Source organism: Gymnodraco acuticeps, unplaced genomic scaffold (genome assembly GCF_902827175.1).
Source record: "Gymnodraco acuticeps unplaced genomic scaffold, fGymAcu1.1, whole genome shotgun sequence".
NCBI classification, from domain to species: domain Eukaryota; kingdom Metazoa; phylum Chordata; class Actinopteri; order Perciformes; family Bathydraconidae; genus Gymnodraco; species Gymnodraco acuticeps.
Window position 1 is genome coordinate 194,186 of NW_022990277.1, and position 72,089 is coordinate 266,274.

The window sequence follows — 72,089 nt, forward strand, 5'->3', positions numbered from 1 at the left end:
AGACAAGAACCTCCATTTGTGCATTTTATTCCATTAACAAAGTACAATGAACAGGTTTCCTACATATCTCTTCCTTAAGCCTTTCCTATGGCTTTCCTTTGTGTGGCTTGAAACACCCTGCTAAAAAACCGTTTGCCTATTAGTGCTCTGGCTCCCACCACCCACCTGTCTCCAATATATACAATTACACCAGGTGCTCTAATCACCCAGTGCCCAAAACATGCCTTCAAAATAAAAGCATAGCAACTATACTTTAACTTATGAGACTAACTAAGAATACATTTACAATAAACACTATAAACAGCAAGAAAATACATGTTAAACTATTAAATAATATTAAGAGATATATAGCTCCAACACACCCCTTATTATAGCCCAGATCAAGAAAGAATGTAATGCAGGTAATTGCTCCTGTGTGGATTGTCCTGAATAAGTCGCTTTGGATAAAAGCGTCTAACAAATGACATGTAATGTAATGTAATAATTATCTTATATATGCGCACATGTCTGTCTACTGGATTAATTTTGCGCATTACCAACACAAGCAACTTGCACACGCGCACCCCACTCGTTCTCGCGTCCCACAGTCATTAGTGACGGCGCGAAAACCAATTTGTGGTACAGCCGACAGTTACACCGTGAAGATTGCTCTGGTAAAATTGATAACAATGTGTACCAAACCATTGTCGATTACAAGCGTAAAGGCCAGTATCCGCTAGACAGCACAAAGACATGTAAAAAGGAAATAAGAAGAAAGGCTTCCACTTATGTCCTGGATGGTGAGTTTTTGATTGATTGTTTAAGTAGCCTATTCATAGACACCCCACAAACTTTTGTAAGTCAATATGCGGATTGTATAACTGTCATTTATTTGATGTCAACGAATATTACAATTTATGTTAAAGATGGAGCCCTGTATTACATGAAGGGTAAGGCCACCAAGACCAAAGTGGTCAGAGGCGCGGAGGAGGCAAACGCGATCTTACTAGATTTCCACGATAGCGCCACAGGTGCTCCTACAGGCCAACACAGGACCAGAGACGCCATGTCGAAAAGATTCTTTTGGCCTGGGATGTCTTCGGACATACATAAATGGGTAAGCACTGCAACTGCTGATAAGCAAGCTGTTCACTTTTTATAGCTTCAGCTTATCGCAGAATAAAGTTAAATACCCTGCCTACATGCATTTAAGGCCCCGGCTACACGAGGACGAAAACGGCTAAACGCATAGGATTAACGCAAACGCAATCGCAAAAAAGCTTCCGTCCACACGCAATATTCACCGGATAGTGTCTGTCCACACGAGACTGCTCTGTTTTGCTCCAACCGCTGGAGAAGCTGCAGTACATATGCAGGAGCCTGTACGTGGCGCTGTAACATCCTCCACAAAAGCAGCGAAGAAGCATGGTTGTCATGGTTGCCCTTCTGTTTATTCTCCGCGGTGGGGGCCGAGGGAACCGGGCAGAGTTTTTCGCCAGTCAACGTGTATTAAAGTTTAAATCTTCCGGACAAAATTATAAAAGTGCCGGTCAAAGGTCTTCTTTGTTATTTATTGAGCTTTAAAACAAATGAATAACGAATCTATATATTATAATAATAAAATACACGGAGCCTCTCTTTTTCCTCCCTCTCTTCGGACAGCGCCAGTGTCTGTCTCATGCAGCAGCTGATCCAGTAATGAGTGACCCGGCCGACAGTAAAAATAAACATATTTATAACTAGTTTAGTTTGAGAGGTAATTAAAATAGCTAAGGGTGATGATCTGACTTGAAGTGTGTCTTTTGCTCCGTTCACCGCCGCATCACAGCGGGAGGAGCTGCAGGTGAGCAGAGCTGCGTGTCTCCGTCCTGTCAGATTAGACTTCACTCGCGTTTATGTCCATATCGAGAGAAAGATAAATAATCTGAATTCAGTGTGCAGTTTACTTTGACGTGGGGGTGAGCAGCAGAGGTGGGGAGAGGTGGGGCTATTGCCTCATCATTATCAGAAAATGATCGTATAGGGCGTACACACAGAGCCGTTGGACCCCCCAGAGCGTTGCGTATGCCGTTCTATCCACCTCGGGACCCGTTATCGTTACCGTAGTTGTTTAGTGCCGTATTCGGTCGTCCTCGTGTGGCCGAATGGTCTATATGACACAGAACGGTAACGGAAACGACCGTTATCGTCCTCGTTTGGCCGGGGCCTACATTTATGTATTATTTCCTCAAATTACAGAAATGTAAGAACCTGTTCTATTTGGTCTGGTCCTGTGTGAACTGACAGAAAAAGGTATTCAGATATACCTGTGTATGTGTTTTGAACAGGTGTCAGAATGTGCAGTGTGCCAGGCAGCTGCTCATCCTATAAAACAGGAGGTGGAATATACCCCAATAAAGGCAATAGTTTTTACCACTTTCTCAAAATCAATGTCTGTTGTTGTATCACAAAACACATTTACCTCACATATATCACATCCATCTCAGCAGATAATGTAGAAAGGAAGAAAGCTCTGATTGATTTGAGCAGAATTATTTTCCCTACACAACATGCTCACAAACATTATATCCAGAATAAAATGTATAATTATTATTTCTCCTTTTTTTCAAGGTTGAACATCCATTTGAGCTCATTGGCATGGACTAGATTGGCAGGTTAAAAACTACCAATAGTGGGAAAGTATACATTTGCGTTATGGTAGACTACCTCACCAAATGGCCGCAAGCATATCTCTGAAAACCAAAACAGCAACTGAGGTGACAGAATGCATTGTGAAGTTTTTCCATCAGTTTGAGGTGCCAAAAAGAATCCTGACTGACCAAGGAAGAGAGTTTGTCAATAATTTTGAAAATGGTTTAAATATTTTTTGCAAAAATATTGTAGATGTGTTTTCATATATAAAACGTTATACAATGTTCTTTATATTTACAGGTCAACAAGCATGTATGCGCCAAGATGGGGATTCAGAGAAGTCTCTGTTCGCCCTATCACCCTCAAACCAATGGGCTGGTAGAGAGGATGAACGGCACCATACAAAGGTGAGGCTGGGAAGGATGTACACGTCCTCCTTTCAAAAATAGGGCCATACAAACTTTTTTTTTGGGACATCACAAACACTGGTCCAAACAAGGAGCTGGAGAGTGAGGTATTGCTTTGTCACATTATAATTTATATTTTTATATTTGTGTGTCTACAGAAGTTCCAGTTGTGATAGACACGGTTCGCCACTGCATTGTGATCATTTTTCTCAAAGGTGATCAATGCCTACCTTACACTCATTGTAAGAACATTCAACCAGCGCAATGACGGTCAAGCAGCTGTTATTGACAGCTACGCTATGACCGCCATCTGGAAACACACATTTGGAAGAATCCGGGTATGTACATGATTGGAATGACTTTGCATTTGTAAATGTTGCAAATGTGCATTTTTCAACAGGAATGTAATACTTTTGCAACTACTCTCAGGTTGATCCAATGGCACACACAGTCATCGTGGGAATTGTGAACGAGAACCATCACTGGATGTTGGTGGTGAGAATAGGAGCATATTTTAAGCTCCAATCTGTTTCTATAGTGCTGTATACACCATATATAATTAGTGATTTGCAAGATAACCGGGCCACACATACATGCTGTCACTTATTATTGATAACATCTAAACAATACATCGTACCCGCCTAATGTCTGGTTCCTGCCTAAAGCATGTTGTGTTTCCATGTGAATAATAAAAGGTAATGTACCCCCATGAGAAGAAAACCCTCTTCTTGGATCCACTGAGAAATGAGGGTGTGCCTACAGTCTACAAGGTACATTTGATACAGTGTACTAGTTCCGGTGTTGTATGAGTTTTTTGACAATGATGTGCTGCATCTTGACACATGTACTATCTACATACTGTAGAGCCTTTATGAGGATGAAAGGCTGCAAGGTGTCAAGGTGCAGCACCCTCCCCCATAATTGCCAACAAGACAGCACATCCTGTGGTGTCCTGGCCTTAAAAGTGAGTTACTTACTCTCAAACTCAAATTCAGTAGCAATTAGACTGAATATCTTGACTTGCTTTTATACATCTTGATCAAAGATGTATTGAATTGTGTCAAACTACACATATACAACATGTCATTCTTTAAATCTGTTGGGTCATTCGTCTGTATTCCATTTGAGGGTGAAATCATAGACCATGCAGTCCAGATACTAATCAGAGTTCTCTTCAGTTTGCAGAGAAGATTTGACTGGGGGAGGCAATTGAGTTTGAAACCTCCCAGAAGGCAGTGCACGAGCTGAGGCTGGACATTGCTACTTCTCTCCTCAGAGAATCTGGTTTGTTACCTTTTCTCAACATTGTCAATGACTTCATGTAGATACTTTTATTAATTGTATCTCATAAGTATGCATCAATAACCTAGTATATGAATAATGTGCCATGCAAATTGTTGTATTGTATCACTGCTTGGACCATTGGTACTGTTGGGTTAATGTTGACCAGGGACATTATCAGGGTTTTAAAAGCAACACAGTGGCTTAAGATTAGGGTAAATAGTCACTACATACAGTATATTGTGTATCTCAATTCCAAACAGATAACATATGAAGCATCGCAGGCAGGCATCTTCAACTGCAATTTCATATAGGCTACACACGTCACACTCTAACACACCCTTTCAATTCTGCGGTTTATTTAAGATGTGAGATTTCCCCATCTTCCTCCTTTCAATGTGCTCATTGGTGTGTATTGGACTACCTATGTTGCAAATGTATTATCTTTTCAATTTACACACGGCATCTACTGCACGTCTGTCCGTCCTGGGAGAGGGATCCCTCCTCTGTTGCTCTCCCTGAGGTTTCTCCCATGTTCCCTTTAAACTGTGGGTTTTCTTCGGAAGTTTTTCCTTGTACGATGTGAGGGTCTAAGGACAGAGGGTCTAAGGACAGAGGGTGTCGTATTGTCATACTGATATTTTGTACAAACTGTAAAGTCCACTGAGACAAATGTAACATTTGTGATATTGGGCTATATAAATAAACATTGATTGATTGATACTACTTTTAACTGATATCCTCAGTTAATTTGTACCTTGAACTTATTATAATCAAAGCTGTAAAGCTAATACATGTGATGAACAACAAAAGAACCATGGGAACCAAACTTAAATTGATGCGTACAGTGCAAAATAAGTTTTTGGATGTTTTGTAATGACATTGTGCAGGTTTCCATTCTACAGCGGGTAAGCAGAGAGTGAAAGAAGGAGCAGATGGCTCATCTGTGCTCAGATTTAATCATTTAGAAAATCTATGTGTGTGTTTTGCCTTTTCTTCAGACAAAATAATAAAAGACCACAACAAATGTGTCCTTATATAATTGACCTTTTAGTCAAAAATTGGAATGGGTCACCTTGACCCCAAATCTACAATGTGGTTTATCTGAAGATATTGATTACTTTTGGTCTCAACAGATGATCTAAGCAGGCTTTGCTTTTACTGCGGGATGGAGGAGCAGGATGAACAACATTGGGTAATTTCCTATTGCACATTACAAATAAAGAAAATTAGCAGAAATATGTTTCCAGACTTTATCAACATAACATTTGCGTTGGTAATTGCTACTATATTTGGCATCTTCAGCATTAACTGATAAAGGATTCATGTTTTGCTTGTTTTTCCATACATTTGTTGAAAATGTATTTCTTTCTCAAAACACAACATTTATGTTTTTGAAAGATTTCGATAATTGAAGGAATGGTTAGAATGTTAGTGGGAAATACATTAGATATTCTATTATCATAAACAAATCCCATAATGCATACCTTACATAACAAGTATTTATTGTTTTCTCAGATTTGCTGTGACATCTGTCAGCGGTGGCCTCCAGTGGATCAACCGTACTTGTGCCCTGGATGCACATAATGCCCCGAAGGAACCATCATTAACTGTCCACTGTCATTTCAACCAATGCAACTATTGTTTGGCTTGTCATAAAATGCCCCCCCCCCCCCCCAAAAAAAAGATGTTTCTATGAATCCCACCCTCAAGCATTTTTCAGGGTATGGTTCTAGGACTGGTACCAATAAATGGAGCAAGTTTCATGAATGTGACATTTTTATTTTGTACGCATAGCGTATATATAATAATATGCTGACAAAGACTATGTAACATTTGTAAACATATATTTTGATTATTAGATGACAACTATGTAAAATTAAACAATACATTTTAAAGCACGTTTATACAGACAGGACGTAACAATAATGATAAAAAAAAAGATAAAAAAAAACTGAAAAGGAAGTGACGATTGAATTTCGACACCTCAAATACGGAGCGAAAAGTGAAACCAGAATAATCAAGACTATGAGCTACCACTAAACAACTCACAGTCTGAAAATTACCATTAATAAAAACCCTGAACGTTTACTTTTCGTTTTAAACATCGTTTTAAGGTGTAAACGTGTCATTTAGAAATGCGCGTTCCCGTGACAAGGGGGGCATTTCATGACGGGGGGGCATAATGTGACACAACACCGGTAGCGCATCCGCCGCCGCAAACACCCGCCGTTGTGAGTCTCCGGCTTTAACAGTCCACTACCGCCCGCGATGACCATAGACTGTATATATAAATGGACGTAGGGTCCGTGACGTCACCCATAGGATTCTGCAGAGTTGCCGTGAAGCCCTTAGTAGGCGGAGTCGGCCACTAACGGCTCGACAGTGACGTCAGAGTTCAACTCCCGCCTGCTCCAAATAAGGGCAAAGAGGCGGAGCCGAGGCGGGACCTGCTGCCACCGAGCTGGAAGTTCCAGAGCTAGCTGAAGCTACCAAGCTAAGCTAACATGCTCCCCATCTGCACGCTGCCGTCACATTTTACGTTTCTAAGGTTAGCGGACATGAAACTATTCAGCAAAACTATAAATAATAATCTAATTAATTGAGTTTTTAGCATAATACTTCAGAATCTTAAAACCCCTTAACGTTTGTATGCAATTGTGCTAAATTCAACACTGGAATCAAGCAAATATTAATATGTTTGCATGACATTAGTTATTTATATTTTGATATCACTTAATTATACGTTTAATACATTTAAGTCAAGCTAAGGTACATGTGATGGTAGCTAGTTAGCGCTCTTACCTGTGAGGCCTCCTCCAAACAGCATAATAACCAGACTGTATCATTCAAACTAAGTACCAGTTCTAGATCCTTGACTTTAGACAAACAATTCAAAAGACAACATGTATTTAAAGACCAATCTTTATTTGAATGTGCCTCTTAACCTGAGATATTAGTTATACAGTAATAGTATTGACAATCTAAAAAAACTGAGCAACTCAACAGTCAACTTTATATTTCTTATTGTCTGAAGAATTTATTATTTTCATTTTCCCCCTCTTATATTCAGTGTGGACGGATTGAGACAGCGTGGTGTCCAGAGAGCTGCAGAGACTTCAGGGAGAAACCTCCGTGTGATGGACGTCCTGTCTGTTGGTTTGGAGAGGACTGAGGGTCTTCCCTCTGCGAGGAGGACTGAGGGTCTTTCCTCAGCGAGGAGGACCAGGCCTGATGGAGGAGCCCATGCTGGGCAAAGCTGATACCAACTGCACAGGCCTAGTCTGTCACTTTATTTGACTAAATGTGTTCACTTATACATTTAATAGGTTTACACCTTCTGTCCATATGTGCTTTTTATTTACAACATTTGATAAAGTTTTGATTCACATTTCAATAAATTGTATTTGTATTTGCACTCCTTTTGTCCATTATTCTTACTGAAAATGTTAGATTACACATTCACATCTGACTGAAGATTGGCCCCATTTATTTGTGACGTTGCAAACTCTGCGGTACAAGGCACAAGTGATGTGAAGCTCATAAAGTGAGGCAAATAGAAATAATCAGCTGATGGAGTGTAGATGTGGAAATAGATAAATAATAAAAGTAGTTTCTTAGTGTACTGGTCTTAAAATCTCATAACATCAGCTTTTAATGTTCCTCTTGGATGTTCTTCTTGACCCTCAGAGAAGGAGAAAATGTCGTGTCTTTCAGGCATGTCCTTTGCTAACAAAAATGACAGGAAACATAAAACATATTATTGCAGAACAAGTGTGTTATTTATGAAAGCGGTGTGTTTGTGTGTTTAGGGGCTGTCGATATAATTATTTTGTAATTGTAATGTTTGTTTTTTTTAAACAGAGCTACAAAGACAATCAGATTATGAATGAACAGTATGAAGTTCATCAACATTGAAATTAATGTTATTATCAAAATAATATTGAACTGTTACAAAACGTAGTGCAACTGTAGAAGCTTGCTCTGTTGTCTCACTGAAAGAATCACTTTTACCACGTTTTTTACAGACAATATTGAGAGATAAATAGTAGCAGTTCTCACTATGTGTTAAATATCTTTGCCTTCAATACATTAAATTAGAAAGCTGACAAAGTAATATTTCTAAATATCTAAAATGTAACTTTTGCATGGAAAAAACCCTCAACTTAACGGATGTGTAGGTGATCTAGTATTTAGTATTGTTTAATGGAATGTATATCAGTGTATTAAAGTCAATACTTCATTCATTTAAACCAATATCTTTCTTGATTCTTTGTACAGTATGAAAAAAAGAGTCTTTGTACCTGAGCTGAAGTTCACTGCTGTGAGGAGTCCAGTTCTGTCTCTCACTCTCTGGTCCAGCCTGTCTGCATCTCCTGGACACCTTAAACAAACAGATATATGTAAAGTACCATGTGTTCAAACAATATAACTGATTATCTTCTGTTGAACATGTTGGATTGTGTATTGTCCGAGTCAGGGTCCTTTTTATTTTACTGTAACTTTGGAAGTTGTGTTACCAATGCTTACTGTTTATTTGATACCCATTTGGTAATACAATTAATAAAAACAACAAGGTTTGGGTTCGTTCTTCAGATGACTGTGACGTTAACGTGTAAGCTCGATAATGAACTCCAGCTCAACCAACCATATTGTAATATCTAAGTAATCATCTTGAAATATGACATTAATAATTGTAATATACACACATCTTATTGTGAGGTTGATTTCACGTACACTACTTCAACGTTAGCTTGTCTACATACTTGAGCATAGCCAATTTAAATTAACCTTAGATGCATACAGTTCCTACATAATACAATATCTCTCTAAGTTACAAGGATGACCTTATTTTATCAACCTCAAACAGAAGCCGTTTGTTCTACAGTATTATCCCACTTAACGCTTAACACTTGTCTATTTCGTTTTAACCTTTATATATACAGTCTATGATTTTAACTTGGAGGCTACGATTAGCATCGTTAGCACCGATGTAGCTACCACTCGCTTACACACTAAACCAAGCTTTAACATTCATTACGTAGCCGATTAAAATCATTAACACATAAATAAAGCACTAGATTTTCACTTACCGCAAAACCGCATGCATGCACCGTCTGTTTTAACCGCAGAGCGAGTCACAATAGTCCGATATATAAGCATGAAGAACAAACAACCACGGCCGGCTTCAAGTTGTGTTTGCTGGATGAACTGAGCAGGCAGAGTCCCTGTAGCTTCACGGAGCAGCTAGCAGAGAGACAAGAAGCTAACAGCAGCAGTCACTTGACAGAGCCGTCACTCAATGTGACCACGCCCTAATTTATGCAAAAACTTTAAGACCTAATATAAATAAAAGGGTTGTGTTAGAAAACAATTCACTCACAGATCCATAATCATGAAGGTGGAACCTAACTATATTCATAATAATATTTATTGCAGCCAGGGGTAGAAACATGTTTTTTTCTGCTGTAAAGTTTGGCATTTTAACATGGGGGTCTATGGAAATTGCTCCTTTCTGCAGCCAGTCCCTATCGGCCAATATATGAACTGCAGTGTGTGGCACTTCCGTATTGGCGTCCCGGCTCTTCCCCAGAGTTTGCCGCTTGGCGATGACACAGATTCGATTCCGGCCTGAGGTCCAAAAAATGTAATAAAAATAATAAAAATCTCCCGTTCATCGCGTCCATTCGCGACCCACCTATCACATCTCTCTGCCCCACACTTTGAGAAACGCTGGCCTAAACTAACCTGTAGCTGCTCCGTCCAAAACTCATACAGAAATAAAGCAGCGACTGTATTTGCCATGACACAGACAGTCTGTGGTTTGTACTTGTTTAACTTTTGTCCAGTTTCTGAACAGATATGAGGAGCTGTTAGCTCTGAGTGCTAACAGCTAACAGCTGATGTTTTGGTTTTCTGGTTCAACGTCAGTGACGGCAGGCTGAGATCCTCACCACTGATTGGCTACCGCGAGATCGCGTCACACAAATGTAATGCTCGATTTGAAAGAATTGAAGTGTGTCGGAGTGAATTGGTGAAGATTTTTTTTGTTGAAGTGAAATGCATCAATCTGGTGCACTTTGAGCACAAAATGAATTTATGGATACAGCTCTCAACACTCAGATGAAAGGGAGCTGTATACTTTTCAATAATCCAAACATCTTTAGAATATGATCACAGCCAATAACAAATAATTTAAACTTGTTTATTCTTATTTTAAGATTGTTCCGCTTGTATTTATTAGCATCCAAAGTTCGTATAGATTGGACGAGCTGTAAAAAAAAAGAAGCTAAACCTGCACCAACAAATAAGGTTTTGGATTGAGTGTTGATAGGCTGAAAGAGGTACATGGGTTCAAGTTGTATAACTGGGGTTACTGTAACCCAGTTTCTATGAGATAGGCGCAGCCCTCTAAGGCTATCGCTATTGGGTAATCCCACTGCACGTGTGCAGCATTTACAGACTTAATCCACGCCCACCTATGACGTGGGTAGTAGGCCCGACAATCCACTCCCACACAAACAGCTTTTCTTCAGCTCTTCGCGGAGCCAGTGTGGCCGAACCTTAGAGGGCTGCGCCTATACTCATAGAAGCTGGGTTACGTAACCCCAGTTCTATATCGTATAAGGCTTCGCCCTCTAAGGCTATCGCTATTGGGTTAAGGGTGAAGCAGGATGTAGTCTACGCCCCACTGGTCCGTCCGTTATTAGAAGTACAAAAACACACCTACTCAGTTAATAACCCATGTCCATTGCGTCATGCGTAATGGAGCATCACAGTCCCTGGAAATGTAGCATTTAAAAATGAATATTCTCCATGAGGGAATGAAGGTGAATACCTGTCGTTTATAAAAAGTAGAGACCAAAGTCTCACTTGTTAAAACGATCAAAGGGGGAAAAGGGCAGCTCTCTGAGTGCCGACAGGCAGGAGAGAGGGCACGCAGTTGAGTCCCCGACATTACTCACTCTGACAGGACACTCAGTACTGAGTGTGTCAGACAGGAATGGGAGACATCCCTCAAATAAAAACGAATAAAAGAACAGGGGGATGACCAAGATACAGCCGTGCAAATGTCTTCCACTGTCTTCCAATTGTGCAAATAAACTTTTCTGAAGCGTTTTTGTGAGTTTAACTTTGATTGGTTCAAGCTAATTTTTCTTTGTACAAATGATATGCTTTGAAAACATGATCCAGACAGAATCAGATGTTTCCATCAAGCCACTTTTAGTGACATCTCTAACTCGTTATCTGTTCATTGACTTGTTGTGATGACTTGTTTGGCTTCTGTTGATGTTGTGAGACTCCAGGGGCCTGTACTACGAAGCTGGTTCAACCTAACCTCGATATGTTTGAGTTAGCCGGTTGGCCTAATCCAAAACATACGCGCTCTCTACCCAAACGGTACTACGACGCGGGTTATCAAGTGGATCTCTCAAGCCAGCCGTGTCCTATCTAGTTAGGTGCGCGTTCACATGAAAGGGGTGGTATCTGGAGCATTCGACCAATCACAAACATAGAGAAGCGCACTGACAGCGCAGCGTCATACTTCCTGAATGAAAAGTAAACTATAATATTAGACATATGAAGAAGTTAAACTTTAAACATCCATGACTCAAACACTTTATCCAGGATCAAAGCCACAGAGCTGCACCTGCAAGGTGAACACAGCTGGGAACAGAACAAGTGTTTGAATGCGTACATTAACAGGTTTTTGATATCACTGCCCCGTCTAAGACACGATCTGACTTTCATTACATTTGACTCGAGTGTTTCGTCAACTTAATGTGTTGCTTAAAATAATACTTCTGCATACAGTATGTGACGCTGTGAGTGTTGCACGGCCAGATACGGCTCAGCTGACTCAGATCAGGAAATATATGATACATTATGAAGTGATATGCCGCGGACTGTACTTAATGTTACTCTGATCCGGTTACTTCTGTTGTGGCAGATATTTAAGTAAGCTTTCTTAACGCTAATGTTATAATAGTCAGATTGCTCTGAAGATGGAGGTGATATTCTATTAATGTTCACGTTCACACAGTCGGTGATTTTTGCCGGCCGTCTTTCCTGCGACGGCAGCTTTTCTGTATTTCCTTTCTCCTGTAATATGACTTGATCGCTTTAAACTCCGCACACTGAGCTCTGATTGGTCAGCAGGCAGTGCTTTCACTGAGTTGAGCTCTTAGCCTGCAACCTAACCTGGGTTGCGTTCCAATAGTCCATTTAGTTTAGGAACCTTCCTAACGGAGTGAAATGACCCGGAAGTCCCTCAGTGGCAGCCATGATAAGTGCCGTTCCAATTCTCTAAATGAAAGGAAAGGAGGTTTCAAACTTCCTTTATAACCTCCTTTAGCTTAGGAACCACTGGACCCCCCTAACCGAAAGGAGAGGAGAAAATGCTGCCCCACAATGCATTGCAGCCGCAGCATTTGCCGTCACTCAACAGTCTGCCGTTCACGGAAACAAACGATTATGACGGAGAAATTATATCATGAAAGTTACGGTGCTTATTAAGCTTTTTAAAACGTATGTGGTAAGTTGCCAAAGTGCTTTGTTTTGAACGTTCATCAGTATTATAATCAAAGAGAGAAATATGAACGTTAGTTTTTACTGAAATGATCAAATAAAGTCAACATCTCACAGTCTTTACTGAGCTGTGTGGGGGTTGTTCAACTTGTAAAAGATGTTTGAATGGTGATATACACAGAGATAGATGTTAAGGACTAACGTTTATAATAAATACATCTGTATTGATTTATCTTTTCATCAATCATACGTATTGGGATCATTTGTATTAATGTGGACCGGAGGGAGAGGGGGACGAGCAGAAGTTTCACTTTCCTTTTTTATTTCAATTCCAGCTTTGGTCCTGAAGAATCTGTTTCTCTGTTGTCCCCGTTCATAAAGCATAAAGCAGCAGCGTCAGAGCACAGAGTCTCTAGATGAGTTCACAGGAGTCCCTCGTTCTTATTGAACATCCATGTTGTAGTCCGCTGTATAGAAAACTGTAGTCTCCATAGTTTCCCCACAGCAGCAGACGCTCATTCAGGACGTCCGCTGGTGCATCATAAACACGTCGGATAGTGAAAGTGCAGTCGATTCTCTAAAGTACCGCGGTCTCTTCTCCTAAGTCCTTTTGAATTCTCCTATCCACTATCCCTTAACCCCGTGACGTTTCACTCAGAGGTCAAGGAATAGGAGATAGGGTTAGAATTTAGGAGCTGATTTTTGGATTATCGGAACGCAACCCTGGTCCCGACCAGGTTAGCCGCACAGCATAAGTTACCATGGAGATCTAGCCTGCTAAAAAGAGAACCAGCTTCGTAGGACCGGAAACCCCGAGTTTCCCCTGAAGTTAGCCGGCTAAGCGAAAATCCTGCTTCGTAGTATACCCCCCTGTTTAACCAATATAACATGAAAAGCTTTCTACATATTGTGATGGAAATTCTTGAAATAAACTAGTCAAAGAGTTGTCCTTCTGAGTCTTTAATCATGTTTTGCAAAAGAGTCGCACAGCATACTGAGAGCAATGTCTCCACAGCAGAGTGCAACTACTCAGATTGAAGAGAGGGCTTTCATACAGTTACAATGAATACGCTTATTCATGAGATAACTGACCCCTGACTAGGGTTGGGAACCGAAACTCGGTTCCAGATGAGAACCGATAAGAAAATGCCGGGTACCGGGTACCCATACAAAATACACAATTTCGGTTCTGCTTAACGGTTCCTAAACGCGGTAGACCCTGTATTCCAGCGGGTCCGTCTGCACCGCGGTGCTGCGGTGACCCGGTGGAATACAGGGCGGACCTGGAGAATCACAGAATGGCCGGTCGTCAGCGGGCCGTTGACGGCCGGCTCGGTACGCTGACGGCCGGCACCGCCCTTCATTTTTTTAAACGGCATCATATAAATTGCGCTGACAGGCGACAGAGGTCCACAGTTGCCCCGCAGCGATGCCCCCCCGCCCTCCCGTAGACATTTCACGAGCTCAGTCACTTCATAACACCAAAGATAGGTCGCGGTAAACACTCTGAAGTGAGGCTCCACTACACTAAAAAAGAAAAAGAAAAGGCAAAGTGTAATGCCTGTTAATAGCTTGCCACAGGCATAGCTCAGTTAAAATAAAGCACAGCTATTGTGCAATACATTTGTATTGCATGTATATTTTTTAGTAACAATTTCAGTTAAAGCTTTTAAGAATAAATATATTTTTGTTATCTAAACGTTTGACCTCTTTATTTTACAATTTTGGAATCGAAACGGGGAATCGATAAGAACCGGAATCGATAAGCAGAACCGGAATCGAAATCGGAATCGATAAATTTCAAACGATACCCATCCCTACCCCTGACCCTATCAAAGTGCAATAGAGCCATGATCACTGGTCACCCCCTGTGTGATCACATGACTGATCATTTACCTGGGTGATGAGACACACAATGTTATTATGTATATGTTATATATGTCACGTCATAGTATTCAATTCTCTGATAATCATAATTTACATTACAATATAAAATAGGCCTTGACAACAGTCTAACAAATCCAAACTATGATGCAAAACTCAAATAAAAGAATAAACAACTTATTTCTTTAACGTTGCATTATATAACTTTAACGGTTATAATCTCTGTCTTGTCTGTCTCTTAAAAGGCTGGCCCGTGTCTTTTAAAGTCTCTCGACTACAGAACTCACCATTAGGGGTGACAGTATTTTCCCTTTTTCTACTAAAGCCTGGCTGTAGCATTAGTCACTTCATACAGTTGTGGCATCCCAGTGTAAATCACTATTGTATTAATTGACAAAAAGAATACACACATTCAAAGGAGCTTTAATGGCATCACCATATCAAACAACTTCTTCAGAATCAAGATGAAATAAGAGTTTGAGAAATAAATAAAAACTCAGTTATGCAAAAAAAGAATGTGACGAGTCGACGTGATACATCAACAACATTAAAATAAATAAACAACAATAAAAGAAAACAATAAGAAAAAACAGTGTTCCTGAACGCAGCACACAGAACGAGATTTGGTCACGTGAACAGAGAGGTTCCACGATATTTAAGGAGGAGGAGCACAGGGTATATTTCACACACACAGCCGGAGCAGGAGCACTGCAATCAGCATGGAGGAGGACAGCAAGACCCACGGAGAACAAGCAGCAGCCTCGGACTCTCAGGTGAGTGTTCAACGCTTCATCCGGGGACAAAGAACTTTAAAACTAAGCTAAAAACACGAGGAGAGGAAACAGGAAATACGAGAAGCGTTTTATTTCGAAAGTCAAAGAAACGTTCCTCTGTTTGCTTCGGGTCTACTGGTCTGAATTGTGAGCATTATTTATTTAAAGTTAAAGGTGAAACCTTCTTTTAAAATAATGACAGTAATTGTGCATTGTGAGCACGTGCCTGTGTAGTATATTTGAAATGAAGTCACGTGTGTACACCGAAAAAGACACAGCTACATTCAACCAAAACAAGGTAAACATTTAACTTTTATATAATATTTATAACAATGCATCAAATACTGAGGTGGGAGAAGTACTCATATCTTGTACTTGAGTAAAAGTAGAAGTACTCAGACCTTGTACTTGAGTAAAAGTAGAAGTACTCAGACCTTGTACTTGAGTAAAAGTAGAAGTACTCAGACCTTGTACTTGAGTAAAAGTAGAAGTACTCAGACCTTGTGCTTGAGTAAAAGTAGAAGTACTCAGACCTTGTGCTTGAGTAAAAGTAGAAGTACTCAGACCTTGTACTTGATTAAAAGTAGAAGTACTCAGACCTTGTGCTTGAGTAAAAGTAGAAGTACTCAGATGTTGTACTTGAGTAAAAGTACCAGAGTGTAGGAATACTCTGTTACAGTAAAAGTCATGTATTCTAAATGTTCGTCAAGTGAAAAGAAAAGTATTCTCATCAAAATATAGAGAAAGTAGCGACAGTAAAAGTAGTCGTTGTGCAGATTGGTCCATTTCAGAATAATATGATATGTTTTATAATGATTGATCATGAAAGTGTTCTCAAAGCTGGTAAAGGTGCAGCTAGTTTGAATGACTTTGTAGACTGCAGGATACCCAGATAGCAAAAAGTAATTGAATCAACATTGATGTCAGACATTGAAAATAACATTGAAAGTGCTCGCTATGAAAGAGCATTGGATTTTCAATCAATCCCAACAATGAATCAACCTTGATTCAATTACGATATGATCAAAATTAAAAGAATGCAGAATTGCAACAACATTGATTCAACTATATTATGCGTTGCATTATACATTGAAACAATGTTATTATCAGAGAGTAAAAAGTCTTTGAATCAACATTGAGATATTGTCACGCTGAAGATTTCAATCAACGTTGATGTCAGACATTGAAAATGAACTAAAATGAACAAACAAAAAAAGAGACGTTAATTATTACGATATAATTCAATTATATGAACATTTTGTACATCTTTAGCACACAAAACATTCTCTCTTTTAAAGGTCCTATGTCATGCTTTTCCGTTTATTACCCGTCCCCTTGTGTGTTATTTAGGTTTTTCTGCATGTGAACGGTCTGCAGAGTCAAAACCCTCAAAGTACACCCTGTAGCGAGTAAAACTCTAACACAGAAAATACCTGTCTGTGCTGCCCCAGAACGCCTCGTTGGAGATTTCTCTTTTTCCATTGTTTACTTCCCGAGTACAGTGACGTAACGGATTTACACACACACACACACACACACACACACACACAGGTTTTTTTTCTACCCCGTGGGGGCCAATGACTGTATACAGCCTGCTGGGATCCAGCATTTCTGAAGGGTCTAGAGACATGATTTTAACTGCTAAAATCATTATATATTTTTTTGTTAACACAAAAAGCACTTGACATTTTCCAAACCCTCAAAAAAAAAAGAAACCTGAAATCCCTCCCCCCATGGAAACTGGTCCCCATGGGGGGAGGGATTTCAGGTTATGTTCATTGGCATACTAGCAACACCACTGTTAGGCACTGCACAGAACCAAAAAAAAACAATACTTGCTTGCCTTTTCAACATTAAAGGTATTCTCTCGGCACAATGGTGACCTCTACAGTATACCATACAATCAATTAAAACAATACACTACCTTCCACTGTTTAGATTTCAATAGCCAAAGGTTGAGGAGGATCATTCGACTTTTATATTTATTTCAATTTGTTTGCACTGTTTATGATTTCAAACGTTGCAAATAAAACGATAAACAAATTAAATACCCACCAGACCTGCTTTATGACTTGTTACGGTCTCTGATGATCCTAATGACCAGAAACAATGTTAAAGAATGTTAAACTATACCTCCTGTACAAAAAAGGAGATACAAATTGAGTTTATATTTTCACAAAGCTTTTATTTCAAACAGCTGTTGAATTTTATTTTAAATATTTGTCCCCTAACATCCTACATGCCTCTCTCGCATGTATTTTAAATGATAAAAACAAAGTTACTTTTTAACTTTGGGACACAAAAAAACCAGGGTGACAATTCAAGATTAAAACTGAAAACAACAGATCGTAACGGGTACAAAATAACTCTACCTGTTTCCCCTCTATGCCTATAGGAGGCTAAAATCAGCAATGATTTAGAACCATTATTTGAAATTTGGCCATACAGCACAAACTTTACATGTGTCCTCGCCAAATGCATTAATGCAACATTGCATTAAACAAGCCTACTCACCAACTGGTGTAGGACGGTACATAGGAACTCTGAGGCTCAGAAGAGCAGGAGAAACAACACGTTTTTTAAAACACGCAGTGTAACAGTTACAACAAATCGGGGTACTGCGACGATCCGTTTACTTTCAGTTTGAATTGTCACAGTCTGTCGGTTTCCTGTTTTACTTTGAAAGGTGTTCACCCTGTCTGTCATGTCTGTATTAGTTTCCTGTCTGTGTTTTCCCTCCCGTCTGATGATCTGATTCTGTTCACCTGGTCTCTTTTGTGTTCTCCCTCCCCAGCTGTGTCTTGTCGTCTTGATTGGTCTGATATACTGAATATACGTTTTGTGTAGAGTTAACTCTACTAAGAGTATAACTTTCACTTTTAGCTATCAACTGGTGTGTTGGCATTAAGGAGATTGATAGTAAGATAAAATAACTAGATAAACGCACCAAGACAGACAGTGAGTCTCTCTCTCCAAGTGAGGTTCTTACCCTCATTACCTCTGCCCGTCCTACCACCTATCCTCTGGACCCCATCCCCTCAAATCTCCTTCAGACTATCGCTCCTGATATTCTACCGTTTCTCACCCATTTCATCAACACTTCTAACTTCTGGTCACTTTCCAATCAGTCTCAAGGAGGCAAGAGTAAACCCTCTCCTAAAGAAACCCACTCTCAACCCGTCTGATGTTATAAACTACAGGCCTGTCTCTCTCCTCCCGTTCCTGTCTAAATCACTTGAACGCGCTGTCTTTAAACAACTCTCCTGTTATCTCCATCAGAACAACCTTCTGGATCCGCACCAGTCTGGTTTCAAGGCAGGTCACTCCACAGAAACTGCTCTCATTGCTGTCACGGAGGAACTGCACACTGCCAAAACTGCATCCCTCTCCTCTGTCATCATCCTGTTGGACCGGTCTGCTGCATTCGACACGGTGAACCATCAGATCCTCCTTCGCACTCTCCAAGAACTTGGAGTTTCAGGCTCTGCACTTTCCCTCCTCACCTCATACCTCAAAGACCGTACCTACAGGGTAACTTGGAGAGGGTCGGAGTCCGACTCTTGTCAATTAACTACAGGGGTCCCTCAGGGCTCTGTTCTCGGTCCCCTCCTCTTCTCACTGTACACAAACTCGCTCGGATCAGTCATTAGCCCGCATGGTTTTTCATACCACTGCTACGCTGACGACACCCAATTCATTCTGTCCTTTCCCCGCTCAGAGACCCAGGTCGTCGCACGCATCTCTGCTTGTCTAGCAGACATCTCTCAGTGGATGTCTGCTCACCACCTCAAGCTCAACCTTGACAAGACTGAACTTCTTTTCCTTCCGGGAAAAGATTGTCCCACTCTTGACTAGGGTTGGGTACCGAGAACCGGTTCCAACATTTCGATTCCAATGGCATCATTTAGACATGTGCATTTCGGTTCCGCTTTTCGATGCCTGAGGAAATGTTTCTCGCCGCTCTCCGTAGCCTACTGTATGACTGCGGCGGGGTGGGAAATGTAGCGTTGTACCTACACTTCCTACAGCATAACCTGGCACCAGGGCCGGCCCGTCGCACTGTCATTATAGATGTTCGCCTAGGGCGCCAGATCTGTGGAGGCGCTGCGCTGACAGCTCTGGGAGAAAAAAAATGTTTTGACCGTTGGTGCTCATCCTAATTTTCGGCCTTGATGTAACAACATTCATAATTAAGTCAATGTAACACCCTTTTCATCCCGGTTACACTTTTCATTTGCCCTGTACGATGGGCGCTGTAAGTGATGAAAATGGGGGATGCTGGCTTATCTGGCGCCCGCAGCTCACAGCCAAAGTGCGAGTGAGCGTGGGAGCGAGAAAGGGAGGGTGCACCGGTACCAGCGCTGTTGTTATTAGCATCTGGTGCTAGCTGCTCTAACGGAAGAAGAAGATGTTTCTACAATAATGTGGAGGGAGAGTCCTCTCAGTCAGACTGAGAGGCTGATAACTACAGCTCAGTGAGGTAAAGGACTCTAAGTTATCTCAGTGGGTCTCAAACGTTTTGATCACAATTTATGTAAACACATATTTCCAAGGCACTCCTTTATAATTATTGGGATAAAACAGGTTTGAAATCATTCCAATGTATACTATAGGACAGTAAACCAGAAATATCATTTTAAACTGGAGAGATAAAGAAATATGCATAAATAAAATAGTAAAATAAGATATGAATGAACAACAAAAATAAAACACGTTACATGTATTTGTTATTGGCTATGGTAGGTTATTGGTTATGTTCACATACTTATTTAATTATTCAAATGTAAACCGATCTTTTTCATATGGGTGTTTAGAGTTGTACCCCCTAGATCTAGTCTCTAGTCATTCTGCTTAAAGTGCACCAGATTGAAGCATTTTACTTTGAAATGTTCAAACATTTCTTCCCGGTATGCCTGATAGGCAGATGCTTGTTTTTCTCAACAAGAACTGTTTTTAAATGGGGGGGAGGTCCTTTAAAAGTTGAACTGTTGTAGCTTCAGTGGTTCTCAGGTTACAGTTACATAGCAGTGAATATAAACGGACTGATTAATGTGAATATTACTGGAAACTAACCTGTGTAAAAGTTTCTCGAATAAATGTAATTTTTTTTTTTTGGTGGAAGAAGCATGTCTCATTTTTTTTTTACCCCGCCCCTCAAAGAATCGGAATTGAGAATCGGAATCAGAATCGTGGAAATTCAAACGATACCCAACCCTACTCTTGAGTCTTGACCTAACAATCAACATCGGCACCTCTATTGTTTCCCCGACTCAGACTGCAAGGAATCTGGGTGTGACCCTAGATAACAAACTGTCCTTCACTGCAAACATCGCTGCTACAACCCGTTGCTGCAGATACACACTTTACAACATCAGGAGGATACGTCCCCAGCTGACTCAGAAAGCGACTCAGGTTCTGGTCCAGGCTCTCGTCATCTCACGCCTAGACTACTGTAACTCCCTCCTGGCTGGTCTACCTGCATGTGCCATCCGAACTCTGCAGCTCATCCAGAATGCAGCTGCTCATCTGGTCTTCAACCGTCCTAAATTCTCCCACACCACTCCGCTCCTCCGCTCCCTTCACTGGCTTCCAGTAACTGCTAGAATCCACTTCAAGACAATGGTACTTGCGTACCATGCTGCGAATGGATCTGGCCCTTCCTACATCCAGGACATGGTTAAACCGTACACCCCAGCACGTGCACTCCGCTCTGCATCAGCCAAATGGCTCGCTGCACCCGCACTGCGAGGGGGACCCAAGTTCCCATCGGCAAAAACATGTGGGTTTGCTATCCTGGCTCCAAAATGGTGGAATGAGCTCCCCATTGACATCAGGACAGCAGATAGCTTACACACCTTCCGGCGCAGACTGAAAACTCATCTCTTTCGACTCCACCTCGAGCGATAGAACTATTAACAAAGCACTTATATACTAATAAAGGACTGGCTTATCTAAAGCCAGTTGAGTAGCACTTGAAATATTTTTGCTCTATGAAACCTGATGTACTTTATATGATTCTGTTTTCTTCAGTTTGTATTTTTGTTGGTCGAACGCACTTATTGTAAGTCGCTTTGGATGAAAGCGTCAGCTAAATGCAATGTGAGTGAATGACAGGAATATGTGTGTGAAGTAACCAATTGTCAATATATGTAAATAGCTCATATTTTGTAGGTGGTCTCATTTAATTATGTAGGTCATATGCAGACATCAGAAGTGAGACAGCTTTATGACAAGTTGAATGTTTCTCAATTGAAAAAAAAAAATGTTCTCATTTCTTTTTCTCCAATTAAATACTGACATATTGTACTATGCTTTAATACTTGATTGACACTTACTAATCTCTTGGAAGCTGCAGGTAGCTCACATGGTAGTTCTGGTGTTGAGGATGTCTCCCCCTCTTGGTTTGGACTTCCTGTATCACAGATGGAAGCATTATCACCATTTCTCCAGAACATGAGGTTTACAAAGAGCCTAAGAGCATTAACACTACACTCCTAAACACATTTTCTTTATTGAAAACTCAAACATATTATGTAAGAAGCCCACTTGTGATAATATTGAATCACATTTGAAAATCAGACCCATCATCCTTACCTGTTTTAAGTGTTCCATGTGCCCGGATATGCATTTCTTGTGATGCTCCCTCAGGCGTGTTCTGCGTGCCTTCCACCTGGTGGATTGTGCTCTCCGACTGTAGGTGTTAAATAAAAAACAGTGGATGTAACATCTGTGTCCTGCACCTACAGTACAGAGCTTAATCCTCAGCAAAGCTAGACTGAGAGGCTGTCAGCTGTTTTCGGACAGCTGTCTCAGGGGCACATCTGCGTGATTTGTTGGTGTTACCTGCGTGCAGGTCGTTCCATAACTCCGCCGGGTTCCAGTGCGTAATTACCCGCCACAAGCCACATGAAGACTAGGTGAGATTAGTACGATTTTGGTTAGGCAGTTAGAGGGAAAATTCTCCGTTGGGTTTTGTCTTTTGCCCATGCGTGTTGGCAGGTTAACACTTTGCTTTCTGATTGGGTATAGGTAATATATTATGGCTTCTTAGTCGGCGTTTGTGGATGCGCCCTCAGTGTCTTTCTTAGATGATTGCCAAAAGACGCAGTTGGTCGAAATAGCAGAGCATTATAAAATTGCTGTTGTAGGGAGCAAGCGGAAACATGAGATTAAAGCTGTCATTGTGTCATCTTTGTTTGAGTAGGGGGTGTTGCAGAAGAGTGAGTCTGGTGCGGCAGGGTTCGTGCCGGTAGTGGTTCAGACAGCTGGTTTGACGTTCGAGCAGCAAAAGGAGCTTTTGGCCATGCAGTTTAATCAGGAGAGGTTGCAGTTGGAGTTGAGGTTGGAGCAGGAGAGGGTGCAGTTGGAGTTGAGGGGTCAGCAGCAGGAGGTAGAGAAGCGTTTAGAGGTGGAGAAGGTGCTGGAGGTGGAGAAGATGAAATGTGAGGGGGTGCTGGAGGTGGGAAAGATTAAATGTGAGGTGGAACATGCTAGATTACGGCTGATTGGAGAGGGCAAGTTTTCTCCGTTGGAGGATGGGTCTGATAGGTCGGCATCAGGTAGTGGTGATATTATTTCTTACTTGCGGTTAGTGCCAAAGTTTAATGAGCGTGACCCTGACATTTTTTTTACTCTGTTTAGCAGAGGCAAGAAACTGGTCAGATTCGGACAGAGTGCTGTTACTTCAGTGTGTACTCACTGGGCGAGCACAGGAGGCCTATTCAGCTGTTTGTGGCAAAAATGCTTTGGACTAAGCAGAACCCTTCCACCACGCTTAGAGCTGCTGAATTAGCGGACAATTTTGTGTTGACACATAAGGGCAGTTTTACTGAGAAGTGTTCTAGGGGTTATTGGAAACGTGGAGAAGATGATGGCTATGCCCGCGGTGGTGCAAAGTTTTCACCAGGCTCCTCCCGTAGAGTTACAGGTATGGGGCGACCCTAGGGGGGCCAAAGTGGGCCTATGTCATTATTGCAGAGGAGGGGGTCATTGGAAGGAACAGTGTCCATTGCGGGAACCTAAGGGGAAGCCTCGTTTTTCATCACATGCTCCAGCCATGTGTAGTTCTGCCGTGTTGGATAAGAAACCATTAGGTGTAGGCTCGGGCATGGTGCCTGATAAGAAGCCGGTTTGTGCCGACCCGGATGTGGGTTCTGGTTTTGAGCCATTCATCACGGAAGCTGTTGTATCAGTAGTCGGTAGTGACAAGTATGTGCCGATTAAGGTGTTGCTAGATAGATACTGATTTATTGTTGAGTCAGTGTTGCCTTTTTTGTCAGAGACAGAAATGGGGGATTTTGTGCTGATGAGGGGAATGGAGATGGGCTTGATCCCTGTGCCACGGCATACAATAGTGCTGGATTGTGAGCTGGTGCGGGGAGTTGTGTCTATTGGCGTGCGTCCCGTGTTTCCACTTGATGGGATACATATGATTTTTGGCAACGATCTCGCTGGTAGTGCTGTGTGGGCTGGTGTGCCACCGCCTGTGGTGGTTTCCAGGCCGGTGGTATCTGGGAAGCCAGATGAGAGCGCTTTGCCGTTTCCAGTTTGTGCTGTGACACGTGCACAGAGCCATAAAATATCTGCTGACCCACCTGTTTCGGAGTGTAGCTAAAGTAATGTTGTACATGTGGTCTCACTGCCTGATCTCCCTTCGTCGGTGTCTAAGGAGGACTGGATGAGGAGTCAGAAGGACGATTAATCTCTTTCTGCTCTGTGGACTGAGTTGTTGCCGGCAGAGAAGGTCAGAGACATAGCCCAGGGTTACTTTGTTCAGGGGGACTTGCTGGTGCATAAATGGGTGCCCTGTGTTGGTGATGCTGTGGGGGAGGCAATTTTTCGAGTAGCTTTCGTGATGTGGTATTGCAAACTGCGCATGATAGTGGTGGACATTTGGGGATAAAAAATACCTATGACCGTGTCCTACGCTATTTTTTTTTTTCTGGCCTCGGTTAAAGCGCGATGTTGCAAGTTATATTAAAGCATGCCACATATGCCAGTTCACTGGTAAACGAAGTCAGGTGGTGAAGCCTGCGCCCCTCAGTCCCATTCCAGCCCTTGGTCAACCTTTTGAGCATTTGATCATATATTGTGTGGGGCCGTTGTCTCCATCTAAGTCCAGTTGAGCGTACATGCTTACTATAATGTGCCAGACTGCAAGGTATCCTGCAGCGTTTCCCTTGCGCTCCATTTCAGTGAAGCCAGTAGTTAGGGCTCTAACCCAGTTCATCTCCACATTTGGGATCCCACATGTGATTCAAAGCGACCAGGGTACCAACTTTACTTCCCATATGTTCAAACAGATCCTACAGCAGCTAGGGGTCAGGCATAACCATGCGTCAGCCTACCATTCCCGAAGCCAGGGGGCGCTAGAGCGGTTTCATCAAACATTGAAGTCCATGCTGCCTGCTTATTGTATAGAGATGCGGAAGGACGGGGAGGAGGGACTTCCATGGCTCATGTTGATGTCCAGGGAAGTCGTTCAGGAAAGTACAGGATTTAGCCCTAATGATTTGGTCTTTGGGCATACGGTGCGTGGTCTGTTGGCTGTTCTCCAGGATGGCTTGGTTGAGGGTGAGCCACCCAAGAATTTAGTGGACTATGTACAGGGCTTTCGTCATCGCCTGTATGTAGCGGTGTAAATGGCATGGAAAAATGTAGCTGGTGCTCAGGCTAATATGAAGAGATTCTATGACCGTAAAGCAGAGTATCGTGAATTCAGCCCAGGGGATCAGGTGTTGGCTGTAATGCCACTGCAGGTCTCACCATTTAAAGCTAAGTTTTCCGACCCGTACACTGTTGAAAGTAAAGTAAAGTCCTTAAGCCATACTATGCTCGTGATACCGTTGGGGATAGCTTCATGGCTAAAAAGTTGAGTGTTGGCCCCATAATGATGGTTGTTTCTGTGCTTTCCGGTCCAGGGTTGGCTGAGGAGTGTAATGTTAAGGTGCCAGATGAACCTGTTATGTCTGGTAGGCTGAGGAATTCGGAGTCGTTACGTCAGTTGGACCTCTTGTTGAGTCACTTACCTGCAGCACAGAGAGATGAGTTGGCGGCTTTAATCGGGAAGTTTGTGGTACTGTTTGGCCATACGCCATCGCGCACAACTCTCGTGGAGCATGATATCGACGTGGGGGACAGTCCTCCAATCAAGCAGCGATTTTATCGTTGCCCTGCAGATAAGCGTAGGGTGCTGGAGGCTGAGGTGCAGTACATGTTGGACAATCAGATTGCAGTACAGTCGTTCTCCAGTTGGGCGTCGCCTAGTCTGCTGGTTGGCAAATCAGATGGGTCTCCGCGCTTTTGTAACGACTATCGTAAAGTTAATAAAGTGACAAACAGATTCTTACCCGTTACCACGGATGGAGGATTGTATTGACTTGGTGGGCTCTGCTAGATTTGTCAGTAAATTCGACTTGTTAAAGGGGTACTGGCAAGTTCCTTTGACAGCGCGTGCGCAAAAGATTTCAGCGTTTGTTACACCTTTTGGTCTGTATGAGTATACAGTGATGAGTTTTGGGCTTTGTAATGCGCCAGCGACATTTCAGCGCCTCATGAACATGGTGGTAGCAGGTCTTGAGGGGGTTGCTGTTTATCTTGACGACGTAGTGGTGTTTAGTGACACATGGGATGACCACATCCAACGCATTGGTGCTCCGTTCTGTCGCCTGGCTGAGGCGCATCTCACTGTTAACCTGGCCAAGTGTGAGTTTGCTAGGGTGACAGTGACGTACCTTGGCCGGGTGGTCGGCCAGGGACAAGTTCGTCAGGGTAGACGCGAAGGTGTGGGCCGTTTTGCGATTCCTGTGCCCACTACTAAGAAGGAACTCATGCGGTTCCTAGGTCTGGTCGGGTACTATCGCGCCTTTTTGTAAGAACTTCTCCACAGTGGTTGCTCGCCTGACTGATTTGCTGAAGGGTACAGTCAAGTTCATTTGGTCTGACCAGTGTCAGGTGGCGTTTGAGAATGTGAGGACCCTGTTGTGCTGTGCTCCGGTTCTCGCTGCGCCGTGCCTCGATGAGCTGTTGAGGGGTTTGATAGGTCAGTTTGTTACTTCTCAAAGAAGTTTAATTTGTACCAACTCAATTACTCAACAATCGAAAAGGAGGCATTGGCCTTAATATGGGCCCTCCAGCACTTTGAGGTGTATGTGGGTTTTGGGAGTAGCCCAGTTGTAGTTTATACCGACCATAATCCCCTTACCTTTCTCCATTCACTTAACTGTCCGAACCGGCGGTTGATGAGGTAGGCCCTGTTCCTGCAGTCCTATAGTTTGGACATTCGGCACATTAAGGGCAACGTTGTGGCGGATGCTCTCTCTCGTGCCCCGGTGGGGTAGGAAGGCTCTCTGGCTCTGGATATTTGGTGTTGGTGTTTCGGGGATGGCTTTGGGGTATCCGTCTTAAGGGGGGGGCTGTGATGCCCCTGTGGGTTCATCAGTGGAGAGGGTGTGGCTGTGCTGTCTGTGTTGCATTGGCTGCATTGAGAGCAGTAACTCAGGACACCTGGGTCTGGTGCCCTGCAGTTATTAAAAGCCTCTCTGCTCCTCTCTGCTCCTCTCTGCTCTCTCTCGGTTTTCTCCTGCAGGCACCCGGCTCTGATGAGTATACACCGTACTTGATTTGAACTGTTTGTGCAAATAGATGCCTTTTTCTACCCGTTGACATGTTGTCTCCTTTTTGTTGTGGCCTTTTGAGCCAGGTAGCAACACCCTCCCTCTCTTCTCTTGATCGCCCTCTCTCTCTTCTCTTGATCATTCATCATCATCGGTGTGAGAGAGTCTGTGTGTGTGTGAGAGAGAGAGAGAGAGTGTGTGTTTTAATTGTTACAGCTCAAATGCATTGCTATGACTTCCATGTTAAAAAAAGACTTTAAAAAGCTGAATGTTTTAAAAAGTATAGCATATTTTGAAAAAGTTGAAAGTTTCCCATCCTGTGCTGAATAGTTTGATATTTGAATGGTTCCTGCAGCTGAAATTAGGCTGAAGGAGTTAAATAAAGATATTAAATGTAAGTAGTAGTGAATGAATGTTTACAAACACCTGTGTGTGTAAACCCAGAGATCAAAGGTTACCATGGTGATGACTTATGACGATTTACCAACTGCAGCACTGAGTCCCATAAGAATGCATTGAGGATTGTATCTGACAATTTTGACACCTGTTCAAAAACTATGGCTCCTATACAACAATTACCAGACCGTGAACCCCAATGAACTGATGTATGTTTTTTTTTTTTGGTTTTGTGTGTAAAATGTGGAGATTGGAGCGGTTTGTCTAAAGTGTACTTCTCTCTGTTCTGAAGAAAGTTCCATAACAATTTAACATGGGAATCAATTGGGAGCTAGGTGGACTTTTTGTCTCTTCTTACCCTCAAGAGGCATTTTGTTTAATATTTTTTCTTAATTTTTATTTTCCATCCTGGGAGAGGTTTTCCTACGTTTTTCATTACAAATGATGTCTGAGGAGTGTAGGGTTTGGGAATTATGGCAGGTTTAAAACATTTTTTTGGTAGAATTTCAAGCACTGCTGCACTCTGTTTTGAGATCAAAGCACTCTAGACTTAATTTGCTGTTCCATCCACTCTAATGTTAAAATCTGAAGAAGGCCTCTCTACCAAGCTCCAAACTAAGTTAAATATCTCAAAGTTTAAAAGTGATCATTTGAAAGTTGGAATGAAGTCTCTGGCTGAAAGTATGTGGAAGGAGAAGCATTTGGCGTAAGGTGTAGGAAAAGAGGATTTGAAGAGTCGTCCCATTGACTTCCATGTTAAAAAAAGAGTTTAAAAAGCTGACTATTTCAAAAAGTATAAAATATTTTTTAAAAGTTGAAGGTTTCCCATCGATTCCTGAAAAGGCTGAATAGTTTAATATTTGAATGTTTCTGTAGCTTAAAGTATGCTGAAGTTATGGAGATCCAAAGTATTGGCTGAAATAAGATGACGGGGAAGAATAAAGATTTGAAGTACTATAGTAGTATAATGCTGTAAACAGCATTCACACTAATAATAAGGGGAAGAATAAAGATTCGAAGAACTATAGTGCGAATGCTGTAAACAGCATTTGCACTAATAACACATCGAATCAACATTGATTTTTCAACCTCAACCAAAAATAACCAATTTAACCAAAATTCAATGTTGAATTAATGTATTTTATCAGGGTAGCTGGTGGATTTACTCCAGGTGGAACTAAAGTCTGATTGAACACTTGATTATATTTCACATCATTCATCCACATCTGTGAAGTAACTAAAGGTATTAAATACATGTAGTGGAGTAAAAGTACACCATTTACCTCTGAACTGTAATGGAGTAGAAGTACAGAGTAGCATAAACTGGAAATACTCAAGTGAAGTACAAGTACCTCAGAATTATAATTAAGTACAGTACCTGAGTACATTCAATTTTACCTAAATCAGGTTTCACTTTAAACCAATCACAGCCCTGATTTGACCTACATATGCAAATAACAATATACATATAAAAGAGAGATCACACGCTTCTTTAAAGGTCCCATGTTCTCAAAGCCCATGAGTGTCTTTACCCCTTTGTCTGCACTGATGAGTTGTTGGCAACATGTTCCCTCTATACATGGACAACAATGATTACAAAATAGCTTATCCAACAAGTTTAATCAACATAAAACTGGTTTACTGTCAGCAGTGTAAAATGTGTTGTTTTTTAATGTTATGTGATTTACACACGCCTATATGATTCCAGAATTGGCCGTTCTGAGGAATGAGTTTTGTACTTCTATACTACACTGAACAAAAATATAAATGCAACACTTTTGTTTTTGCTCCCATTTGTCATGAGATGAACTCAAAGATCTAAAACATTTTCTATAAACACAAAATAACCATTTCTCTCAAATATTGTTCACAAATCTGAAAGAATCTGTGATAGTGAGCACTTCTCCTTTGCCGAGATAATCCATCCCACCTCACAGGTGTGGCATATCAAGATGCTGATTAGACAGCATGATTATTGCACAGGTGTGCCTTAGGCTGGCCACAATAAAAGGCCACTCTGAAACGTGCAGTTTTGCTTTATTGGGGGGGTCCGAAAACCAGGCAGTATCTGGTGTGACCACCATTTGCCTCAGGCAGTGCAACACATCTCCTTCGCATTGAGTTGATCAGGTTGTTGATTGTGGCCTGTGGAATGCTGGTCCACTCCTCTTCAATGGCTGTGCCAAGTTGCTGGATATTGGCAGGAACTGGAACACGCTGTCGTATACGCCGATCCAGAGCATCCCAAACATGCTCAATGGGTGACATGTCCGGTGAGTATGCTGGCCATGCAAGAACTGGGATGTTTTCAGCCTCCAGGAATTGTGTACAGATCCTTGCAACATGGGGCCGTGCATTATCATGCTGCAACATGAGGTGATGGTCGTGGATGAATGGCACAACAATGGGCCTCAGGATCTCGTCACGGTATCTCTGTGCATTCACAATGCCATCAATAAAATGCACCTGTGTTCGTCGTCCATAACATACGCCTGCCCATACCATAACCCCACCACCACCATGGGCCACTCGATTCACAACATTGACATCAGAAAACCGCTCACCCACACGACGCCACACACGCTGTCTGCCATCTGCCCTGAACAGTGAAAACCGGGATTCATCCGTGAAGAGAACACCTCTCCAACGTGCCAGACGCCATCAAATGTGAGCATTTGCCCACTCAAGTCAGTTATGACGACGAACCGGAGTCAGGTCGAGACCCTGATGAGGACGACGAGCATGCAGATGAGCTTCCCTGAGACGGTTTCTGACAGTTTGTGCAGAAATTGTTTGGTTATGCAAACCGATTGTTGCAGCAGCAGTCCGAGTGGCTGGTCTCAGACGATCTTGGAGGTGAACATGCTGGATGTGGAGGTCCTGGGCTGGTGTGGTTACACGTGGTCTGCGGTTGTGAGGCCGGTTGGATGTACTGCCAAATTCTCTGAAACGCCTTTGGAGACGGCTTATGGTCGAGAAATGAACATTCAATTCACGGGCAACAGCTCTGGTGGACATTCCTGCTGTCAGCATGCCAATTGCACGCTCCCTCAAAACTTGGGACATCTGTGGCATTGTGCTGTGTGATAAAACTGAACATTTTAGAGTGGCCTTTTATTATGGCCAGCCTAAAGCACACCTGTGCAATAATCATGCTGTCTAATCAGCATCTTGATATGCCACACCTGTGAGGTGGGATGGATTATCTCCGCAAAGGAGAAGTGCTCACTATCACAGATTTTTTCAGATTTGTGAACAATATTTGAGAGAAATGGTTATTTTGTGTATCTAGAAAATGTTTTAGATCTTTGAGTTCATCTCATGAAAAATGGGAGCAAAAACATAAGTGTTGCATTTATATTTTTGTTCAGTGTATTTCTACTGTGGTGGAATTTAACCAATAGAAACTAACAAATACTAATAAAATGGTGAGGAATAGTTTCTGATGTACTGAAATAAGACCGTCTTTTAAGGGATATATTCTGGCCAGAAGGTTAAAAACAACACAGGCCGTCTGCAGAGGATTTTATAGAAACATTTTGGACTAGAATTTTAAGAAAACTATATTTTAATTTAAATCCGCCCTGGTTTCCTCAATTAAAAGCCAATTGGATTTTTCCGTTGGATTATTGCAGAAAATAATCATGTTAAACAAACGTTTAAGATACTTACACATTTTGTTCATCAGAATTATCTCCACATATTAAAACCACTTTATGATTTGTGAAGTAAAAGTTGGGCTATAAAGGAACTACAGCACAGTCACATGACTTCATGTCACCACCGCTAAGCTAAATACGGATAATGTTGGGCTATAAAGGAACTACAGCACGGTCACATGACTTCACGTCACCACCGCTAAGCTAAAAGCGGCTAATGTTGGGCTATAAAGGAGCTACAGCACGGTCACATAACTTCACGTCACCACCGCTAAGCTAAAAGCGGCTAATGTTGGGCTATAAAGGAACTACAGCACGGTCACATGACTTCACGTCACCACCGCTAAGCTAAAGGCGGCTAATGTTGGGCTATAAAGGAACTACAGCACGGTCACATGACTTCACGTCACCACCGCTAAGCTAAAGGCGGCTAATGTTCCAAGTCACAAAAAACAAAGGTAATTCCTTTGAGGAGCTGAAAGTCCTGCTACACTTTAGAGGCTTCATTAAGACTGTACAACTGAATGATACTCTATGAGCTACTTTAGGGTTAAACTGTCCCGTACTGCAGAGATGAAATCAGGTTAAACCAGTTTACAGAAGCCTGATGAGTGGCTGGTGTTTGTGGAAGGAGACTCACCTGTGTGTTACAGGTGAACAGAGATACTAACCAGGAAACACTTTGTTATTCTTCCTCACTGCAGAGAGACAGACGGACTGAGAGTCAGACGATCAGACGGTGACTGACTGACCTTCCTGTCTGCTGTGTTTCAGCTTCACTCAGAGACAACATGGCTTCCAGGTTAGAGGAAGATCTCTGCTGTCTGGTCTGTCAGGACGTCTTTAGAGATCCTGTCATCCTGTCCTCCTGCCACAGCTTCTGTAAAGCCTGTCTGCAGACCTGGTGGGCGGGGAAAGAAGTAAAGGAGTGTCCAGTTTGTAAGACAAGATCATTGATGGATCATCCTCTCTGTAACCTGGCTTTGAAGAACCTGTGTGAGACCTTCTTACTGGAGAGAGACCAGAGACCTCCAGAGGCTCTCTGCAGTCTGCACTCTGAGAAACTCAGACTCTTCTGTCTGGACCATCAGCAGCCAGTGTGTCTCGTCTGCAGAGATTCAAGAACACACACTAACCACAGATTCAGACCCATCGGTGAAGCTGCTCAGGATCTCAGAGAGGAGGTCCAGAAAGCTCTGCAGCCCTTTCAGGAGAAACTGAACCTCTTTGAAGAAGTTAAAGTGAAGTTTGATCAAACAGCAGGACACATGAAGGTCCAGGCTCAACACACAGAGACGCAGATTAAGGAGCAGTTTAAGAAGCTTCACCAGTTTCTAGAAGAGGAAGAGGAGGCCAGGATGGCTGCACTGAGGGAGGAAGATGGAGGTTGTGAGCAGAGAGATAGCAGCTCTTTCACACACAGTCAGAGGCACAGAGGAGGAGCTGAGAGCTGAAGACGTCTCCTTCCTGCACAACTACAAGGCTGCAGTGGAGAGGCTGCAGTGCCCCCTGCTGGAGGACCCACAGCTGCCCTCAGGAGCTCTGATAGACCAGGCCAAACACCTGGGCAACCTCAGCTTCAACATCTGGAGCAAGATGAAGGACATGGTGTCCTACTCGCCTCTCATCCTGGACCCAAACACTGCTCATCCTGGACCCAAACACTGCTCATCCAAACCTCATCCTGTCTGAAGATCTGACCAGAGTGAGAGTGAGAGTGAGAGTGAGAGTAAGAGGAAAGGAACAGGAACTTCCTGGTAATCCAGAGAGGTTTGATTATGAATGGTCTGTCCTGAGCTCTGAGGGCTTTAACTCAGGGACTCACAGCTGGGATGTCCAGGTTACAGACAGTACATTCTGGTCACTGGGTGTGTTAGCAGAGTCTGTCCAGAGGAACGGACGCATGCGGTCTGGATCATGGAGAATAAGTTTATATGGAGGTGAATACTCAGCAGAGTCACCACCAGATCCAGAAACTTCTCTCAGCCTGCAGAAGGAGCTCCAGAGGGTCAGAGTGGATCTGGACTGGAACAGAGGAAAGTTGTCGTTCTCTGATCCTGACACTAACACACACATACACACCTTCACACACACTTTCACTGAGAAGATGTTTCCATACATTAACACTGTGGAGGAAGTGAAGATATTACCACTGAAGGTTTGTGTGACAGTGGATCAGAGCAGGTAGAGATAGAGAGGATCATTAACTCCATATTTCTTATCTCTTAAAAGGAAAATAAACTGCATGTAACCTCTGCAGCTGCACCTCCTGCTGTCTCATTATAACAAACATGTGTTTATCTTTGTCATATTTCCGTTTATCAGAATCAGATTGTGTGTGTGTGTGTGAGAGAAAAAAAAGTGCAAATAAACGTTACTTAAGCGTTTTTGTGAGTTTAACTTTTATTGGTTCAAACTAATTTCTTTGTACAAATGATATGCTTTGAAAACGTGATCCAGACAGAATCAGATGTTTCCATCAAGCTGCTTTTAGTGACATCTCTAACTCGTTATCTGTTCGTTGACTTGTTGTGATGACTTGTTTGGCTTCTGTTGATGTTGTGAGACTCGTGTTTAACCAATATAAAATGAAAAGCTATCTACATATTGTGATGGAAATTCTTGAAATAAACTAGTCAAAGAGTTGTCCTTCTGAGTCTTTAATCACGTTTTGCAAAAGAGGCGCACAGCATACTGAGAGCAATGTCTCCACAGCAGAGTGCAACTACTCAGACTGAAGAGAGGGCTTTCATACAGTTACAATGAATACGCTTATTCATGAGATAACTGACCCCTGACCCTATCAAAGTGCAATAGAGCCATGATCACTGGTCACCCCCTGTGTGATCACATGACTGATCATTTACCTGGGTGATGAGACACACAATGTTATTATTTATATGTTATATATGTAACGTCATAGTATTCAATTCTCTGATAATCATAATTTACATTACAATATAAAATAGACCTTGACAACAGTCTAACAAATCCAAACTATGATGCAAAACTCAAATAAAAGAATAAACAACTTCTTTCTTTAACGTTGCATTATATAACTAACGGTTATAATCTCTGTCTTGTCTGTCTCTTAAAAGGCTGGCCCGTGTCTTTTAAAGTCTCTCGACTACAGAACTCACCATTAGGGGTGACAGTATTTTCCCTTTTTCTACTAAAGCCTGGCTGTAGCATTAGTCACTTCATACAGTTGTGGCATCCCAGTGTAAATCACTATTGTATTAATTAACAAAAAGAATACACACATTCAAAGGAGCTTTAATGGCATCACCATATCAAACAACTTCTTCAGAATCAAGATGAAATAAGAGTTTGAGAAATAAATAAAAACTCAGTTATGCAATAAAAGAATGTGACGAGTCGACGTGATACATCAACAAAAGAAAAACAAATAAACAACCATAATTATAATTTAAAAAATAGTTGTTGCAGCCTAGTGTAAATCACTTTTGTATTAAGCAACCCAAATAATAGAAAAACAGAAAAATAAATACCAGTGTTCCTGAACGCAGCACACCGAACGAGATTTGATCACGTGAACACACAGGTTCCACGAGATTTGAAGGAGGAGGAGCACAGGGTTTATTTGACGCACACAGCCGGAGCAGGAGCACTGAACGCGGCATGGAGGAGGACAGCAAGACCCCCGGAGAACAAGCAGCAGCCTCGGACTCTCAGGTGAGTGTTCAACGTTTCATCCGGGGACAAAGCTTTAAAACTAAACTTAAAAACACGAGGAGAGGAAACAGGAAATACGAGAAGCGTTTTATTTCGAAAGTCAAATAAGTGTTCCTCTGTTTTCTTCGGGTCTACTGGACCGCGGTGAAGTTAGTTTTAGGTTTGATATTCGACAGACATTCGCCAGCAGCGTCAGTTTCCCCTGCTGCTGGCTGTATTGCGACGGGGAGATCTTCTTCGCGAAACGAGGCTTTCACTTAGGGACCATCAACAAATGACTTATACAATTACACAAGAAAAATGTTCTTTTTAATAAATCGACAGCTTCTCGATCGTGTGAATGTGAAGCAAATTCACTCTAGAGCAGTGGTTCTCAACTGGTGTTTCGCGACCCAAAACTGGGTCGCGGACCCGTTCCGTGGGTCGCAGATGTGTGAGTGAAGAAACATTTTGTTTTTTTGGGGAAAAAGTCAAACTTTTATTTTGAAGGCCCGATTTTCCAACGCTGTGCATTCAGTAGGCGTTGGACTGGAAGTACCAGAGACCATAAACGGTTTTGAAAACTTCTGTCACGTAGTTTAATCTTCTCAATAAAACCTCTTTGCTGATTTGTTTGAGTCTTCTGGCCAATCAAGATTGTTGCTGGAAGTCCCCACGGAAAATAACTTTGATGTAGAACTACTCTTTATACATCCATGGGTACAACTTCAGATACAAATGAACACATAATGAAATATGACCCCCGGTTTGATGATTGACAGGTCAAAGAACAATGGGGGCTATCTACCCTACCCACAATTTAAAATAATTCACACGGACTATCTCCTCTTTGCTCTTCTCTCTGTGAGGAGCAGCAAGCTGTCAGAACAAAGTGAAAAACAAACAATGGCATAACATATTATTAATATGTCGGGTAGTAATATATTTACCATAATGCGTAGTTTATATGTTAGTATTTCTAAAAAGCTCACTTTAATTAATATTGTATGCTGAAAAGCGTATAATTACTGCACGATTTTTTGTTGAATAGATTTGAGTGGTTCAAAATGCCCGAGGCCTGACCAGTTGAGAACCACTGCTCTAGAGCATACATTTATTGAACACACCTCTTTTTATTGCATTTTAATACTTTAAATAAGTTTTATTAATATTTTGATGGAACCATTTGCATATTTCTTCAATAACTGCTAGGTCATGTGACCTAATCACTCAAAAATCAATGCTGGATAAAAGAACTACACTTGCTGCATAGGACACACCTCTTTCTATGACATTTAAAAACTTTACATTTTTTTATATTAATATTTTTGATGGGAAAATGAGCATATGGGTGCATCTTGCACAGTTGATACCAGTTAAAAAGTAAGAGATAACTAAACTGAATTAATTATCAGTGGATAACTAAATCAGTAGGGATAAAGATCCACTGATAACTAGTGGATCTAGGCAAGGCAAGTTTATTTATATAGCACTTTTCAACACAAGGCAATTCAAAGTGCTTTACAAAAAATGAAAGACATTAAGAAAAAGGCATTTAAAATCAGTCATTAAAAAGAAAAGCTAATCAAATAAACATTAAAAGAAAAAGTACATGGATAAAAGTTACAGTGCAGTCTAAGATATGAATAGTTCAATTAAAAGCAGCGACAAAAAGAAAAGTCTTCAGCCTGGATTTAAAAGTAGTCAGAGTTGCAGCGGACCTGCAGGTTTCTGGGAGTTTGTTCCAGATATTTGGAGCATAATAACTGAACGCTGCTTCTCCATGTTTAGTTCTGACTCTGGGGACAGAAAGCTTTCCAGTCCCTGAAGACCTGAGAGATCTGGATGGTTCATCATTTAGCAGGAGGTCAGAAATGTATTTTGGGCCTAAACCATTCAGTGCTTTATAAACCAGCAGCAGTATTTTGAAATCTATTCTTTGACACACAGGAAGCCAGTATAAAGACTTCAGAACAGGAGTGATGTGATTCACTTTCTTAGTGTTAGTGAGGACTCGAGCAGCGGCGTTCTGAATCAGCTGCAGCTTCCTAATAGATTTTTTAGTGAGACCTGTGAAGACACCATTGCAGTAGTCGAGTCTACTGAAGATAAAAGCATGGACAAGTTTTTCCAAATCCTGCTGTGACATTAGTCTTTTAATCCTAGATATATTCTTTAGGTGATAGTAGGCTGATTTAGTAACTGTTTTAATGTGACTGTTGAAACTCAGGTCAGAGTCCATGACTACACCTAGATTTCTGGCTTTATCTGTTGTTTTGAACATTGCAGACTGAAGCTCAGCGCTAACTTTTATACGTTCTGACTTGGCTCCAAAAACCATTACCTCAGTTTTATCTTTGTTTAATTGGAGAAAGTTCTGACACATCCAGTCATTGATTTGTTCAATGCACTTACTCAGTGTTTGAATTGGAGCATAGTCTTCTGGTGAAATTGTTACGTACATTTGTCATCTGCATAGCTATGGTAACTTATTTTGTTGTTTTTCATTATCTGAGCCAGTGGTAGCATGTAGATGTTAAAGAGAAGAGGTCCCAAGATGGAGCCTTGAGGAACCCCACATGTCATATTTGTCAACTCAGATGTGTATTTACGTATAGAAACAAAGTTGTTTCTGTCCTTTAAGTAGGATTCAAACCAATTTAGAACTGTTTCCGAAAGTCCCACCCAGTTTTCCAGTCGGTCTAGTAATATGCTGTGGTCAACAGTGTCAAACGCAGCACTGAGATCTAATAATACTAACACTGAAGTTCTGCCACTGTCTGTGTTTAAGTGGATGTCATTAAAGACCTTTACAAGAGCAGTCTCAGTGCTGTGGTTTGGACGAAAGCCTGACTGGAACACATCGAAACAGTTATTTAAATGCAAGAAATTACTCAACTGTTGAAAAACAACTTTTTCAATGATTTTACCTAGAAATGGGAGGTTTGATATGAGCCTGTAATTGTTCATTACTGAAGCATCTAGATTATTATTTTTTAAGAGCGGTTTAATGACTGCAGTTTTCAGGGCCTGTGGAAAAATACCTGAGTGAAGAGATGTGTTTACTATATGAAGTAGATCTGAGGCCATGCAACGAAAAACATCTTTGAAAAATCCTGTTGGAATAATATCAAGGCAGCAGGAGGAGGATTTCAGAAGTTGAATAATGTCCTCTAGGTTTTTATCATTAATCTGATGGAATTGTGTCATGATGTCTGAATTGATGTTAAGTGGAGACAGGGACAACACATTTGCTGTTCCTGATGCAGAGGCACTGACTGCTTGTCTGATTTTCTGAATGTTGTGAGTGAAGAAGGCAAAATTATTGCACGCCCTGGTGGATATAAATTCAGAGGCTACTGACACTGGGGGGTTAGTTAGTCTGTCGACGGTAGCAAACAAGGCACGTGCGTTGTTTTTGTTTTTGTTAATGATGTCAGAGAAGAACGATTGTCGTGCGTTTTTCAATTCCAAATTATAAAGGCCAAGTCTCTCTTTATAGATTTCAAAGTGAACCTGGAGATTTGTTTTTCGCCACCTGCGTTCAGCTTTTCGACATTCTCTTTTTTCTGTTTTCACGCTCATGGCCTTTCTCCATGGAGATATTTTCTAGTTATGAGCTTTTATTTATTATTAGCTTTAGAGTTCGAAAGACTTCAAACTCTAAATTTCGAAGAACTTGATACAGTTGAAAAGATGCACAACCCTCCTATGGGTTGTGCAGCATGTGGCTGGTCTGAATTGTGAGCATGATTTATTTAAAGTTGAATGTGAAAACTTCTTTTAGAAAATAATCACAGTAATAATTGTGCATTGTGAGCACGTGCCTGTGTACATTTGGAATTAAGATAAGGTAAACATTTTACTTTATATAATATAACAATGCATCAAATACTGAGGTGGGAGAAGTACTCAGATCTGGTACTTGATTAAAAGTAGAAGTACTTAGATCTTGTACTTGAGTAAAAGTAGAAGTACTCAGATCTTGTACTTGAGTAAAAGTAGAAGTACTCAGATTTTGTACTTGAGTAAAAGTAGAAGTACTCAGATCTTGTACTTGAGTAAAAGTAGAAGTACCAGAGTGTAGGAATACTCTGTTACAGTAAAAATCCTGAAATCAAAATGTTCCTCAAGTGAAAGTAGAAAAGTATTCTCATCAAAATATAGTGAAAGTAGCGACAGTAAAAGTAGTCGTTGTGCAGATTGGTCCATTTCAGAATAATATATATGATATGTTTTCTAATGATTGATCATGAAAGTGTTCTCAAAGCTGGCAAAGGTGCAGCTAGTTTGAATGACTTTGTATACTGCAGGGTAGCTGGTGGATTTACTCCAGGTGGAACTAAAGTCTGATTTAACACTTGATTAGATTTCATATCATTCATCCACATCTGTAAAGTAACTAAAGGTATTAAATACATGTAGTGGAGTAGAAGTACACCATTCACTTCTGAACTCTAGTGGAGTGCAAGTACAGAGTAGCAAATAACTGAAATACTCAAGTGAAGTAGAAGTACCATAAACTTGTACTTAAGTACAGTACCTGAGTACATTCATCCATCCATCTTCTCCCGCTTATCCGTGGTCGGGTCTTGGGGGTAGCAGTTCCAGCAGAGAGCCCCAAACTTTTTTTCCCTAGCGACATCAACCATTTCTGACTGGGGGATCCCAAGGCGCTCCCAGGCCAGCGAAGAGATATAACCCCTCCACCTGGTCCTAGGTCTAACCCTCGGTCTCTTCCCAGCTGGACGTGCCTGGAACACCTCCCTAGGGAGGCGCCCAGGTGGCATCCTAACTAGGTGCTCGAACCACCTCAACTGGCTCCTTTCGACGCGAAGGAGGAGCGGCTCAACTCCGAGCGGCTCAACTCCGAGCGGCTCAACTCCGAGCGGCTCAACTCCGAGTCCCTCCCGGTTGACCGAACTTCGATCAGAATTATCTCCACATATTAAAACCACGTTATGATTTCTGATGTAAAAGTTGGGCTATAAAGGAACTACAGCACGGTCACATGACTTCACGTTGCCACCGCTGAGCTAAAGGTGGCTAATATTGGGCTATAAAGGAACTACAGCACGGTCACATGACTTCACGTCACCACCGCTAAGCTAAAGGTGGCTAATGTTGGGCTATAAAGGAACTACAGCACGGTCACATGACTTCACATTGCCACCGCTAAGCTAAAGGTGGCTAATGTTGGGCTATAAAGGAACTACAGCACGGTCACATGACTTCACATTGCCACCGCTAAGCTAGAGGTGGCTAATGTTGGGCTAAAAAGGAACTATAACACGGTTTGCTTATGCAAATATTGATAGTCGCTGGTACTACAACACTTTTATGGCGCTTATTTGAATCATTAGGTTTTAAAAGTTATCAAATATTTTTAGAGCTGAATCCAAATGTATCTTCTCTCCATTCATTCTACTGGGTGGGAGATCGGGAGCGGGGCTTACGGGGAAACTCAACTGTGACGATTTGCTCTCGAGAACGTCAGGCCATTTTGGCTTACTGCATCATTGAGCAACTCTCATAGGATCGAATGAGCTGTTTCCAGTTCTTATTATACATCCATGCTTATTACACTGACATTCTCTAAATGTTATTTCTGGCACCTAACTGAGTCTCTCTCTGTCTGTTTTCTTTAGAAACCGAGAACAAGAGAGGGTCCCCGAAGTCACAGCTGTCAGCACTGTGACAAGTCCTTTGCAACGTCTGGATATCTATTGATTCACCAGAGAGTTCACAGCGGAGAGAAACCCTACAGCTGTGACCAATGTGGGAAAGCTTTCAAACAGAAGTGTCACCTCAACAGACATAACATATCCCACACTGGAGAGAAACCACACATCTGTGGCCAATGTGGGAAAGCTTTTTCATTAGCTGATGATTTAAGAGCCCATTATGGCATTCATACTGGAGAGAAACCATATAGCTGCGACCAATGTGGGGCGACTTTCTCCAAAAAATCTCATTTGAAAACTCACAATTACATTCACACTGGAGAGAAACCATTCAGCTGTGACCAATGTGAGAAATCTTTCACCACCAGTAGTGACCTGAAGAAACACAGACGTATTCATTCTGGAGAGAAACCACACAGCTGCAACCAATGTGGAAAAGCTTTTCCAAGGCTATGTGCACTAAATCGTCACCAGCGTACTCACACTGGAGAGAAACCGTACTGGTGTGACCTTTGTGGGAAGACCTTTGCTCGGGCCTACATCCTACAGGTCCACCGACGCCTTCACACCGGAGAGAAACCCTACTGGTGTGAGCAGTGTGAGAAAACCTTTATTACGAGTGGTGCGCTGAGTGCCCACCAACGCATTCACACTGAGTCCATCTAAATAGCTTGTTGTTATGTTAATGTGCTGCTATTAAAGGTACTATTATTACACTGTTTTCCATCAATATATTATTGGTCTCACATATATACAGAACATGTCTCTGGAGTGTTTGTCTGAAATACCAAACAGATCATTGCAGCATCCCATAATCCCCTCTGTTTCAAAAGTGCTGATTCTCTGTCTGTTACTTTAGATGAAAATAAGGAGCCACTCCCCACGCCCCTCTGAGAGATATTTGGTTAAAAATAACTCAATGGTACTCTAGGAGGAGATTCAGGGTAGGGGGGGGGGGGGGGGTTACCTTGGTTGGTGATTGGCTAATGGTTACTCAAGCGGCCAAAATCTGATCAACTGATTTTCAGACAGGTTTTTATATAAATGGATCGGGACAAAAAGAGAGAGAATCTTTGTTCCTGAAACTTTCAAAGTCTCTTTCCACAGAGGGGACACATGTTGATGTAGAAGAGACATGGAGAAGAGGATTATGCACAATAGGTCCCCTTTAAGTCATGTGGTTACTACTGAGAACATCAAAGTGCTACCTTTGAAAGCAAAGAGATGATTTTGAAGATGGTGCCCGCTGAAGTGAAGATGTGTCAGCTTTTTTCTTCATCAATTAACAGAGAGTAAACGTAAAAACCATGAAAACCGAGGGGAGAAATGGAGTCCTTGTCAAAACTGAAATCAAAGTTTGACATATTTTTTATTTACTTTGAGACACGTCATGTCAGTGAGGAAATAAACATGAATAGAATGAGGAAAAGAAGCAACTTGTTTTCAGTCTGAAGAATCCTCTGTTCTTGTGGAACTAATTTAATCAGAAAGTTAGTTTATTATTTGACAGCATTGTAACATCTGTTTGCTCTTTTCTCATTACATGTGATTGTTGCTGCTTTAATAATCTGAGTGATATCATTATTAATATTAATGCACAACTCTATTGTAACCAGAGGTTGCGCTAGACTTTTTCACTGCCCGTCATTTTGACGGGCAGGATCGTAACATTTCCGTCAAAACCCATTATTACCCGTCGGTCGGCCTGTACACAACTCTGCCGGGGGGGGGGGGCACGCTCGTGAACTGTCAACAGGGGACTGTTAGCGCCGTGTAATGCATGTCCACTGCACCTCGCGGGAGCGTGCACAGCGTAAAGCAAATACTCCCAGACATTTCACTTATCTGTTCGGCAAAGTTCGGTTTGGAAACGGTATAATTTCCTTTTGGGCGGGCATGCATAAGACGGCATAACACCGGAGCCTCGCTGCGGGGAAACTGTGGCGCTGGTCTGAGTTTGTTCTAATCCGTCAAAATGACGGACGACATTCAGATTTTTCCGTCATTGTTAAAAAATCCGTCATAGACGGAAAATATTCGGTTAACGCAAACCCTGATTGTAACATACATGTTTTTATATATTCATGTAGTGCACACATTACTTTATCTTCTCCATTACATATTTGACCTTACTATATATTATTATTTTGTATTAAACATCTTGAATACTAAATTCTGATTGGTCAAATTAGAAGTTTAAGAGGTTGTTAAGACTCGATAACACACCGCTGCCAAGAAATCAGTATTTTAGATTGAGATTAAATCCTTTAGAGTTTATAAACGTGTGCATTTGATAATCCACGCTGAACAGCAATGGGTCGTCCTCTCTGTTTAGGCTTCTCCTGGGAAAACTGTGTTTAACATTTACTCTGTATTTAAATACTTAGAAATCTCTTTAAAACATGTATTTTATTCCCTGACGAAGAGGTCTCTCAGGGAGTTAATTTAAACCCAGTAACTCTGTATTTTTCATATGATTATACAAGTTTAAAATGTAAAATTGCATGTAATAAAACTTTGATTTAAATGTTTAAAAACAATATTGTCTGGACTAGTCCGGATGCTGCGGTACCGCCTGCCAGACGGCAGCAGACAGAACAGTTTGTGGCTGGGGTGATGGGGGTCTTTTATAATCCTGAGGGCTTTCTTTAAGGTTAACGTGGTATTTTTACTCCACTACATTTATTTTAGTTACTCTAGAGATTTGGATTAATGATGTGAAATATAAACAACCCTTAAATCAGACTTTAGTTACACCTGAATACAATTCAGTGAAGGTGATTGTCAAGTGCCAACAATCAGGAGAGATATTTGATAGTTGGTGATAATTTTCTAAGGTTTATTGACATATCATATACACAACTACGGTGTAGTTATGCAATGAATGAAAAACTTGGGTCACAGGTTCCTCAACAGTGCATTACAAGACATCTATTAATATGTGTGTATACCACCATTAAACTGTCATATTCTGCACATGTATTATTCTATCTACATACATCTTATAAGAGTATAATAAATATGTATAATATCGGTTAAAATAAGTGCTTCAACATAGTTAACATTGCAGGAAAGTTGATTGTCAAGTTCCAAAACAAACCATGCAATATATTAGACGTTAAGTACTTTGTCAGGCTTAATATGTATCTGTAGATAGATACCCCCAAAGCTTTTTTCTTATTGAAAAGAAGACCTTAACCTAAAGTATTCTTTAATGTTTAAATAAAGCCTTATTAGTTTGTCTGTTTTGCACATCCTCCTATCAGGCACTAAACTGTTTTATTGTAGATATTATTTACAGTATCTTCTTGATATTTTCTATTCTATATTTATATAATTGACCTTCTACTTTCCCACTATTTTGTATGTACTCTTAATATTGAAATGTTTTCATCAAATATAACACATTCAAAAGTGCTTTACAAAAATGAAAGACATTAAGAAAAAGGCATTTAAAACAGTCATTAAAAAGCAACACAACCTACATGCATTGCAATTACTCTAAACGTGTAATAACGTGCTTTAACCAGTAGGAGGTGCGGGTTTAAAAGCTGTCAAGTTTACAGCGTTAACAAAATAAAATATACTGCTGTTTCTGGTTTAGTTTACGATGGATATATTTTGTTATTGTTTTGATATTTGTAACAATGCACTATTTTTTGAGAACAAAAATTCGTAACTAATGTAATTTTTTCATTCTGACGAAAAATAAAAAATATTATGAATACAAATAAAATAAAAGAAGCCTCCCGTGAGACAAGCTATAAAGTAGATTTAAAAAACGTTTTATAGAATAAAAGCTCACTGCGGGACGTTGTCGAAATGCGTGTGTGCACCACGACAAAAGAGCCTCATTCACTTTACATAGCTTTTTTTTGGTGCCGACACGTAAATGTAGCAGAATGCGTGACTCCACCACGCAATGCGGTGTTAAGGAGTCGTGGTGGAGTCACGCATTCTGGTGGGATCAGGTTGATTCAGACTGCTGCAATAAGTACGTTAATTAACTGTCTCGTCAATGTTTGTCTAAATGAATATGATACTATTAACAATCATATTATTCCTATCAGCTGTCAATCACTGTTATGATTCACATATTCAGTGTTATTATTAAATAAATATATTTTTTGGAGGAGTTAATGATGAATGTTCCACAAGATGCTTGCTCACCCTCCTTCAAATTTGAAAGACAAGTAATTATATCATATATCAACAGAATCAAAGGAACAGTTCAGCGCCCCACAACTTCATTGCAAACAGTTACAACCTTGACTTTACATCAGAAAGAACAAACATTAAAGAAGTGACTAACTGCATCAGTTAGGGTTAAAAAAACGTGTATTCAGCTAAAACATCGCTGCAGTTATTATCCAGTGGAAAGTCCTTACCTACTGGCCTAGTTAAATCAAAGTGGTTACTTTTTTTTGGCTGGGCAGTGAAGTTGTACGTCTTATTTGACTTTCTCAGGACTTAAAACTGTTTTTTGAGTCAGACCCCCACAAAGAAAAACATATATTTACACACGTAAGGTCATCGTCTTAACAGTTTATTATGCTCATCGAGTCATCCGTGAGCAGAGCATCAAGTTGGCATGCCTATAACAGCTGAATGCGGCGATTACCATCTTGTTCAGCAAAACGCCTCACAAACGTATTAAGATTTAAAGCTATGGTGCGTTTTGATTCAATGCTGAGTACAGCCTGAAGAACATATCGAGGATTACAAAACTAATGTCACAACAGGACTTAGAAAAGCTTGTCCATGCTTTTATCATTAGTAGACTCGACTACTGCAATAGTGTATTCACAGGGCTGACAAAACAATCCATCAGAAAACTGCAGCTGATTCAGAACGCTGCTGCACGTGTCCGCAGTTCGATGTGTGTAGAGGTGTGTGTGGGGCGGACTGGCCATCTGTAGAATCTGGAGAATCACAGAACGGCCGGTCGTCAAGGGCCGTTGACGGCTGGCTCGGTTCACTGACGGCTGGCACCGCCCTTACATTTTTATGTTTTTAAACGGCATCATTGAAGTGGCGCTGACAGGCGACAGAGTTCCACCGTTTCCCTGCAGCGAGGCTCCCCCCACGTTGACAGTTCACTAGCACCCCCCCCCCCCCCCTCAAATATATCCACAGTCATTTCCCCAAGTAAATAGTCTGCAATGAAATGGTTGTCTCCTCCTGTGTGCTCCACTTCCTCCTTGGCGCAGCGGTAACTTTCTCCAAAAAGAAAAGTCGGGATAACGGGATACTTTCTCGTGCCCACGAACCCGTTATCCCGACTTTTTTCTCTCTCTCTCTTTTTTTTCTTTTTTCCCATGTCCCTTAAGGGCAGGGGTCGGCAACAGGCGGACCGCGGTCCGGATCCGGACCCAGACGCCGACCTATACGGACCCGGACCTATAATCAATATTTCAATTTTGACGGGGCGATTATATTTTAACCGCTGCCGACAGGGGGCGAAAGAGACGAGTGAGCGATAGAGGGAGAGAAACACAGAAGAAGAGACGAGAGCGCGGCAGAGAGAAGCGGAGAGGAAAGTGAGTGAAGAGAATAATTAGCGATACAGGGAGAGAAGCGGAGAGGAGAGTGAACAGGCGTGTTAGCGGCAGACAGGGAGAGACAAATAATTACACATGGTGCTCTCCAAGAAGAGGAAAGTGGACAGTGAGAACAGAGCTTTTAACCCTGAGTGGACTCATTCATGTTCATCCTGCCCACACTGAAAATAAAGGCCGTTGGATTAACATGATTTTAATATGGAAACCGGTTGCACACATTAAAAACATGTGTACTCAAAACTATTCCATTATGTTAAAGACACACAACTATGTTATTTGTTTATATGACTTTTTTATGTTCATTTCATTTATGCTCAGTATATTTAACTTGTACCTGTTAAAGCAACATGATTTCTTTATTTAAGCTTCACTGTAAAAAGTATGTTGGACTTAAGTAATACAAAACATGGAGATCGGTTGCACATATTACAAACATGTGTACTCAAAACTATTCCATTATTGTAGAGACACACAACTATGTTATGTCAAAGAAACATGAAATTGTTATGTTAATGTGAACATTTCCTTTAATATAGGTATATTCATTTACCCTATGTTTAACCAACATAACTTTTTATGTTCATTTTAGGCTTTTAATATACTCAGTATATTTCTGTACAGAGCCACATGAATGTTTTGTTTAAACTACATGCTATAGTTTTCTGTTTAATCTACCTAGTGCTCAAGGGGTACATAAGATTATTTATTTCATGTGAATAGAGGCATTTCGTACATTCTTCTACAGGATCCATCCTAATCTCTTATATCTACAGCATTTATCACAACATTTTAAAACAAATAGTCAATAAAGACAAACACATTTATTTGAACAACATTCATGTATTTTTCTCCAAAAATAAAACAATATTAACAACCACCACACATCCAGATGAGCTTTTGGTTTTTCCATCATGCAGCCACAGGAGAATTAACAAATACATTGAAAATAAAGAAATAGAAGAAATAGAAAAAGTTTGTGATGCATGTACATATACATTATTGTGTTAGAACACAGCAAGGAAGTTTAAAGGAAACTATTCTCCCAACCAAAATAAAGGTTTATTGGGCCAGATGGCAAAGAAAGGCTTATTTTTGTAACTCATTCATAGTAAACAATTAACAGAAAATGTCAACGCCTAGCCGAAAAAAGGAAATGTTCTTGCAAATCCATTATTTAAATAGTAACCTGCTAATATGAAAGGGCACTTTAATGCAGGAAATCAATGGCATTGCTTTGGAAAAATACATGAAAGTATAATAATGGCCTGGTTTCTCACCACATATACAAATAAAAACAAGAACTGACATTTTGAAGTAGCGCAATTAGTACATTCTGAAACACATGACAAGTGGTACATTCTGAAAACACATGACCCCAGGAAAAACACACATTTCTGAAACATGCAAATCAAGCAAAAAGCTTGAGCAAAGGAAGTGCAAGACAGTTGTATCGATGAAAGTCCAGTATGAATGCTGTAAAAGTGCACAATGGTCCATGGCAACAGCTCACTCAAACAGTTTGTTTTTAAACGCTTGGGCTTTCTTGGAGAGCATGTTGCCGTCTAGCTCCGTTAACATTTGCTGGAGCACTTTGAACGTGCACTTCAGTTTAGGGGGGTAGTTCAGGTTCATTTCATACATTAGTCCAAACAGCATGGTAGCAGCTCATGCAATGTTGTCCACATCAGTTAGTACCTGTTGACCTTCCAGGAAAGTCTGTCCTCTGGTCTCATCTGTCCTCTGGTCTCATCTGTCCTCTGGTCTCCTCTGTCCTCTGGTCTCATCTGTCCTCTGGTCTCATGGTGGAATTGTGTTTGACAACATAAAGGCCCACTGTAATCCCCTCAATGGACCGCAGAATGACGTCTTCATCTTCTGCCTGCAGAGCGCACAGTCACAAAGGGAACAGAGTGAGATCTAACAAATCAATACATATATATACCCATTACTAAATCCCTGTGTTTAACAAGTACATTTGGTCAGATTTCAGTACTTTTAAGCCTCCTTGTTATCTGATATACTCCTGTCTGACCTGATAAAAAATGTTTCATTTCCTGTATCCGTTTTAAATTAAAAGCCCTCTAGCTTTTCAGTGTAGTCTGGCTATTAAACAAAAAACAGGGATGATCACATACTTTTGGCTATATACTATGTGGTGTTTCAATAAATACATATTTTAACGCCCAACAAAAAAATCAAAAGGTCAAATATTACTTCTACTGACCACAAACTCTCTCATTGAGGTACACACACAGCCCCTTGAGAAGACAATCCCGTCCTAAATCGACATCATCAACCTAAGTGAAGGGGAATAAGAAAAGAAAGAATCTGTTTTGCTCAATGAAATGTGTACACTATTGACTCGATGTATAATTTCCTTAAAATGAATTCTTACTTGAGTCATGTTTGACATAATACAGTTCAGACGCTGGCCTATCTGTCCTCCTCTCTTCTCAAAAACCTTCAGAAGTTTGTCAGACAGCACATCCAGCTGAGAGAGAACTCTTGATTGGAGGGGCAGGGTTGTTATGCGCTTAAACTCCGCATTTATCAAAGAAAACAAAATATCACAGTCATAAAAATCATGAAATCATTTCATTTTCTAATGATGTTATGATTGTAGTTGTGTGCTTGCCTCAAAACGATGCAGAGAAACTAGTCCATGCATTTGTTACTTCAAGGCTAGCTTATTGTAACTCTTTATTATCAGGGTGTACCAAAAAGTCAGTTAAGTTGCTTCAGCTGATTCAAAATGTATTGACCAGAGCACGGAGAAGGGACCACATTACTCCTGTGTTGGCTCCATAGTGAGAATAACTCACTCAAGTACGAACAACCAGGTTAGACTACATTACATTTAATTTAGTTTACGTTTTTTTCCAAAGCGACTTAAAATAAGTATTACTGTAATATAAGACTACATATAAGAAACACCCTTATAGCCATTTCAACAAACCAAACATTATCACTTTTGTGAAGGAGGCTTTATCACAGAATGTTTGGCTTTTGACTCTCACTTTCTGAATCACCTTTGCCTAATAAATCAGAAAATGTGTATATCCCTGCAATGTTTGCAGTATGTAAATGTTATGAATAAATATTCAGAAATTGTCAGACTAATACCAGTTTTCAATTAGTTAAAGATCAAGTTTAAATTAGTCAAGTAAATCACACAAAACATTTGAATACTCACCATTTACTACAGAGCCTTTGGAACAATGTTCAAAGGAAGGCTGAGGTCAATATTCTCCACACCAATGACCTATCACAGAAAAACATATTTGAAATTATTTCATTATTCACACACAAATAAAACAAAAATGTTCTGCTCCTTAAAGGCGACATTTACCATTTAATTATGTACCTTTAGGTTAATATGAACCGACTTCGGCCGAGATGGGCGCCTCCAGTGTAAAAAGCTACAGTAGCCTTTACTAATGCAATGAGTACAACTTTGTACGGAGCCACACATCAGCGTTGCGAGCTCATTTCCATTGGTTTCAATGGAGACGTGCACTGCAGCAGCGCGCACCGCTCGTCATGTGACGAGGAACAACCAATCACAACCGAGAAACATCTCAACTTCCGTAAACATAAGTGTACGGCAAATATGGAAGATAAGATCCTTTCACAGCGGGTGGATCGGCACCCTTACTTGATCTGTCCGGCATGTCCCCATATTCATGGTATGTGCACCGCTGCTAAAATGTAACACAATCATTAATATCCTCCACTTTCCAGTATCAAGTGTCGCTTTCCGGGACACACCCCCACACACAATATTGTGTCTCTGTTTTGATCTGTGTGTATTTACGGTATTTACATGAACACAGAGCGGATCAAAGCAGAGACATAAACACCGTTTTTTAGGGAAAACACTGCGGTCCCACAGACAATATTGTATCTTTAACAATCAACACCTTAAATGGGTAAAGATGGTCGCTTAACGTAAGGTAGGCCTACAACCTGCATCAGCGCCCTTAAAAGTCGGCACAAGAGTAGACATGCAGAGCCGGACCGACGCAGTAAAGTTCTACACCGCCTGACAGCATGAACAATCATTTAAAACAAGACGTATAGACATGCAAACATGCCGCAAGCTCATCCATCATCTATGACTCCCCCCTCCCCACTGAGCTCGGTTTAATGTGCATAACTTTGGGCAAGGTTCATAGTTTTAAATATTGTAAATCAAGCAACTGCCGGACTTACGCTATACAAATACTCACAGTATAAAAAAACACTCTAAACACAAGTCAATCAATATAAACTCACCTTATGATGTTCATGGCTTTATCCTAGCTAACACCAGTGAATGACAATGTTTACAAATTGACAGCTGTATTTACGTTGCTCGTTGTAACGGCAAATGTGAACTCTGCTTTTTGCAAACAATGCGTCTTGTGATAACCTGTAACTATGACGAACATTTGATGACATTTGATGACATTAAATAACTTTAAATAACTTTTACCTTGTAGAGATGTTCTCGGGACAGAACCAGCTTACTCCTCCGATTCGGGAAGAAAATATGGTAGAACCCCCCCCCTTTTGTTTAAAAAAGAAAAAGCTTCACATTTTTAAAAATAAATATATTTTGCAATTTTTTTCTGCTTTACATCTTGTCCATTAAAGTGCCATATTGTTCAGGTTCAATTACGAAACTATTAAAGTACGGGTTTGAGTCCGACCATATTAATTTGTGAATAAAAATGTGTAAATAATAATTAGAAGCTGAGTAATCGGCTGCAGAGCAAGCTGCTGACGTATGTGCTCAGTGGGCGAAGTTACAGAGACAAACTCAACTTTTTTCTTATTTCTTAACATGATTGAGACTTATAGAACGTACACTCCTCAAGATTAACATAGTTCTACATGATTGATTCATGTTTCGACGAGAAACATGAATAAATGATGTTTCATATATTAAATGCATATTTATGCAAATTGAACAACCCCAATTTCCCCTTTTTTTCAGTGCACTGGGAGCACAGAACAAGTGTGTCTCATTTGTTCAGAGACCGTGGCGCTCATTAAAAATGCCAAAACGCCACTATGAGACAAAACACAAAGTGTTTGACCAAACATTCCTTCTCAAGTCAGAACTGAGGTCACAAAAAATAAGCAGTCTCAGAGCCCGATAAGATCAGTCCACCAGGATCAAAATTAAAACTAAATATCGTTCCAGGCTAACCGAGGCTAACCAATGAGCATCTGCATGTGTGTGTGAGAATGGCCCTGACACCATTTCAGCCCAGATTTAAACTCCTGGCAGGACAAGCTCCAGCTCTATTCTCGCACTGAATAAAACAAAGTGAGTGAGGGACTTCAATATAAATCAAATCAAATCAAATCAAGTTTTATTTATATAGCACATTTATAAACGATTTTTGGTCGAGCCAAAGTGCTGTACATATAATAAAAATAGCCTACAGTAGAGACACTTTACAGCAAATACAACAGCACAGATTGTTCAGAATATCAGTATGAGAAAAACGACACCCTCTATCCTTAGACCCTCTGTCCTTAGACCCTCTGTCCTTAGACCCTCACATCGTACAAGGAAAAACTTCCAGAGAAAACCCACAGTTTAAAGGGAACATGGGAGAAACCTCAGGGAGAGCAACAGAGGAGGGATCCCTCTCCCAGGATGGACAGACGTGCAATAGATGCCGTGTGTAAATCGAAGAGATAATACATTTTACAGCATATAGACCAAATGCATGTGTCTGTAATAAGAAGATGAATCCACGAGGATGTCAACTACAATCCTGTGGAAGCCATCAGGGAAGCAGCATGACGAGACCCAAGGCAGGACCGCAGAGACAGGTTCAGCCACGACCCGAAGTCCACGACTTAATCCAGAACTCAGGATAGAGGATCCAAGACACAGGACCACAGCAAGAGGATCTGCCTCGACTCTGGATCCCGGCGTAGATAGATACAAAAAAAAAAAAAAAGATTTGGCTGGGTTAATCGGAACCAGTGGCGTTTTCTCCTGGTTTTTTCGGAGTGTAGTTATAATTTTAATAAATAAATAAAAACACTTCGTTTAGTTTCGGAAATTCTTTGTTGTGTGTTGCTGCCGGCCCGTCTCTCCCCCATTCTTATTGAGTATTTTACAAAGAGTGAAACAGCGCCCCTCTAGATGTTATGGTGAAACAGTAGATTGCACTCTCTGCTGCGAGAGGAGGCCAGCCGAAATTGGCTTCCCTTGGTGAAAAAAAATGGAGAGATTGACCAATCAGATGAGGCTCACGTGATGCCCCTGCCAACCTGTGATTAGTCAGGGCCATGCCAAGGGAAGCCAGAGGCGGCTGGCTTCCCTTGCCTCACAATCCAATCAAATCGCATCAATTTAGTGTGGCAGTGACGCATCCTAAAACCCGGAAGTAAGCTGCGCTCGGGTTCCCTCGACAGAAAGCAATGGGATTTCTCCATAGGATTTTGGAAAATAGCTCGAAATATGGTCAGTGGAAAACGAACCTGTTAGATAAATGCACGTTGTGTTCAGTCGGATAATATTCACATGTCTACCCTACTTTTATAATTTTCGAATCATAAATCTAATCGATAGAAGATAGATAGCGTCACTGCACCACTCCGCCGTTAGAAAGTAGCAAGCAACTGAAGCAAGTGCAATTATGGAGGGTGAAGATTTGGAGTATTTACTCAAAAATAATTGTACTAAACTTCCGCTACAGCAGCAACAACAGATACAATCTGATGACAGGCCGATGCCCAAACTGGAGCTGTGTATAGAGAGGAAAAAAGGAGCGAATCGGACGTAAAACGTTAAAGGTCTCCTGATTTAATTTGTGAATGAATGCTTATTAGAGTTTGTGCTGGAGAGTGCGTGCGGACCTGTCGGTTAGATAACAGGCGTGTGTAAGTCCTGCATCTGTATGATACAAATGTGTGTAAAATGATACACGCCTGCTCACTATTCATAGCCTGGGGGACAACAAGCCTTCCGACCACATGGAAATGATGCTCAGCCTGCTGGGTACGGAAGAACCTAATTGTTTGTTCATAGAACTGTTTCTTCGGCACATGCCGCCGCATGTACAGACAGCGCTCGCTAACACGGCTATTACTAATTATTCTTCCTGGCAACCCAGCGTTTTACCCCTGAGGTGCTGGCCCCGACATGCAGCGGCACCTTTGCTGGTACGGGCTTGCCACCTAGCAGAAGCTCTGGGGCCGACGTCAGCAACTCCTGCCCTGGCCTGTGTTATTACCATGCACGCTACGGGGCGAAAGCGAAGATGTGCCGTCCCCCCTGCACCTACAAGGTAACGGGAAACGCCAAGGCCTGCGCTCGGTAGTGGCCGCGAGCGTGGGCACATCCAACCGGCTCCTGTTCATCAGGGACACCCTCTCTGGTCGCAGACTCCTTTGTGACACAGGAGCCCAGCGGAGCGTCCTGCTGGCTACCGTGGAGGACGCCGCCGGTCGGGGCCACGGCCCACCTTTAACGTCCGCTAACGACACCCCTATTCGCACCTATGGCACAAAGACAGTGGACCTATGCTTCGAGGGCCAGCGGTTTAAGTGGGATTTCGTCACGGCTGACATCTCCTTCGCCCTCCTCGGCGCAGACTTCCTGTGCGCTCATGGACTGCTGGTGGACGTCAAGAACAGCCGCCTGGTGGACGCACTGACGTTTGCCTCGTTCACATGTACCCACGGCGAGGCGTCATTCAGCGGGCTCTCCAGCTTACTTAGTTTCAGCACCTTCTCAGTGAGTTTCCCGACTTGACGCAGCCCACCTTTTCCGCTGCCACGACCAAACACGGGGTGGAGCACCACATTGACACTGAAGGCCCCCCACTCTATGCTAGGGCCCGGCGGCTCAACCCTGACATGCTGGCAGTCGCCAAGTCGGAGTTCGTCAACATGGAGCGTCTGTGCATCATCCGCCGCTCAGACAGCCCTTGGGCTTCGCCGCTTCACATGGTCCCTAAATCAGCCGGTGGCTGGCGACCGTGTGGTGGCGACCGTGTGGTGGCGACCGTGTGGTGGCGACCGTGTGGTGACTACCGCCGCCTTAACGACGCCACTACGCCAGACCGCTACCCGGTCCCTCACATCCAGGACTTCTCTGCACACCTGGCGGGCAAGCTGGTCTTCTCCAAGGTGGATCTGGTGCGGGGCTACCACCAGGTGCACCCCTCGGACGTCCCCAAAACTGTGGTAATTACGCCGTTCGGGCTTTTTGAGTTCCTGCGTATGCCGTTTGGACTTAAGAACACAGCTCAGTCCTTTCAGCGGCTGATGGATTCAGCGCTCAGAGACATGCCATTCATCTTCGTCTGTTTAGACGACATCTTGGTCGCCAGCTCCTCCTCCAAGAGCACCAGGCACATCTCCGTGTCCTTTTCGCGAGGCTCAACTCAGTTTGTAAATTAACATGAACCGAAGCTGTTGCCTGGCAACGCAATCGCACAACGTCACGTCCATTAATTCCACATCCACACGCATGGATTAACATCGATTTAATACATTAATGTAGCCTTTGTTTCTGCTAAAAGAGGTGTCGACCAGCTGGAGCAACAAGAAAATCGGCATAATCGAGTGTGACTATTACAAAATAAATAATTATTATATTAATATTGACAATAACAACCGACCGTTGGGGTAGCATTTGCTTGGCATTTCCGGGTATTTCTCTACTGGTTAACATGGGTTAACAATACCGTGTAACTGTCACGTTTGAAGGGACACAATTGTGATATCTTCACGTCTCCCAGCATGGTAAATCGTCAAATGTTCACGTCTTGCCGTGATACCGGGTTGCATAGACAACATGTTGCGAAACACAATAGCCAGCATGTGTAGTTCTGGGGGGCGTTCGAGTCCAGTTTTTAATAGTCTGCCGTGGTTTTGTTCCATTTCAAAGAGCTTGACGCTCGGCGTAACCTTGGCGCACTGCCACTCCAACATCCAATCCCAGAGCTTGAAGATTAATCATGGTCTTCGGCCATCCTAAACTCTGAATTTTGTTTCGGATATCATATCGCATTAACACCATATCCCAAAGTGCATTGTGGCTAAAACATCCAATCAGCGAACATGAAAACATTCCCAGTTAAAATTGCAACAACAAATCGCTAAATAAAAAGATAAAACACTGGCATGTAATTTACGTTAAATAGAATGGTTTTGAATAATAGATGAGAGTAAAATCTACGTCACTTCACAGCCCTGCCCACTTTTGGGGAAACCAACGCTGTCATTTGAACGGCGATCAAGCCTGAAGCCACAGAGCTCTTCTTTTACTGTCCTTTCTTCTTAGAGGAAGTACAGAAATACGTTGTTAGGAATCGTGGAAAAAGGTAGGACCCAAAAGCAGACTACAAAAAATGGAAAAAGGTCTTGAAACAAAAGCGAGCTTTATTTAAAAGCTGATTAACAAAACATGGCATAACTTGAAACGGTAACAGAAAACAACTACACAAAAACTGACCGTGAGAAACATGGAGGAATACCGGAGAGACAACCAAGAAACATGACGTGAAGGGAGGAGAAACAAACAATGAACCGACACCGAACACAGGAAGAGACAAGAGGGAATGCTCCGGTTTTGGGACAAAATTAACATGGGATCACTCCGGTCATTCTACGTACTTCGTCTCACTAGAATATTAACGGTCAGATTGAATACAACATCGACCCAATTTCTCCGGTCAATGACGGGAGAGTTTTGAAAGTGACAAAACACTGTTTCACACATTTAAAAACACTTACAATTAAACAATGTTTACCCAGGATTCAGGCACCTTCCCTGGCTTGTAAAATGCGGTGATGCGCCCTGGAGATATAAGACTATTTAAAACATGTATACCCAGGATTCAATCACTTTTCCTGGCTTGTAAAGTGCTGTGAAGCAGCCTGTTCTCTGGGTGCAGTCTGGGTGCAAGAGCCATGCGCTGCAAGGATCTCTCTGGGTGCGCTCTGTGAGTCTCACATCCCGCTTCTCTCTGGCTGCTCTCTCCCTCTATTCACAGCACTTTTCCCCAGCTTTCAAAGACTTATTGCTGGGTGGAATAGCCATGTGCATCACCCTGGGTCTCTGCCTGTGAGTGTGAGACCCTGCTAACAACAGTGACTCTGCTGTACTTATCTTCTTGTACATTTCATGAGTCAAATGTGGATGAAATGGACAGTTTCCTAAACATTTCGTGAGTCAAATGTGGACCAAATGGACAGTTTCCTGTCCATATGACCGGCTGTTTATGCAGTCAAATGTGCATTTGAATTAAAACAGTTTAATGCATTTTTAACACTAATATACCCAAGATTCAAGCTGTTTTCCTGGGTTACAAAGTGCTGTGAAGCAGCCTGTCCTCTGGGTGCAGTCTGGGTGGAAGAGCCATGTGCTGCAAGGAGCTCTCTGTGTCTCTGTGTGTGAGTCTCACACACCACTTCTCTCTGGGTGCTCTCTGTATTCACAGCACTTTTCCCCAGCTTTCAAAGACTCATTGCTGGGTATAAAAGCCTTGTGCATCACCCTGGATCTCTGCCTAGGTGCCTGTGAGTGTGAGACCCTGCTTACAGTAGTGAACCTGCTGCCAGCATTACGAACATATTAATCAGGCGTTTTAACACTTTTTTTCCATGAAAGTGATTTTTATTCACTATCATGGGGCTATACAAATCAACTTCCGGGTAATTGGGAGCACAATTGTAGCTTTTATTATTTAAATGTATTTTTATTATATATTTTTGGGCTATAAAAATGACATTTCTGGGTGACTTTGTCAGTTTATGGAGCTTAGCCCACAATTCCCGGAGGTTCCAGGCCGAATTTAGGAGCTCATAGGCGGCCTGCCATGCGCCCCCACCCGTGGAAAGAAGAAAAAAGTAAAGAAAACGGTCAATTATATCTTAAAATAATCAAAAATGAAGTTTGAAAAAATTCTCGAAAAAACGACTAAGTGCCAACGGAAGAGGGGCTCAAAAAAGCTCAACCCTTCGGCACTTCGGGCTGAAGCCCCAGACACTTTTCCACTCCCCCGTTGCATTTTACAACGGAGAGGGGAATCGAGGCCTCCCCTCCTCCGTCAAAAAAAATTAATTCATCATTTTCAAGCTACCATCTGCACGAAATCGGAAACCCGGTTTTTGAGAGGGCTCAAAAAAAAACGGATGTCTCACTTCGTGGAGGAAAGTATCCGCTCCATGTGTGCTCTGGCTCGGATACAATTGTTGCATGGAGACCCCCCAGCATGGTTCTGACCAAACTTTAAGTTTTTCAACTGGTCTCTGGAGGAATGTAAGGGGAGTTGTCAGGGGACTCTATCCGCCTTATGAGACACTATTTTCGCATACATGTTATCCCTTTTAGCCATTTTTTATGGTTCTTCAAAAAGTGAACTCAGACTTTTTCTGACTCTGGAGGAATGTAAGGAGAGTTGTCAGGGGACTCTACCTGCCTTATGAGACACTATTTTCGGATACTTTTCTTCCATTTTCACCCCTTTTCTATGGATCTCCAAAAAGTTATCTCAGACTTTTTCTGACTCTGGAGGAATGTAAGGAGAGTTGTCAAGGGACTCTACCTGCCTTATGAGACACTATTTTCGGATACTTTTCTTCCATTTTCACCCCTTTTCTATGGATCTCCAAAAAGTTAACTCAGACTTTGTCTGACTCTGGAGGAATGCAAGGGGAGTTGACAGGGGACTCTTGCGGGCTCATGATGCACTATTTTCGGATACTTTTTTTCATTTTCAGCCCTTTTCCATGGATGAATTTCAACTTGTTTTTTTTACATTTTGGTCAATTTGACCCAGTTCTGGTACCGCATTGCCTGGAGGATAGGACCGAGAGATGACAGACTCTCTGGCCGCCTCACAAGTCACTATTGTCGGACACTTTCTTTGCTTTACCCCGGTTCTATCACTCTTTCCTCCTTTGACCATAAAACGTGTTTCCTGCTGGGGTACTGCCTGGTTCCGGGGCACCCCAAACCCTCTTATGGTCGGGGCACCATGAATTGATGCATCGGACCCAATGTTGCCATCACCAGCCTCGCGTTGGTGCGGAGGTGGGACCATGTTACCAGGGGCATGAGAACATCCTCCACAGGAAGGGGGGTGGTGTTGCCGTGAAGAAGGCCGAATATGGATGCCGATGGGCGGACGGTAAAGCACCGCAAAATCCACCCCCCTTTTAGGTTTACCAGGGGCATGAGGTTCCGTAGGGTGTGATCATCTGGGTTTAGTCCGTGGGGGAGTGCTTAAGTCCGGGGGCCGGGGACTCACGGTGTGCAAGGTTATGGAAGTGCGCATGTGAGGGAGACATGCTGGAGGTCATTAGTCCGTCCTTTGGGGCTCTGTGACGGGCCACATAGAGGTGCCATTACTGGTCTCTCTCCTGGAGGTGTGAAATAAGCAGAGTGCCCATGTGAGGGAGACATGCTGGAGGTCTGTAGTCCGTCCTTTGGGGGTCTTGGAGGGGCCACAGAAAGGTGATTTCCCCAGTCTCTGTCCTGGATGTGTGAAATAAACAGAGTCCCCATTTCAGGGACACATGCTGGAGGTCTGTAGTCCGTCCTTCGGGGCTCTGTGAGCCGGCAAAGAGAGGGGGTTTACCCGTCGTCTCTCCTGGAAGTGTGAAATAAACAGAGTCCCCATTTCAGGGACACATGCTGGAGGTCTGTAGTCCGTCCTTCGGGGCTCTGTGAGCCGGCAAAGACAGGGGGTTTACCCGTCGTCTCTCCTGGAAGTGTGAAATAAACAGAGTCCCCATTTCAGGGAAACAAGCTGGAGGTCTGTAGTCCGTCCTTCGGGGGTCTTGGAGGGGCCACAGAGAGGTGATTTCCCCAGTCTCTGTCCTGGATGTGTGACATAACCTGAGTCCCCATTTCAGGGACACATGCTGGAGGTCTCTCTCCCGAGAGTGGATGCCCATTGTCTCTAAATTGGGGAGGGGTAATCATGAGACGAGAAACAGCCGGGCAGGGAAGGAGAAACACAAGGGAAACAGGTGAACACAATCAGACAATTAGACACACCAGGGAAACTAACGACAGGAAGGAAAACACAGGGAGAAGGACCAGACAAGAAACAAGGAGGAAAACATGTCAGGGAGAACAGAAAAGCAAAATAAGCCCACAACTAGACACAACAAAACTCAAACCCTGACATAACCCCCCCCCCCCCCTCAAGGGACGGATTCCAGACATCCCTAAACAAAGTCAAACACTTCCAACTGGGTGGGTGGAGGGGGTCCGGAGGACGGGTCTGGATCAACAGCCCAGGAAAGGCATAGTTCATTGAGGGGTTCTCGGGCGGACGGCCCGGGGTTAAGGCAGAGTCCATGGTGGGGGTCTCGGGCGGACGGCCCGGGGGCAAGGCAGAGTTTGAGGAGGAGGTCTCAGGCGGACGGCCCGGGGGCAAGGCAGAGTTCATTAAGGGGCGAAGGCCACAGCGGGCGAACTCAGGGGGCCGAGCATGAGGGCGAAGGCAACGGCTGGAAGAGTCAGGGGGCCGGGCCCGAGGGCGAGGGCCGCGGCTGGGGAACTCCGGAGGACGGGCAGGTAGGCACTGACGGGACAGCTCCGGACGACGGGCAGGACCCGGTGTCGGCCGGACAGGATCTGGAGCCGGTGGGACAGGCGTAGACGGAATCCTGGACACGACATGGGCTGGTGTCAATCAAATCAAATCAAATCAAGTTTTATTTATAAACGATTTTTGGTCGAGCCAAAGTGCTGTACATATAATAACAATAGCCTACAGTAGAGACACTTTACAGCAAATACAACGGCACAGATTGTTCAGAATATCAGTATGAGAAAAACGACACCCTCTGTCCTTAGATGGGACCCCGGATGGAGCAAGGGCTGGTGTCGATTGGACCACCAACGCAACAGGGCAAGGAGTAGGCAGGACCCCCGGCGGCACAGGTGTCGGCAGGATCCCCCACGGAAGAGGACAAGGAGTTGGCAGGACCCCCGGCGAGACAGGTGACGGCGGGACCTCCAACGGAACAGGACATGGGGTTGGCAGGACCCCCGACGAAACAGGTATCGGCTGGATCTCCAACGGCACCGGACATAGGGTTGGCAGGACCCCCGGCAGAAGAGTTATCGGCGGGGCCTCCAACGGCACAGGAGATAGGGTTGGCAGGACCCCCGACAGAAGAGTAGTCGGCCGGACCCCCAACGGGACAGGACATAGGGTTGGCAGGACCCCCAGCGGAACCTCCAACGGCACAGGACATAGGGTTGGCAGGACCCCCGGCAGAAGAGTAGTCGGCGGGACCTCCAATGGCACAGGACATAGGGTTGGCAGGACCCCCGGCAGAAGAGTAATCGGTGGGGGGCCTCCAACGGCACAGGGCATAGGGTTGGCAGAACCCTCGGCAGAAGAGTAGTCGACGGGACCTCCAACGGCACAGGACATAGGGTTGGCAGGACCCCCGGCAGAAGAGTAGTCAGTGGGACCCCCAACGGAACAGGACATGGAGTTGGCAGGACCCCCAGTGGAACCTCCAACGGACCAGGACATTGGGTAGGGACTCGAGAGGAGACTCGAGATGGAACTCGAGAGGAGACTTGAGAGGTGACTTGAGAGGGAACTCGAGAGATGACTTGAAAGAGAACTCGAGAGGGAACTTGAGTGGGAACTCGAGAGGAGACTCGAGAGGTGACTTGAGAGGGAACTTGAGAAGGAACTCGAGAGGAGGCTCGAGAGGGAACTTGAGAGGTGACTCAAGAAGTGACTCGAGAAGAGACTCGAGAGGGGACCTGAGAAGGAACTTGAGAGGGGACTCGAGAAGAGACTCGAGAGGGGACTTGAGAAGTGACTTGAAAGGGGACTCGAGAGGGGACTTGAGAGGGAAGTCGAGAGGTGACTTGAGAGGGGACTCGAGAAGAGACTCGAGAGGGAACTCGAGAGGACACTTGAGAGGGAACTGGAGAGGTGACTTGAGAGGGGACTCGAGAGAGGACTTGAGAGGAGACTTGAGACGGTCGGTAAGCCGACAGAACACGGGGAGCTGGCGTCGGCCGGGGAGCCAGTACTGGAGCCGAAACTGGAGCCAGAAACATGGCTGCTGGGGCCGGAACCATGGCTGCTGGGGCACGGGCTGGAATCCTGGCCCTGCGTCTCCTAGAGGCCCTTTGGAGACACCGTGGACCTCTACCAGGATAGTAGTCGGATCCCAGGAAAGGGTTAGAGGCTTGAGAAAAGTTTCCAGGACTACTGGTAAAAAGTTGTAGCCACTCAGGCAACAAACTCCTGAGCCAGGGCTTGCGAGCAATATCCTGGCGTGCCTCCTTCAAAGCAGCCACTCTACCCCGTATAGATGAGGCATCATACCACGTATAAAAAATGTACTCCAGAGAGTACCCAAGACGTTCCGCCTGTAGCATAAAAAAAGCTGAATCTGCTGAGTCCAAAGCTGGTCGGTTCATTCTGTTACGGTATGGGAAAGGTAGGACCCAAAAACAGACTACAAAAAAAGGTAAGTTGATCTAGAAAACAAAAAGCGAGCTTTATTGCAAAGCTGATCACAAAAACATGGCATGAATGAAACGGTAGCTCAGGAAAACAATAACATAAAAACTGACCGTGAGAAACATGGAGGAAGACCGGAGAGACAACCAAGAAACATGACGTGAAGGGAGGACAAACAAACAATGAACCGACACCGAACACAGGAAGAGACAAGACTAAATACAGGGAGGGGTAATCACGAGACGACAAACAGCCGGGCAGGGAAGGAGAAACACAAGGGCAACAGGTGAACACAATCAGACAATTAGACACACCAGGGAAACTAACGACAGGGAGGAAAACACAGGGAGAAGGACCAGACAAGAAACAAGAAGGAAAACATGACAGGGAGAACAGAAAAGCAAAATAACCCCACAACTAGACAAAACAAAACTCAAACTCTGACACACGTAACTCTGGATTTGTTTTAATGTTTGAGGTGCAATAAACAACACAGCAGCTTTTTGGCCTCACCTACTGATTTTAATTGAACCATATATCGAGCCCGATCGTCGATTTGAAATGTGTGCTCTAAAATGATATTTATAAATTACTATTATCATTATTATAAGCAAGACAATAAATGGCAAAGATATGTAGAATATAAACGTATTTAAGATACGTTCATAACAAACGTAACGTGGGAGAAAATATGTTTCTAGAAGATATGTAGAAAATAAACGTATTTAAGATACGTTCATAACAAACGTAACGTGGGAGAAAATACTTTACTCGCTAAACGTAATTGAGAATACAGTTTAGTTCTGTGGGAACGTAATTTTTAGAAGATAGGGTTGTAACAGCACTCGATAGCAGCGTCCATGGCAACCACCCTAGCAACCATGAAAACATTGAATGTGTACAATTTCCTGTAGTAATCTTCGTAATAACTAGCAAACTAAAGACCATGTACATCCACTGCACAAATAATCTGAAATAACAACTCATATTTCTCGCATCAAATGACATCAAAACGCATTTTAATGGCCAAACCTTAAACCTTAAAATAGGCATTTTCCACCAAGAATAAAACGAAGGTCGGCCATGTTTTTGTTTTTTTCTGCGGAGAGAAAGTTGAAGATCACGTGACATAGACGCCAGCCATTGGAATTGAATGGTGAAAAAAAACGTAGGGATCCTACAATTTCAGAGGCGTTTTTGTAGAAATACTACGTCCCAAGTTGTGGACCAACGTAGTTATTATACGTTTAGATGTGAGACTGGGTTGGAACTGATTACCCAAGATCCTCAGCTATGGTTTAAGCTCGCTGATTGGATGTTTTAGCCGCAATGCACGTAGGGATATGGTGTTAATGCGATATGAAATCCGAAAAACATTACGGAGTTTAGGATGGCCGAAGACACTACACTACCCATAATCCCAAAATATCGTTTAGGACTACTGTCCCCATGATTAATCTTCAAGCTCTGGGATTGGATGTTGGAGTGGCAGTGCGCCAAGGTTACACTGAGCGTCAAACAGCTGTTTGAAATGGAACGAAACCACTGCAGACTATCCAAAACTGGTATCGAACGCCCCCCCCCGAACTACACATGCTGGCTATTGTGTTTCGCAAAATGTTCTATGGGACGTCTCTCCTGAACGTTTTCGTTTTTCCCACAATTAGAAGTTGCCAGTATTAAACACATTGGTGTTATCAAATGTAAAACATATAATTAATAAATGGGTGAAAATCGCTTGTGTCCATAATGCGCAGCATTAATATATACCCACATGACAGCTCATTGTTACTTTGTAATTCTACTCCACTACAATTCAGAGGTTAACCTGGTATTTTTACTCCACTACATTTATTTGAGTTATTTTGCAGATTCTGATTAATGATGTGAAATATAAACAACCCTTAAATCAGACTTTAGTTACACCAGAGTAAAATTCAGGGAAGGTGATTGTCAAGTGCCAACAATCAGGAGGGATATTTGCAGTGGTGTAGTGGGGATTTTTTTACTGGGGGGACGCTATTTTAATTAGGTCATCCCAAACAATGCCACACAAGTGCGCACAAGCATAGTGCACTCCCACAACGGGCGGACAGGTCCACAGAAACTACCGGTATGCTTAGTCCTACTTTAGTTACTGTACTGCAAAAAGCAGACGGCGGTGCGCTCAACACACATAGACTCAAAACCATGGACACACTGGCACATAAGTTACATAAACAATGTATAGGCCTAAATTGCATAAATGCTTGAGCTACAGTATTGCAACTAAGCAGACATCTCTCTCTCTCTCTCTCTCTCTCTCTCTCATGCTCTCTCTCTCTCTCTCTCTCTCTCGCTCTCTCTCTCTCGCTCTCTCTCTCTCTCTCTCTCTCTCTCTCTCTCTCTCTCTCTCGCTCTCTCTCTCTCTCTCTCTCTCTCTCTCTCTCTCTCTCTCTCTCTCTCTCTCTCTCTCTCTCTCTCTCGTCTCATAACAAACAAACAAACACAATTCCCAAAGTTGTCCTGAAATTAACTTATTAAATAAACGAAACGAAAAATATAGCCTACTTTGAAATTATTCTGATGAGGCCTAGCCTACATTGCAAATAAGCAGACAGCACTGCCACACACACACACACACCTTGCGTTTTGAAGACTGATAAATCCGAAATGGATGAACAAACGTTGCAGTCCAGTTTCCCAGCTTTGCAGTGTATCCACGGGTATGCCTCTTGTTTCCTCAGCTAAATCTCCTCCGTCCATGCATCTGGGAAAGGTGAGCTTGAGCTAGCTAGGGCAACGCGTTGCTAGCATAGCTAACGTTGACGTTAGTGATGGCATTATCCACATCTTTAGGCAGCTCTCCTGATGATGTACTAGTAGCAGCTTCACTTGTAGCTTCGGTGCTGCTAGCCTCTTTCTTTTTGTGAATGATATCCTTTTTAGAAAATAAGTCAAGTATAGAATGTTTGCCTGCCATTGTAGAGCTTTCTCGTTAGCGTTCTTGAGGGAAAGAGCTGCCGCCAAATCACTGACACACCCCCAGCTCGCCACAAATACACACTTGCAACTGATAACACTGGCAATGATTTTATATTTATTAGGCAATCAAAAAAAAGATCATGCTCCAAATAAGTGGGGGTACGGCGTACCCCCGCGTCCAACGCCCACTACACCACTGGATATTTGATAGTTGATGCTTGAGAAGACTAAACATTTATCTGCAATTGACATGAATGGAAACGAGGAATAAAGTATATTCATATTGACATATCATATACACAACTATGGTGTAGTTATGCAATGAATGAACAACTTGGGTCGCAGCTGAGGTTCCTCAACAGTGCATTACAAGACATCTATCAATATGTGTGTACCTCCACCATTAAACTGTCAAATTCTGCACATTTCCTATACTACATAAGAGTATAATTCATATGTATAATATCAGTTAAAATAAGTGCTTCAACATAGTTAACATTGCAGGAAAGCAATATATTAGACGTTAAGCACTTTGTCAGGCTTAATATTTATCTGTAGATAGATACCCCCAAAGCTTTTTTCTTATTTAAAAGAAGACCTTAATCTAAAGTATTATTTAATGTTTAAATAAAGGTTAATTTGTTTTTCTGTTTTGCACCTCCTCCTATTAATATCTTTCTACATCCTGCACTAAACTGTTTTATTGTAGAGATCACTTATAGTATCTTCTTGATTTTTTATATTCTATATTTCTATCATTGACCTTCTACTTTCCCCCTATGAAAGTATGTACTCTAATTATTTTTTCATCAAATATAACACATAAAAACAATAATTCAATAACGTGCTTTAACCACTAGGCGGTGCACACAAGGTACACACAGCCATAATAACTTTGTATTATTAGTGTAGGACACTTTTGTTTTCGTACAACATCTGAAGATGTGTAGTTTTATTCATGTTTTCACATAATTTTACAGCATATTGCTATACTATTTCAGACTCAGTATTTACATTCTTATATTCAAAGAAAACCAGTAATATCTTTAAAAACTACAAGTCATTTTGTATCAGCTGTGCACCGTTATGGTTTAAATATAACCTATCTACGAATTAGATCAAATGTAAAAGTCAGCCGAATTAGTGTTGATACTGCAAGGAGACGTATTATGTGAAGAGAAATTGAAGATGTTGTTTAATTGTTGATATATTTATGATACACGTCAAGTATTCAGTTTCGGCGGCATTTCTTCCAGTTTTTCCAAAGGTCTTCTCATCAGGGCTCTATAAATAAAGAACTACGGCAGATCTGTAATATGTAATGCAGCCGAACCGTGTATTACAATGCCGTTATGAGATGACTTTCAAAGAGAAAAGCAAGCACATTTGGAATAAAGTATTATTTTCTTTAAAAAAAAAAATGTTTTTCGGATTTCATATCGCATTAACACCATATCCCTAAATGCATTGCGGCTAAAACATCCAATCAGCGAGCTTAAACCATAGCTGAGGATCTTGGGTAATTAGTTCAGTGGCTGTGTATTGCAATGATGCTCGAAATGTCCCTTATAGGCCTACGTCTGTTTCCGGTTATTTTTATTTTGAAATTCAGTTCCTGACGGCCAAAAAAGCCAGAGATTATGGAATCAAACCAATAAATAAAAACAAGCATAATTGTGTGTTATTGGTGAGTAAATAACAGTGTGTTTTTTAGAAAAGAATAACAAATTAGAAGGAAAAAAAGATTAAAAAAAATACAGATTTCAGTATTTTGAGACTCTGAGCCCCATTTATTTTCCTCACAGACGACAAAAAAAATCAGACATTATATGATTTAAAATAAAAACAATAATCATGGCTTGATATTGAGTAAGAACATGTTTTTATGAACCACACAGCTTCCGGTCTTCCAAGACCCGAACGGACAAAAAGACGTGCTGCAGGCACGAAATATACTACCAATAGAAATACATTGCTTTTAAAATCGTTCTGTGTGACACGAAAAAAAGGGGAAAATCGTGTCGGTGAACACGAATCAATAGATTAAATGTCGTGACTATAACAAACACGAAATGCCGTGAGACTGGGTTGGAGTTTGCACTCTTTCAACCGGTGCACTCGCATCTTGAACGTTTATGCCGGTGCACCAATGCGAATCGGTGAATCTTAATATCCCTAGTGTGTGTGAGCAGGCTCAGATTGGCCATCGGGAGATTCGGGACTTTTCCCGGTGGGCCGCTGCCGTTGGTGGGCTGCTGCCTTCGGTGGGCCGCTGGCTCTGGCATAGGTGGGCCGTGGACTGTCACAGCGCCGCTGCGCCGGTACCGCATCCGCCGCCGTTGCGAGTCTCCGGCTGTAACAGTCCACTACCACCCGCGAGGACCCAGGTTCGATTCCGGCCTGAGGTCCAAAAAATTCCTTAAATAAAATAATAATATCCCGTTTGTCGCGTCCATTCGCGACCCACCTATCATATCTCTGCGCCCCACCAGTGCGCCCCACCTCTAGCTTAGCGGTGGTGACGTGAAGTCATGTGACCGTGCTCTAGTCCCTTTATAGCCAACATTCGCTAAAAACAGGATTATTTTCAGTTTAAAAAAAATCATGTTTGGCTTTAGTCTCACCTGACACAGTGATGTCATCTTGGATCCTGTGTCCGATCAGCTGCTGTGTGGCAACGCAGTGGAAGCGATTGTTTGATGTCTTGCTCACAGTGGTTTGGATGCTAACGTCACAGCGTCCTCCTCTCTCTTGCCCCTTTCACACCAACGCGGTTCCTGTTCTAGCTCCGTGCTTGCGCTCTTCTGGTTCGGAACCGGTTTTTCTTTTCAGCCCCCAGTTTGTTCACACCGCCCAGAGCCCAACTGGTGCTGCCGCTGCTGCGTTATGACGTCACCGTTTACGTAGCTGATTTTCTCCCCAACAGCGTTCACAACAACAACAATGGGGGACTGCGTCGGGTCGATGATCGTGTTGCTTTTAATCATACAAAGCCAGATTAAATTAAATAACGACTTCTCCAACCTTATACTTTTCTCCTGAGTGCCGTGGTTCATTGTTTATTAATGTGTTTCAGCGGCATTACCGACCGCTGCAGTGCTTGCTCGTCCACCGGAGTTTATTCTCCCGGCAGCGGCCGCTGTAAAGTATTCACTGTCTGACTGTAACACAAGCAGCTGATAAATATCCCCAATTCCCCTTAGCCTAAGTGAATGTGTTTCAGTATGAATTGATGCTGTTTGGCATCACAACGCTGTTATGAAAGTTTCTCTGGTATAAAATGGGTGATGTTGGCATAGCAACCGAAGCTAAACTGACTATCTTCACTACTTATTGCTATCCTATTGTGGCATAAGCCGTTTTCTACAGGCACATTTACCGGCGTATTTTTCATTATTATTCTACTTGTGATAGTCGGACATGACAACCTGTGCAGCCCATGTATTGATTCCATCCGATAGCTGCTACAATACAAAACTAAACGTCTGCCTCTCTCCACAATTGTCATGTCTAGGAAACTAATAGTGAAAGTTTATTCTTTATGTTAGTTTTGTCATGTCCCTTTGCCCTGTGCTTTATGTTTATTCCCTTAATTAATCATCCCTCTCATTTCAGGCCTCCACGCTCCCCGCCCCCTTCTGTCTCCTGCGTCCTTGATTGTTTTCCCCGCCCTGATTACCTCACGGACTTCCCACGGATCTACCTCATTGATCACTTGCTAGTTTTCCTCGAAAGAGTATATTTGTTTTCCTTGTTTTGATTACTGTGCTAAATTCCAGTAAAGTCTTTATTTTTTGAGAACACTATCAGAGTCGTGCAATTGAGTTCATGCCTCAGAGTCTCTCCTTGACAGTACGAACTGACCATTAAAATTAACTCAGCCGACTCAGACCAGCTAAAGAACGCCATCCGCTCTCAGGGCCAACGTCTTGGGCAACAAGAAGAGCAGATGGCCGCCATACAGCACGGAGTGCAGCACCTATCCAACAGCCACGGGGAACTACAATCATCGGTGACAACCCAGGTGAATCTGCTGGCAGCTGAGGTCCAGCGTGTGCTCACTCACCTGCAGGCTGCTTCTCCTCCCACGACTCCCCCCGGTTCCGGCGGCGATCCCAACCGGTCTACTGAGCCGCACAGTACTTCCATGCGTCTGGCTCCACCCGAAAAATACTCCGGAGACTCGGAGGGCTGCCGGACGTTCATTGTGCAGTGTGAGTTACACTATCACCACCAACCGGCTGCTTTTCCCACGGACAATTCCAAAGTGGCTTTCATGATCTCCCATCTCTCCGGCCGAGCAGCAGCGTGGGCTACGGCAGAGTGGTCCCGAGGCTCCCCCATCTGCGGGTCTCTGGAAAATTTCATAGACACTATGAGAAAGATCTTCAATCAAACCACGCCGGGCAGGGAAGCAGCTCGGGCTCTGATTAAGCTGAAACAACATCAGCTGAGTGTGGCTGACTACGCCATCGAGTTCCGGACTATGGCAGCCGATGGCGGCTGGAACTCCGCTGCATTGTTTGACGCTTTCGTCAGCGGTCTCTCGGATTCCCTACAAGACCAGCTGGCGCCTCTCGATCTGCCCGCTGACTTGGACTCTGTCATATCCATGGCAATACGGATAGACAATCGTTTGACGGAGAGGAGAAGGAATAAATCCAAGGATGTGGTTGATCCGCCTCCCCAGAGGAGACGCTCGCCGCTGGATACTACTTCTTCTTGGAGGCCCCGTCACCCCTCACCTGCGTTCCGGACAACAGCGCCCCCTGGCTCCGTGGAGGAGCCAATGGAGTTGGGCCGCGCCAAGCTTTCGATGGCAGAACGTCAGCGTCGATTAAAGGAGGGTCTGTGCTTCTACTGCGGGCAGCGCGGACATCCACAAGCGGCTTGTCCGGTAAAAGAGGAGGCTCACCAATAAAGAGGAGTACGTTGGTGAGCCGGATCTCTTCCTCTGACTTTCCTCCTCGCACCCTGACCCGCATTCAAGTAAAAATCAGAGACAATGTGGTTACTCATGGTGCACTCATTGACTCAGGGGCAGACGAAAGTCTGATGGATTGGGGTTTAGTTAAAAAATTGGACATAAAAACTAAACCTCTACCCCAGCCTCTTGAAGCGAGTGCTCTCGATGGGCGGCTGTTGTTTAAAGTGACTCACCAAACAGCCTTTAGAAATAAGATGTGGTGATAACCATCACGAGACAATGTCATTTCACTTGTTTAATTCAGTCCAACATCCACTCATTTTGGGGTTTCCCTGGTTGAACCTTCATAACCCTCACATTGATTGGCAATCTGGGAGGGTGGAGGGGTGGGGAAAGAATTGCAGAGATCACTGTGTTAAGCAGGTAGCGGAGATTGACAGAAGAGGTAACACTGGGAGGGTTAGGCAGGGAACTATCCCAGAAATATATTTTCCTGATGTTCTTTCAGTCCCTTCCTGCTACCACGATTTAAGTGAAGTATTCAGTAAATCCAAGGCTCTGACTCTTCCACCTCACCGCCCCTATGACTGTGCTATCGACTTGATTGCGGGGTCTACAATTCCTAAGGGTCGACTATATGCTATTTCAGGACCTGAGAAAGAGGCCATGAAGGACTATATTGATGCCTCCCTCAAAACAGGCCTTATTCGCCCTTCCTCATCACCAGCAGGAGCGGGGTTTTTTTTTGTTGGGAAAAAGGATGGGTCTCTTAGGCCCTGTATTGACTACTCGCATCTCAATGACATTACGGTTAAAAACCGGTACCCCCTTCCTCTCATCTCGTCAGCCTTCGAGCAGCTTCAGGGAGCCAAGGTTTTCACCAAGTTAGACCTGCGTAACGCTTATCATTTAGTCAGGATCAGGGAGGGTGATGAATGGAAGACGGGTTTCAACACCCCTTCAGGCCACTATGAATACCGTGTAATGCCATTTGGATTATCAAACGCTCCTGCTGTGTTCCAGGCTATGATCAACGACGTGTTGAGGGAGTTTCTGAACCGTTTCGTTTTTGTATATCTGGACGACATTCTGATCTACTCCCCTGACCTTGACACCCATAAACAACATGTCCGCCAGGTTCTACAAGAGCTGCTCAAGAATAGGTTGTTTGTTAAAGCAGAAAAATGCGAATTCCATGCAGAGACGGTCACTTTCTTGGGCTTCATCATTTCGCCAGGTCAGGTTAGGATGGACCCAGAGAAGGTTAGCGCAGTAGCTTGTTGGCCTACCCCTGACTCTCGTAAGAAAGTGCAGCAGTTTTTAGGCTTTGCAAATTTTTACAGACGTTTTGTGCGGAGGTTCAGTGCTATTGCAGCCCCTCTTCATGTCCTCACGTCCCTTCAAGTGCCTTTTTTGTGGTCTCCTCAGGCTGAGGAGGCTTTTTCTCGGCTTAAAGGAATGTTCACCTCTGCTCCCATACTCACCTTGCCGGACACCACTCGTCAGTTTGTGGTAGAAGTGGATGCCTCCAACGAAGGGGTGGGAGCGGTCCTCTCCCAGCGACTACAGAAGAACAACAAACTTCACCCCTGCGCTTTCCTGTCCAGGAAGCTCTCCCCAGCAGAGAGAAATTACGACGTGGGAAACCGTGAGTTGCTGGCTGTGAAGCTGGCACTGGAAGAGTGGAGGCATTGGTTGGAGGGAGCCGAGCATCCTTTCGTGGTTTGGACCGATCACAAAAACTTGGAATATATAAGAAAGGCCAAAGACTGAACTCCCGCCAGGCTAGGTGGACCTTGTTTTTCAACCGTTTTGACTTTGTTCTTTCCTTCAGGCCGGGGTCTCAGAATGTCAAGCCTGACGCTCTGTCCCGTCTATTTGACCCTGTGCCTGCAGTCAAGGAGCCGGAACCCATCATCCCATTAAACCGGGTGGTAGGAGCGCTGACTTGGTCAGTAGAGAAGGAGGTAATACGAGCCAATGCTGGAGCTCCTGCACCAATGGGTTGCCCGCCTAACCGGCTTTTCGTTCAGGAGGCCGAGCGACCACAGGTGATCCACTGGGCTCACACTTCACTGCTCACCTGTCACCCTGGAGTCAAGAGAACTATGTTCATCATAAAACAACGTTTCTGGTGGACATCCATGGAGAAGGAGGTGAAGGAGTATGTGGAGGCGTGCCCTGTCTGCGCTCGAAACAAGACCTCTTCCAGGGCGCGAATAGGACTATTACAACCACTCCCTATTCCCAACAGACCCTGGTCAGAGATCTCCATGGACTTCGTCACTGGCCTGCCCCTCTCTAGAGGTAAAACCACAGTTCTTACGGTAGTGGACCGTTTTTCTAAAATGACACATTTTATTGCTTTGCCCAAGATGCCCTCAGCGAAGGAAACGGCTGAGGTCATGATGCATAATGTGTTTCGGCTTCATGGTTTCCCAAAGGATATTGTCTCCGACCGGGGCCCCCAGTTTGTGTCACGCTTCTGGAAGGAGTTCTGCCGCCTCATCGGTGCCACGGTCAGTCTCTCGTCAGGATACCATCCGGAGTCTAACGGCCAGACAGAGCGCCTAAATCAAGAACTGGAGACCTGTTTGCGCTGCTTGGTGTCCCAGAATCCATCCTCCTGGAGCGAGCACCTCACCTGGGTTGAG

The 72,089-nt window shown here is 42.9% G+C and overlaps 1 protein-coding gene, 1 long non-coding RNA gene and 1 pseudogene across 2 annotated transcripts; all 3 read left to right on the forward strand.

Annotated features, from left to right (window-relative positions):
- Window positions 1–3,250: 3,250 nt before the first annotated feature.
- LOC117549635 lies at window positions 3,251–3,747 on the forward strand. Its single transcript, XR_004569510.1, has 3 exons — window positions 3,251–3,355; window positions 3,447–3,512; window positions 3,713–3,747. It is a non-coding gene; the product is annotated as an uncharacterized LOC117549635 (long non-coding RNA).
- An 11,666-nt stretch (window positions 3,748–15,413) lies between these two features.
- On the forward strand, window positions 15,414–33,799 carry LOC117549631 (annotated as a pseudogene).
- A 949-nt stretch (window positions 33,800–34,748) lies between these two features.
- LOC117549641 (gastrula zinc finger protein XlCGF49.1-like) lies at window positions 34,749–41,234 on the forward strand. The gene is made up of 2 exons (XM_034221695.1): window positions 34,749–34,850; window positions 40,478–41,234. Exons 1-2 carry the CDS (start codon window positions 34,797–34,799, stop codon window positions 41,177–41,179), a joined length of 756 nt encoding a protein of 251 aa, XP_034077586.1. The 5' UTR covers window positions 34,749–34,796; the 3' UTR covers window positions 41,180–41,234.
- The last annotated feature ends 30,855 nt before the right edge of the window (window positions 41,235–72,089 follow it).

Coding starts and splice junctions, on each gene's coding strand:
- LOC117549641 (XM_034221695.1), top strand. CDS start 34,797: ATGGAGGAGGACAGCAAGACCCCCGGAGAACAAGCAGCAGCCTCGGAC. Junction 34,851..40,477: donor CAGCAGCCTCGGACTCTCAG/GTGAGTGTTCAA, acceptor TGTTTTCTTTAG/AAACCGAGAACAAGAGAGGG.